This window comes from Xiphias gladius, chromosome 15 (genome assembly GCF_016859285.1).
Source record: "Xiphias gladius isolate SHS-SW01 ecotype Sanya breed wild chromosome 15, ASM1685928v1, whole genome shotgun sequence".
NCBI lineage: Eukaryota > Metazoa > Chordata > Actinopteri > Istiophoriformes > Xiphiidae > Xiphias > Xiphias gladius.
The window spans coordinates 14,995,058-15,055,553 of record NC_053414.1 but is presented as its reverse complement, the minus strand read 5'-3'; the positions used below and the strand labels follow the sequence as shown (position 1 = coordinate 15,055,553).

Here is a 60,496-nt window from a genome sequence, read left to right as displayed (position 1 = left end):
TGCTGGTGCCATCCAGTCATCAGTGCCGAGAGATCAACATAAAAGATGATCATTGGTCAAGATCGTGTTGTGATCATGTCAGTTTTGTCAGGGGGTTGAGTGTAAACCGTTCAATTCCGATCACAGGTGAAGTGTGGCAGTGATATACGCACGTATAAAGTACTGGTGAGTGACGACCATTTGTGAGGTTTTGATAAGAAACACATTAGTGTTGAGTAGCTTCTGCCTCTCCACTAAATAAAAAACCTCTTTGTTCAAGTAGAAATTCTTTTCAGTTTTTATATTATTTTCAACAGCTGTCTGTTCTTTTTCTTTTGTTTTTGGAAATGAATGAGTGTTGAATTTTTGTTTCAGTTTGTACATTTTCTCACTTAACTTTGTCAAACACAGTCATCAACACCGCAGTAGTGATGTAGTGGCCCCCACCCTTATTTACTTATGACTCCTTAGAAAGAAATGTGTCTGTTGATGCTCCTTGTAACGTGTCAGATGAGTTGATATCAGTTTCTCCAAAGATTTATCTACTAGACTTCTCAGATGGTTTCATTTACATAACTGTTCAAGGCCTAAGAAGTAAAGTTTTCCATTAGTTCATAAAAATATAAATACGAAATAGTTGAGTACAAAATATATAAAATATTGCATGAAAACCTCCCACCCCATTAATCATGTCACAACTTCTCTGATATCACAGGTGTAATCCATGGGTTCCCAATCTGTGGTCAGGACCACTCAAGGGATCACAAGAACATTTTGAGGGGTCATCACACACTATTAAACAAAATAATGTATATTTTTTTCTGATTTTGTCATTTATGCTATTTTACTTATGGAATACTGGATACTTTCACATCTATAACGAAATTTGAGAAGGAAAATTCAATGAATGTCCTCACCAAGGCCATAAACTGTGATGATGGGCCACACGCAGATATTACTTTAAAAGGTCACAAGCCCAAACAGCTGGAAACTTCTGGGTTTGATTATTGTGCAGTCTTTTCTCAGATCTACCAAAAACAGCTCTAACTACAACTTGTCCCAAAATGCAATCGTGTGAGTTCTAAACAATACACAGAAATATAAACATATTACGCCCATTCTCAAGTCTCTGCATTGGTAACCAGTTAGTTGGACAATTGATTTTAAAATACCGCAACTGGTCTACAAATCACATACTGGGGGGAAATTGTATGACCTTGGGTCAACCCAAAACACCGGGGATGCTGCATTTTGTCACAATGCTCCACATACTTGGAGCAAACTTCCCAGTGATCTTAGGCACTGTCAAAATCTGAGCTAAAGAACGACCTGATCACTGTTGCTTTGGTTACTACTTTCTACTCTTTCTGATGTTTTGATTTTTTTTTTTTTTAAATTATGTTGTAATTTCTAATTCAATCAATTTCTAAAACACTTTGAGCTGTTACTGCTGTTACTGCGTGCGGCTTGTTCTATAGAAATAAATTGCCTCGATTCAAACCTTCTATCTGCTTTAGTCACGCTTATTATCTGTCACTGACTGATGTGAGCAGTTCTGCAGATCGCGCTGCAGCCCCAGAGCTTCCCTAGTTGTATGACTTGTAACACATGCTGCAGAGCCACTGTATGCAATGTGATTGCCTGTAAATCCTTGCTATTTACTATCCTCATGTGGCCAGCAGTGTTTACTGCAGGGTTAGGAACAGCAGTAGGCTTTTCAGTGTTTGACCGTGGATATCTAGTCATGACAATCACAATAAATAGGACAACTGGAGCCAATACTTTATTTGAATTGAATGTCAATATATTCATTGGCAATGTGTGTTCACTGAATTACTATCTTTAATTGTATAATATATGTACAATGGCAATACCTTTTTTTAAGACAAGTTCCAGCAGGTATTTCAGTCCGTCTCTAGAGTTTGTTATTTTTGGTCTTTTGCAGTTTTTAATTATGAGTGACTCATTTAAGAACCATGTCCAGTAAGACACAAAGATTTCTTTGTGGGAAAGAATCTATTGTGGCTACATAAAAAGTGCTCGTTTTTTTTTACAGGAGCTATGGGGCTTATTCTTTCTCTTCCTCTGCAGTTTCGTCATCTTTTTTCTCCTCTTCTTTTGCCTCTTCACCCTTTCCTTCCTCATCTTTTGCTTCCTCAGTTTTTTCCTCTTCCTTCTTTGACTCTTCACCTTTTCCTCCGTCTTCCTTTGTCTCCTCACCCTTCTCCTCTTCTTCCTTTTCCTCCCCGTCCACCTCTTTCTCTTCCTTTTTCACTTCTCCTTCCTCCTCATCCTCGTCTTCTACCTCCTCTCCTGTCAGGTGCTCCAGATCTGCAATGCGGTGTCTCAGAGCCTTGTCAGCTTTCTTGTAATTTCCCAGAATCTTCTTCAGCTTGGTCTGCATCAGCTCCATTGTATTATACAATTTGTTGACCTTCTCCTCCAGCTCCTGTACCTCAGGCATGATGTTAGCTGGGTCCAACTCTATCAGACCATCTTTCATCAGGATCTGCCGGCCTTTCTCCTCTAGCATGCTTTTAGCATCAGGATACTCTGTCAGTGACTCCATCAGGTCATCTTTGGACAGACAGAAGAGGTCTGAGTATCCAATGCTGCGGATATTTGCTGTTCGCCTGTTCCCTGCTTTGCTGCCTTTAATATTAAGGATGCTGATCTCACCAAAATAGCTGCCGCTTCCAAGTACAACAAACTGTGTGACACCATCATCAGCAACAACTGCAAGTTTTCCATCTTTGATAATATACATCTCACGGCCGATGTCGCCCTTCTTGCAGATGTAGTCTCCGGGGCTGAAGACTTGAGGCTGCAGCTTTAGCACCAGTTCGATCAGTAGGCCTGCCTCACAGTCTGCAAAAATGCGAACTTTTTTTAGAGTGTCCATGTGGACCTGGATGGCGATTTCAGCCTTTAGCTTGTCTGGAAGGTACCTCAGCACCTCTCTTTCATCCTGTGCCTTGCCGTTATTCCATAGAAAGTCAAACCATGTGATGACTCGCAACTCAAGTTCCTTGCTGACTTTTCGAACCTATTAATGAAAAGAAAGGAGGAACATTAAAAAACACAATCAACAGATGATTGCACTAATTCTTTTCCACATTTTTTAATGGACAGAAGAGGGCCGTCTACCTGCATGTACTGCTTGATGTTGTCAATTCGGGCCTGAAACTGGGCTTGGGCAGCATTCATGTTGGAGATCATGGTGGCGATGTTTCCTACAATTGTGGCGAAGATCAAGACTCCAACTAAGAAGTCAACCACATGGAAGAGAAATTCTGAGTCCAGGGCTGGTGGTGGTGTTTCTCCAATGGTGGTCAAGGTCAGTGTGGACCAGTAGAGGCTGAACGCATACTTCCTCATGGGCTGCCCAAACTCAGGTTCCTCAGGATCATCCAGAGCCGGGTAAACCCAGTCATCAGCCCCAAAACCAATAGACTTGGAGAAGGAGAAGTAGAAGCAGGCGTTCCAGTGGATGATAATGAGGATGTACATGATCAAGTTGCCGATACGGAAGATGTTGGGGTAGTTGGTTTTGGTCTCTGTCCTCGTGAAGAACTCCATCATGCGGCCAATTCTCAGCAACTTGTTGATGCGGATCTCTGGGTAGTCAAGGCCAAAGACGAAATAGAGGAAGTCAGTGGGTAGCATGGAGAGAACATCGAGACGAAACTGGAAGCTGCTGATGTAGCAATCCCATAGCAGCTTCTTATCTTTCACCATCAGACCTTGCTCCAGGTAACCTGCATTCAAAGAGATACAAATTTATGCAAAATATATATAAGGTTTTGTGAAATTAAAAGTTTCAGAGAAATGTTGGAATTGATTGCCCATCAAAAGTATTCCCTATTATTGCACAAAGACAGTCAACGTTCAAATTCAAATTATTAGGTAACTTTACCCAACAGCTGGCTGAATCAGTGATGATGTAGGCATCTCATAGTAAATGGATGTCAGCACTCATGCAATTTAGTGTTTTATATTTGTTCACAATTTGGATCAGCTTGTAAAGATTGGTCTAGCATTGTAATTAGTCTTTATTTTCTGTTGATTAGAAAATAAAAAAAAAAAAAAAAAATCCTAGTTACATCCATTGTCATTCAAATTTGTAAAACAATTAAAACAATAAATCCAAGATGGGTGAATACTTTCTATCAGCACTGTAAAATAATGTGTTCAAAATGGTTTCACATTTTTAAAGTCTGTTTTAATACCATGCTCATACTGTATGCTAATATGTACATTAAAACAGTTTTTGGCTGCTGGTCTTGTCCATACTTGCTGTGAAAAGCTACATTTCAGTGTTATCAATGTGGAAGAAAATTCACAATCATTTATGTGCAAAAACTGCGTTCAATAAAAACTTCAGTAGTCTGAGTTTGGAATGTCTACTGGGTATCTTCCAAATTAACAGTCTTTTTAGTACCATATTACCTCTTTGTGTTTCCCCGGATGGTGTTTCCGTGCTGAGCTGCGGTGGAAGGATAGTAATACAAAGAGGGAATTTTGTAAAATGCCTGTAACCTCTAGGCCTCATATTAGCTTTAGCTGAAAATTTGGATGCATTTTTGCACAGAACGAGAACTGTGGAATTTGTCCCCCATCACTTACACTGAAATCATGTTAGGACAGAATCTTTTCCTGCATAGTATTAACAGGAGGAACATGTCCAGCAGCCAGTAACTTCATCACTGTACTTGAAAACTTGAGTAACTTGTAAAAATGTGAACCTATCCTTTAACGGATTTGAAAAGTCTTTCTGTAGTTTTAAAGGCTTGGCCTATGTCACTTTTTTACCTGTTCTGGTCCTGACGAGTATATCAGCCAAATAGATTATGTCTGAGGTGTAGTCCAAGATAATCCAGTAAATGATGTAGTCATGCTGCAGCTCCTCAAAGCAAGCCCTGTTCACATGAGAAAATGAATCATGTTGAGCAGCTCGTCCACTATGTTCTGTTGTGCTACTGCTGCAGCCGATCCGTTGCCAATCTCAATAGTCTCAACTAACGCAAACAGTAGCGTTCAAATCCAATCAAATAACTTGCCAACAGATTTTGAAACAACAAAGCTATTTTCCTTCACAGACAGCCGACTGCTAGAATTGCAATGATTTGTAACGGCTTCGTATGGACTAGGATATGAAGAGTACTTCATGAAGCCGAATGGAATCATATGAACATTTGGCCGGCAGGGACACTGCAGTGTTGAAAAAGAACCACTGGTTTAAAGATGTCACCTGGCTATGATCATGGTCCAGTTGTACATGACTGGTAGTGTGATGATGAACAGCCAGTTGTAATACAAATTCCCAGCAGGATTAATGACAAACAATTCTTTGGGCCTAAGAGAAGAGTGAAAGACAGTGTAAATGTAATACCTGTGAGCATACAGTATTGGAAAAGTGCTCTTAAGGAAGTCGCTCTAAATTATGTACTTACTTATCTTTGTCCTTTTCCTTTTCCTTTTCCTTTTCCTTTTCCTTCTCTTTTTCTTTTTCTTTTTCTTTTTCTTTTTCTTTTTCATTTTCCTTTGCCTGCTCTTCTTCCTTTTTCTTTTCGTTCTCCCTCTTCTCCTTCTTTCTGTGAGGTGAATAAATGCATTGGAGAAAAACTGTGCATCAAACATTCTTTTTTTACCAACATTAACTAAAATGTTTGTAATATGACATAATTACTCTTTCTTCTCCTTCTTCTCTTTTTTCCTTTTTTTCTTTTTCTCCCTGGAAAGGGATTAATTAACACATTTAATATGCCTTACTGAAGTGACTTATAAGAATCATCAAAGAGAAACTGTGTTTTACAAGGGCTTCACTTCGTGAATTGTACTTACTCTTCATTATTGTTACTGTTATTCATATTGAGCAGATGATGAGGATTTGATTGAGGTGCACGTCTAGAAAAAACACAGCATGTTCCCACATAAAGTTAATTAACTGACAAATCTCACTTTGCTATTAATCATTAAAGTACTGAAAGCCCTCTGTGAAGCTTCTGCTCACAGGTCATCCTCGCTGTCTTCCTCGTTGTCTGTGGCAATTTGTTGTGCAGTGTGAGGTGGTACAGTGATGTGGGGAAGGGTGGTCGAAGTGGTCATGGCAGCAGATCGGCAGTTTAGCCTGCAAAGATAAGTCATAAGTAAGGATGAGAGCTTTGGACGTGAGGTCATATAATCTTACATACAGAGCTGGTCCAACGCAGGTGTGGGAGACTGCCCAATTATGTACATGTAGAGCTGAAACTAGAGTCTATTATTTGATAAGTTGATCGACAACTAATTGTCAACAATTGTTTTTTTTTTAAAGCAAAAATTAACCACTACCAGCATCTACAATGTCAATATTCTCTGGATTTCTTTGTCTTCTGTGACAGTAAACTGATTATCTTTTGAGTTTTTGGACTGTCGGTCGGACCAAACAAGACATCTCAAGACATCATTGGTCTCTCTGGGAACTTGTAATGGACAGTTTTCACTATTTTCTGAAATTTTATCGACAGAAAAATTTTTTTAAAAAATCTTCAGAGGACTCGATAATAAAAACAATCAAAAGTTGCAGCCCTGTCTTGCAGTTTTCTCCATTGCCTTGATAAATTATCAGAGGGAAACATTTAAGATTGGGTAACAAAAGCACCAACAGTGTGTTTCCAGTTCCATAACAGCAAATGTGTTCTCTAAAAAGTGTGTTGTCAAACTCCTCATTCAGTCCTACTGTAACGAAAATCTCCTTGCTGAAGAGAGCAAACGGGAAAAACGACCTTGTTCAAAACAGTGCTGCAAATCATTAATTGACATCTGCACTCATTTAGTGAGGATACACAACACAGAAAATAAAGATAGCAAAATTTAAGCAGTATGTTTGTCACTTCATATCTGTCCTGCCAATCACATCAGGTCATCACACCTACTGTAATGTTCTCCTTGGCCGGACATCTTAACTAAAGCAAAAGAATTTGTGCGACATTTCCAGTTCTGTAAAAATTTAAGACAAGCGGTCTCAAAGGAACCAGACATGGATAAAAATTAAGTGAAAGTTAAGTTTGACAAATAGTTGAGAAAAACTGTATTGTATCTGGTTGCATGAACAGGTGATGCTACAAAAATAGCCTCCAAAGTGTAGAGATGAAGCATAATCCATTCAGTTCCATGTTTATCTAAACTCACCCGTTCCACTTGTTAATGTAATGTGGAGTCCATTTCCCTTTGATCCTCGTGTTTTTTTTCAAGTTCTGGAGGCTGGCCACTCACGGCAGCAGCAGATTTATTGTATCAATTATCGGATGCTAAGTAAAATAAAATCAAAATGTTGCTAGACACCTACAAGCATTGAGTATAACTAACTGTGTCATAGAGTCTCAGTGACCCTGATAAGGATTTATGGATTAGAGTTGGCTGAGAAGAGGTGAGGCAAAGTCACTCATCCTTCTTATTTGTCCACCCTAGTGGGAGATAAGGTACGTTCAAGTGAAGTTTGGACAACCCTCAGATAACTTGTTAGTGAGGATCCACAACACTAAAAACCATTTTAGTGACACTTCTTTTTTTTTTATTATCTTCAAAAGGCTGTAATTTTACTGACCCCCCCCACACACACACACACACACACACACACACACACACACACACACAAACACACACTGGCATCTCCTGCTCAGTCAGCACTCTCAGCCATATCCAGCTCTGATCCTATTAGATCGTGCCGGGGTATTACAGATTTCAGATCAGGTGGATCCGATTCCTTTTATATGAATAAGAGTCATGATGAGTGAGATTCAATCTGACCCTCTGTCAGTGTTGAGTGTTGTGTCCCAGAAGCAGGAGAGCCTCCTCCCTGGGGTGCGCTAGATATCCTGTGGTTCTGTGGCTCTCCCTGTTGGCTGAGGTGATGTTTGCATTTTTCTGACGACACATTTCACAGCTTTTGCTGGTACTCGTCTAATAACCGCTGCTGCGTTTTGGAAATTCAAGTACAGTATCGCACAAAGTATGTTAATTAAAGACAGAAAAACAATCAGGAAGAAAAGCTTTAATTGTCGAATTCTTGAATGAAAACAACCTTTACCTGTTTTGCTTTACAAAGAGCATTACAGATTTTTTTTTTTTTTTTTTCCACATTTACAGATTTTTTCCCTCGTCTCTTTTTAGCATGCCACAGCTTTTTCATCGTTGTTGATGCACCTACAGCACACACTCCTGTTTTCAGCCTCTTTTTTAACTGCTTATATAGGAGCACTTAGGCTGGAAATAAGAGGAAGATGACTACAGTGCGACCGGATCTGATGCCACTCCAGCTGTTACAACCTCGGCTGCCAGTGGGGCAGCAGCGGCATCAACGGCATCAACGGCAGCAGGGACATCGGCTGCGGCAGGAGTGGCCGCATCAACAGCAACCTCAGGGGCTGCCATGGCAATGTCAGCAGGAACCACATCTGCAGGAGGCACATCCACAGTAGCAGCGTCAACAACAGCAACATCAACTGTTGCAGCATCTACAGGGACGTCAACCACAGCTGGCTCGACAGCAGCTGCAGGGTCTGCTGTCGGCTCTGCTGGTGCTGCTTCAACCACAGCTGGCTCAACAGCAGCCGCAGGGTCCGCTGTCGGCTCTGCTGGTGCGGCTTCAACCACAGCTGGCTCAACAGCAGCTGCAGGGTCTACAGCTGGCTCAGCCTCAGCTGCCTCCACCTCTTCAGCCTCTTCTACCTCATCAGAGTTTAGGGGGGCAGCAGGAGCAGCAGGTTTGGGGGCAGGGTTCCCATCCTGTGCATGAGAAATAGAAAGCAAATGACTTAGAGCTGAAATACAGAAAATCCACATATTTACAAAAAGGTTAAATTACTATTAATGGAGGAAGGACAACAAAGCCTATGAACAAAGTTGTATTTTGCCTTTTATGGCTCCAGAGGAGCTTTGTTAAGTGTGAGAAAACTACTCAAGTGACACTTCTAAGCTTGTGCTTAGGGGTTACATATTTTAACAGAAGGTCTGTATAAAAACCGGTGGCGAGGAGTTTAGAAGACGAGGACATTTACTAGGCAGAGAAAGTCTAATGAAAAACCCAACTGGTTGCATTGTAGGAAACGTATGATCCAGCATTATCGGAGCTTGACCCATGGTAGGGAGTAAAGGTCACCATACCTTCGACTCTGATGCTGCTTCAATTTCCAACATTTTTTAAAACCCTTCTCTTTAAAACCCTTGTGTCTCCCATTTTTATGAAAGTGCAGCATTAAATCGCTGGAGTACCACTTTAAAACCACTGCCAAGAACATGAAAATGCTGTGTTTGTTTCCCCAAAGCAAATTCAGAAAAAAAGATAACACTCCCGTGGTGACAAAATGCACACAATTCAACTCACATTTTGATCATTTTGCTGGATTTTATTTTCAACCAATGTAGCTGTCACTGTCAGGGAAGCGGCTCTCTTTCACAGCTCTCTTTTTAAAGCACACATCATGCATTAACAGCAAAAAAAGCAAGTATAAATAATAAAATGAATGATTGCTGAATTCCCAGTTTCAGTTTCAAGGTCCTGGTATTATGCATGTACACTGTCATGGCTTAGAGGAACATTTGAAAAGACCAGCGCCATTGTTAATTTTATAGGTAAAACCTGTGCTTTTCCTACTATAATAAATCATACTGTCTGCTGTGAAAAAAGGCCAGTTGGTTGAAAAAATTATCAAGATATGAGATTATTCTTTTGTTTTTTTTGTCCTTCTTTTATCCCAAATTTGTTTTGGGGGAAACAAACACACTGCAGGTCTGTTTTTAGGCAGAGCTCCCGAATGTTCACGAATGGGAAATCTTGAATAGCCTACTGTGTGGTTATTTTAGCTTGGCAGGAGTAACTATATCAAAAAGATTTACACGTAGTATATCTTTGTTAAGAGTGAGAAAAAAAACCCATATTCTGTTCAGTTTAACATGAAGATGTCTGCTTACCTCTGTCTCCTCCTCTGATTCCTCTCCAGCATCCACAGGAGCTGGAGGGGGAACATCAGCTGGCTGAGCTGGCGCAGCATCCACCTGCATAAATAAAACTCTTTTAAGTCAGACAGCTCGTTGAATTGTGACAGATTAGAAATTATGCTGTTACTTACCACTGCTGCACCAGCTGGCTGAGCCTAAACAAAAGAATAATTCATGATTAGGTAACCCACAAAGTTCAGTCATAATACCAGAGTTTAGTTTATGTTAGTTTAAAGTTTTCATATTCTGCAAATCTATAAATAATGTCATGATAGAGTTTTAACAATATATAAATATACTTACAGGAGTATCAGCAGCAGGAAGGAAGGGGTTTCCAACTACTCCCTGAAAAAATACAGATTAATGATTGTGATGAATGCCTACCTATCGGGGTAGATGAGCAGATGATTTATATTTCTCTCTTTTTTTTGTTGTTCTTGTTTGGTTTTTTTTAGGTGAAACTAAAGTGAACCCCCACTACCTGCTGCTGGTACAACCTGTAGATCTCCATCCACCTCAGGGCCTCATTAGCATGTGCTGCAACCTGCTGAAGAAATACCAGACATCTCCAGACATGCTCAGTAAAAATGATCCTCTCTTTGTCAGACATCTATCATTTTGTACATTTCATGAGATGACAAAAAACATGGTATGACATGTCGTAGCAGACAGATACCAAACTTCGCAGAAGAACAAAAAAAAAAAAAGCCCTCCTACCTCAGTGCTTTCACTTTGTGGAGCCTGAAAAATTTAGAAAGGGGAGTGAGCAGACGTGGATAGCTTTATGCAGCGTCCTATCGAACAATAGCGTTGTCTGTAGTGCAGTTTTTTAAAAGTCAGTCAGATTAAAGTCAGCAGAAGGTCAGCAGATTAAAAGCCAAACAATATTCAGAAAGACTTACAGGGGCAGCCAAGGCAGTGACCAACAAGCACATCATGAACACCAACAGCTTCATCGTGACCCTTCCTAGAGTAGAGTACATATAATTTGACACATAAAAATTATATTTTCTTAATTTCCTTTGCTAGATAAAAAGAAATTTAAAATTAAAAATAACAAAAAAAAAAATAAAGCCTATAATATATGCAGGACAATGTTTCTAACACAAAATATAATTTCTTACATATGAAAATCTATCACCTTTTTTTTTTCCTGGTGCAGAGAGCGGTGGAATATATGTCTCCTCAGAGATGAAAAGTAATCTACTTCTTCTCTAACATAGATGCCATTTATATACTGGAACATACATTCTGTAACAGCCAATCATATCCAGTAAAACTCGCAGAGCTATGTGTTTGAAGAAATCTCCTTACACTTCAAAAATGAAAAAAGAAAAAAAAGCAAGGCATGTAGGGTTAAGGCCCCCACTTACACTTAATTATACATTTTGCAAGTAGGCTTTGCACACATACCCCTCTTCATTGCCCTAAAACCAAACTCCAAAAAAAGAAAAAAAAAAAAAAAAAGAACAAGCCAGCATGATGCTGACATAAGCATGTACAGTGATGATAATGACTGAGAAGCACCACTTAGTTTGACTTGAAAAGATCATATACAGGAAAATTAAGACAGTCTTTGTTGGTTAAGGCAGTTCAGTACTGTTCAGTACTAGCATTTAGTCCTCCAAATATTAAAATTAAAATACTGATAACACTGACGATCATGTCATTGAAGTCCTCAGATCATACAGCAAATACTGCAGTGCTTTTTCCCTACTACACATACACCAGTTGAAAATTAATAGGAGATGATACTCTGTGTAACTCTGAGCATGACAGTTGCGCAGCGATGCAAAGCGTATTCACTCAACTACCCTACTTACACAGAATTTTATTCAAAAGTAGAAATATCAAGTATTTCATAGAAGAAGACAGGATTAGAGACAAAGCCAAAAATGAAAAAAGATCTGTGTAGTGGAACTTTTTTTTTTCTCTTTCCTCATCTATTAATCATCTCATGACCCCCCAGGTTTACTTTGTGACCCTTAGGAGGGGGACCGACCCCTGGGTTGGGAACTACAAGACTTCACTATGTAATTGTACTTAAAAATACAGTGGCTCCACCTTCACCAGCTGCAATAGCAAAAATCCTGCCTACACACTGTTGCAACAGAAATAACAATCTAATAATATCATATATAAATCAAAGACAGGATACATTTTTCTGCAGAATAATTACTTTTACTTTTGAAGCTTTAAGTACATTTGGCCGATTGTACTTTTACACTTTTAAGTAAGATTTAAGTAAGATTTTAAATTCATGACTTTCACTTGCAATGGAATATTTTTCTCCCTTGAACCCAGGTTGTGCCAGGATGAGCATCCGGCATAGAAAAAAACGATGCCAAATCAATTATGTGGACGTTGGTCCACTGAGGCGACCCCTAACAGGGGCAGCCGAAAGACAACAACAACTTGCAATGGAGTATTTTGACATTTTTGAACCGGTACTTTTGCTTAAGTAAAACAGTTGATTGCTTCTTCCACAACTGCACTGGAGTATTTTGTCATTTTTCTAATACCAGTCAATTTGGCCCATTTAACACCAGTTTTCCAAACACCATTTGCAATTACATAAACACTGAAATTTACAGGTGTGTGTGTGTGGTAGAAACACAGACACACACACACACACACACACACACACAATACCAATGGGAAGTACCACTTTCATGGTATCTGAGTTTTCACTGATCCGTGTTTGTTTTAGCTGGTGTGGTTGCACATCACAGCGATTTAGAACATTGCAGGTTTGTTATGTTTGTTTTCTGTGGTTCTAAATCAGATAATAAAGGACTTACTCTGTAATCTCAAAAAACGTATTCTGGACATTTCTCGCCTCAAAGCTGCTGAGCTGACGAGTGTAATTAAGATAACAACATCTTCGTTAGTTTTTCAAAACTTTTACTGTTGTTATCTTGGGGAAATTGTTTCTTTGTTTGCTACCTTGAAAAAGGGAGCAGTCAGAAGGTTAATGAGGTTATACACTGAATATTTTTTGTACCAACAGGAATTCCTACCTTTTGCCATCTTGAATAAATTGTGCCTTGTGTGAGCCAAGCCCACAATGTGCTGATTTCTAATTAACAAATGCATCGGAATCACAGTATTCATATCATACCAATTCACTTCTTCCAATTCATCCGTGATTCAAGAGCAAGTTTTTTTTTTTTCGGTTTGAGTTTGGTTTTCTCTCTCCTTGCAAAGCAACACAAAACTTTATCTCAAAGTGAAAAATCCAAATTAAAGAGTGTACATGTAAACATGAGCAGGCTTACTTGCCTTGACATGGTGTGGAGCTTGTATCTACTGGTTAACGAACAAGGATTGTCTCGTGGCCTCCATGAAGAATTTCACCTCAGGCCAATACTATGTTTTTTGTTGTTTTTTTTTTCATCATCGTGGGTCTGGACACAGTTGATTGCTTGTCCTCTGTGATTTTCTGCATAAGAGCTTTTGATATATATTTTGTCTTTTTTTCTGGTTTTAAAACGTTTTTGATATGGTACATTCATATTTTACACATTTGCTTAAAAGCTTTAAACAGTTATTTCTTTAGCTTTAAATAGGCCTATTGTCTCTATGGACTCTCCTTCTATGTCCTTCAAGCTGATTGCTCCGAGAGCTCCGATTTAAATCACCTGCCCAGCCTTGTAGAAATGGTAGTCAGATGACCTTTGGACTCTTGAAAAGTCAGTTTGCAGGAACACTGATCTTTAGAGGATGAAACAGATGGTTGTATCCAGATTTTGCTCCTCAAAAAAGGCAATGTGCAGTCACTACACAGACATTTTTAAGACCTGAGTCTTACCATTTGATGTTGTTATACTATGTGAAAAATTATTATGCCATTGAAACGTGGTCTGTGAAAACAACTTTCTAAATTTGCAGTAACAACAGAACAGACCAGGCCAGTTTCAAGTTGGCTTTGAGGTTAGTGAGTCTGGATTTGTATTGGTGCCCAGGCCTGGCGATCTCTGGATTATTGTCACTATTGCACTCACTGCACTCTCTGCCGAAGAGACACTTCCAGCTCAACAGCCAAAGTAAGACTGCTATGTGAAGTGAAAGGATGGTGTAGCAAGTTGTGTGCTTATTATTGAATCAATCATTTCCTGACTGTAATGTAACATTTAAGAGTTATATGTTTCATATTTGTTCCTATGTGACCTACAGACCTGTAGATATTGTTTTCAATTATCATTACACTATCACAGTGCTTATTTCAAGAAAACTACCTTTTTTCTATATTTTTGTAGGTGTTTTCATAACTTCAAAGTGGTACTATGTAGAGCAACAGTCATCATACTGAGGCTGTGACATGTCAAATTAAGGCTTTTAAACCTGCTGTCAACAAGTCCCCAGCTGTGGGTGATAGAAGTTACGAATTAATGTGGTCTAAAGTTCCAGGAAAGAAAACGTCTGACAATCATAGCGTGAGAGGATGGCGCCTGTGTATTTCACGTCTGTTTGAAGAGATAAATATTAAGTCATGTTGTGACAGGTTTTTTTTCCCCAGGGGAGTGAGGATCAGGAAGATATTTTCCCTTTATGGTATTAAGACAGCTAAATTTCACTGTCAAATTTCGACTGCGGGGAAATGTGCTCAAACACTGTGGCAAATGACTGTATGCTCACTGTGTGTTTTACTTATGATGTACTGTAGCCTATGCAGTATGTAAGATACATAAACTCTACCTCTATTGTATATGCTGCGCTCTGATTATTTAAGTCTAATATCACAGAACAGACCTATAGACTTGACACTGATACTGTGCCTGATACCTTCCCAAGTCCTAGTCAGCCATTGCCTCCCCCGATTACTTATTACTAAATAAAAATAGTTCCATTACAAAGAGGAGTAAATTACTTCCTGTGCCGATTTGGTCAGCTTGACTGGTGTGGTGAAGACTGGCTGTTGCTGTGTGCTCAGACTCACTGGCAGCTCCTTGCCAGAAAATTCTGCAGACGATGCCAAAAATGCAGCAGGGCTATGCCCCTTTATACCACCTTGGGTACAGCACCTCAGGGAAAATGAGCAACAGACTCCAAAGGTATAATAAAATGCTCTGCTCTGTACAAACAGTGATCAAACCAACACACAATAAGCTGAACAATAAAAACAAGTCAAACCATGCAATTAAAAAAAAAAAACCAGTCTGAGAGATCAATTATATCAGATCAGCCTTAACTCTACATTTGATGTTCTCAGGCTTTTCTCCCATCCCAGTCACCTGACTGCCAGATCCTTCTGCTCACCTGCCTCCTGTTCACAATCACCTGAGCTTCCCTGCCCTGTCCCACACACCAGTTCCCAGTTTCCTCATTATCCCATTATCCCCACTCAGCCTGCCATTTACCTGGGAGGACTTTGGATTATTTAAAGAAACGTTTCTCAAGGAAGAGTCAGGCTTCCAAAGTTACTGGCTACCATTATGAAGCAGGACCATGAATTCGCCCAAAAAGTAGCCTTCACTATTCTGCTAGCTTCCAGCCCCTTTCCCAGTTAGTTGGCCACCAGTCAACTCCTCCTGTGGCTAGCAACAGGCCTACTAGCCACCAGCCACCAGTCGGACAGCCTCCCGACTGCTACCCTCTAGCCAGCTGCTCCTGCGGCTGGTCTCCAGCCAGACCCCGACCCTGTAGACCTTTGCAATCCCCTTTCCTGGGGACTCACGTTACCATTTCCAGGAGGTATCTAAGGTTTAGAGCCAGTAGAAGGAAACGTTGTCCCAAAAAACATCGATACCCTCAGCTGCCCAGCGCCCCAGAGCCTCCGCTGCCGTTCTCCACATGTTATGCCCTGCCAGAACCCTGAGTGTCTGTTCCTGAGATGGCTGTCCCAGCGGATGCTCTCTTCCAATCTGTTCTGCCACCAAGCCATCCACCCAAAGTCTCCTGCTGTGCTAAATAATGACACGTGTTAGGCGACCTCTAGCGGACATATAATTGTGACTGGAGAATTGTGACCATGATGACGAAGATCTGGTACACTTGCCACTGTGGGGGCGCCATTTCAGGAGACGCTCTAATTGGCTGTAACCAAGGGTAGGGACAAATGCCCTGTATGGTTGTTTTGGTCAGAGGACTTGTTGAGATATCCCTATAAAGGATAATGTATCTCTAGCAAGTTTTTTTTTTTTTTTAAATAATGGAGACAACATTCTGTTAGATATTACCTGAAAAGGAAAAATAAAAGACTAATCATCAATCTTGGGAAACATTAGTAAGAATATAGTAAAGGAGACTTTTGGTATTTTAAAGTGGCATTCTACCACTTTTACTGAATATATAGATCTGTATACATGTTCTGGAGAGTACCACTCAGCCTGTGAAAACAGCTGTAGGCTCCAGAGTTTCTGGAGCTTAGTAGGTACAAAAATCAGGATACTTTGGCCTGTGCTGGATATTTTTTTTTTGTCTTTCTCTCAAGTACTCCAACTTTATGAAAATGCAATACCAAATCACTGCAGGTACAGTGGAGCCCAAAAGTCTGAGACCACTTTCCATTTAAAATGTGGTCTCAGAATTTTGGACCCCACTGTATGTTTTCATCACAAGCTGCCATATACAAATAATACTCAACAAATTCTAAAACTCTTTAAATAAACAGAATAACAAAAAATTGCTTGAAAAAGTAGACTTTATTTCTTAAGACAAAAATGACATTTAAAGCAAAGTCAAAGTTAATTAATAAAGATATGCAGCATAATTCTTAGACACTGTGAAACTGTAGCCTTACAAAGTGCTCCATTTCCACAATACCATTGAAAACTAATTCTGTATTTGATATCTGAGAGAAGATGGCTGCTGACGGATTTTACAACAGGTTATTGTTAATCTACGATGACTATAAAGTAAAGCAGATCATTCCTCAGAAATAGGTTTCATTCTATGCAGATGGCCATGTTGTAATGTAGTTTACTATTGCAACATTATTCTTAATAAAAAGTGGTTATTTTATGATTTTGTTAGCATTTTATTTTAACTTAACTAAGAACATATGAAACAGATGTTCATTCCTAATCATTTAGGGTCAATGGTTCCACCGCAGGTGTCTGAATGTTAAGGAGGAAGGAAGAGTCTTGTCTCCTTTCCATGCCTCTCATCCACCTCACACCTTTGCTGGCATCTGCAAAGACATATAAGATGTTTAATGCAAGTATGATTAATTTCACACACTCTCCCCCTACGGATGACATTTTCTATACATTCACGCCATTAGTCATATGTCATTTCCGATATGTGCATTAATTAGCAGCAGAGCTCTTACTAAACTTTGATCAATTTAAAGTGACTTATAGATTTGTAATTACCTGGTTTATCTGCGTGGGTTGGTCCTGCTGCAGAGGTTGCAGTGGATCCTGGGATGGGAGAGGATTGGCATCAAATGATGGAATCTGAAAAAAAGAAAAGAAAAACAACAATTCTATGAGAGAAAAGTGAAGAAAGACTCACAATCAATCAACTGAATATCTCTAAAGCCCATTGAGATTATATGTTTCGTTTTTTTCTTTTTCTCACATTCAGGGTTTGCTGGGGAATATTTTGAGGAGGATATTCAAACGGGAGAGCCTGTGGAAAAAAAACAAATTAAGGTGGTGAATAAAATATGCTTTTAGAAAGAAACAAAAAAAACAGTAAAAGGCATAATGAGGATTTAGACGAGATAATGTCTTCTTTTTTTCACCTGAGGGGCGTTTGTCATTGGTGGGATGTTTGTGATTATCTGAAACAGAAGTAAATACACTCATATAGTTCTGCATCATGTAAAATGACATAGGAGTCATTCCATATTCACATTATGTATTATGTAAAATCTCAGAGTTTAAAATGTTTACCCTTTGTTGAGAGAAGTCATAGGGGTAGTACTGCAAATGTAACAACACAACAGCAAAAAAAATCAATAAAATGTGTTCCAACAAGTAGTTTATTGTACCAAACCTGCTCCTATAAGCAGCAACTGAAGTGTTTTCAGTCGAAATATTGTCTGCGATCTAAATGAAAAAGGAAAGAAAGACCAAAAAAAAAACACAGCACTTACGACTTCAACGCTTTGTCTGCCAGGTGGCTGAGGAATGGAATATTTGATGAAACCATGATAAGACTGCAGTAAGAGAGAAGGGAAAAAAAGAGAATCAAAGAAAAGTAGTGAACAGTTTGGGGGTTTTTTTTTTTACCCAATTTTTTAAAAAGAGAATATGTTTCTGAAAAATGTATGTTTACTTACCTGGCCAGCGTTTGATCCACCTACACCACCAGGAAATCTGTGGGGATAAATCTTTAAAAAAAACAAAACACAAGTATACATGAGCGTACTGTAAGCATAATTCGTAATTACAACGAGCAATATTTCATTTAAAAAAAATCTAAATCTAAGTGAAACTAAAGTCTGCATATGGAGTAAGAAAGAGTGTGACATACTAGTTCCACACTGTAAGCGCCAGGGATTCCAGTTTGTGGAAGAGGCTGACCAGCTGCGAAGGGATTGTTCACCTGAATGGTTGTAAAATTGTGAAAATTGTCAGAGGACAGTTGATTCAGCTCTGAACTCTTTCTGCACCACGTCACATCTGTGTCCCAAGAAGCCCTTTCTCAGCAGCACCATATATCATTCATTTTTGCCATGCAAAAACAACAACTTTTGACACAGAAGTTAAACAGCTCACAATGTATGGACATGATTACCTGTGTGGGTGGTACCTGTTGTCTGGATCCTGTGTAATGAGTCAGGTAATGAAAGGGAGACTGAAAATAAAGACAGAAACAGAAACCGTTTGATAATGAAATCTAAATAATCGTCAAGTCAAGTCAAACAGAACTGAGAGAATAAAGTTCCCACTGCATGAGAGAAACCTTTGTCAATTTTTACAGACTTACGGGTACAGCTGAGGCTGTGCTAGCCAGACAGAGGCAGAGGATGACAAATTTCATTTTTGCAGTTTCCAAGTCCTACAGACAGAAAATTCATCATTAGAAATCAGAAAAATCCAACCAAAGTCACACTGGATGGTTGCTTTCGTATTAGAAGACCATCCATGAGCAATGTTCAACTCACCTTCTACGAAAAAAAGACCACCAACCTGGAGACTGATGAATGATGCAGATGATACCACTCGTATCTTCCTTTGGATTTTATAGGGTGCCAGCTGACCTGAGAGCCAATCACAGTCGGTGATGACGTAACCCAATGAGTAGGTACAGTAACCCAATGAGTAGGTACAGTACAGGTGTCTAGTCTTCAGCTTTACTAAATGACCAGTGGTCAAATCCACTTTCTGTGTAATAGCAGACTCTGTTTGATTACACTGTCTAGAGTAGAGCACACCTTCACTCTGCCTGCTCCTCATTCTGCCATCGCAGCAGTTTTATTGCATCCGCACTGCAGCAGTACTGTGGTATAAATATCTGAAATGGCAACATTATGTCTATAACTTACATAAATGTAGTATTCAATGAAAAATTGTTTGTTTTCCAGTTGCTTGAGTATTCATTGTGTTTCTAAATCGGAACAGCAGGAGAGCAGAGCAACCTCACACAGACGAGTCTATCAAGGCAACTGAGGATAACAGTAATGAAAGTGTACAAAGAAAAGAGAATTAGAAACTATTTACACATTTAAACAATCTGAAAGTAGAGTAAAACGTTCTTCATGTATTAGCCAGAATAATCTTCAAATGTTATTGGATGTGTGTTTGTTTAGTTGTAAATATTCAGCTTGTGGAGAATGACTCAAAATGTTGAATTACAGAGTAATACATTACAGAAACTTGTAATAACCTTATTCCAAAATGCTAAATTTAATTCAAGATTTAGTTTTGATGACACTGTAATCAGATACATGAGAATTTTAAAGTGAATGGAGCATGTATGTATGTTTTAGAATAACATTCATTTCATGTACAATAGCTATTTGATGTAAAGAACCAGAAGAGAATGAATAAGTTCCTTTTATTTATTAGGAAGCATGAAGACAGATAATTTGATTGAGGAAACATGTTGCATGCTTATGCATAAAATGGGATAAAAAACGAACTCACATTTCATTGCATAGGATCATTTTTTATTACATAAGACATAAGACATAGCACTTTTTCACTTTTTTTTTTTTTTTTTTTACATTGGAAACCATAGCACCATATGTTTGTAAAAAGAAATTTTTTCTTTTCAAAGGCATGACACCATATACTTCATGCTTTGGGAAACAGCAGCGTTGGCTGGTCATCTTTCACTGGGGTAAGCTGTGGGTCTAGCACCGGTCACCTGAAGTGGGTGGAAACGCAAATACATCTTAACTGTTACTTGTGATGACAAAACTTTCATGTTTTCAAAGACACTCAGTCATTCAGGAAAACAATATATGATGATTTTTTTTCAGGAAATCATTTTGCTACAACCTATAAGTCTAAATTATGCAGTGATACAGTGCACTCTATGTGCCACGTAAATGAGTGAATGGGCGTATACCTGTACGCGCACAAACGTGCACATCCTGTTGACTCTGATTTTTTAGTCATCGTCGTCATCATCATCACCGCTGGGTATGGCAGCCTGAAATGACAGAGGTGTCTGATGAGCCAATCAGACGGGAGTGAGGATAGTCTCTCGCATGTCTGCAGTCAATGTTTCTCAACCCCCCAGTAGAAAATAGTTGGAGGACTTATTAGAATGAGCCCGTTGCCCTAAACTCCACTTCAATTCAATTTCAGTTTCCTACCTGTTGTAGCCATTTGAGTCTATTATTCCAATCAACCTATTTAAATGATCGACAGCTGATGTTGACTAAGTCTTACTGGTTCAAGAAACTTAAATGGCTCAAAATGCAAATCCATAAACGTTCTTACAGAAGCACCAGCAGCAACGATAGGTTCAATGGGTGCAGCGGGTGCAGCGGGTGCAGCAGGAGCAGCAGGAGCAGCAGGAGCAGCAGGAGCTGCGGGCGCAGCTGGAGCAACAGGAGCAGCTGAAGCAGCAGGCGCATATCTGGCTGGGGGGGCAATCAAGGCATGGGGGGGGCAGCAGAAGAGCTGGAGAAAGAGATGAGAAAGATAAAACATCATTTGTTCAAAAAAACCTCACTTGACTTCTGTCAGAGAAATTAAAATCTGCAGACACCTACCATCTCCTTGATCTCTTTGCCGTTTGGATCGAAGATCTCTTGCTTGATGAAACCCCGTACCTTCCGGTGAAAATACATGCGGGCACACACGTGGTTAAAAGTGGAACGCTTCAAATATAAGCTTTACTCTGCGGCTTAAATGTGGTCTCTAAAACTGTGTCCAAAACTTTGTTGGACTGGCTGGATTATTAATTTCAATCAGATGGTACTGTAGGCTTTCAGGGCATCTTAAATTCCTTTAATTAAGCATCTGAAAACTAGCATAAGCACACTCAATATTTTTAAATAAATATCAAGCTATACTGTGTCACTCACAGGTCCTGCAATAGGCTGTCCTTGGGCATCAACCGGAAGCAGCTGGAAATGAAAACAGTCAAGATTATGCCAAGATTAATGCCAATTTTAAATCCTGGCTATAGACCCACCTTTTTACCATTGGGTTTAAGTCACCTATATTATTATTGTAACTATAAAATTGTTTGGATGTTGTGTAGTCTGCTGCAGCTATTTACATTACCTATAGTTGTATGGAAAGTATATAGTACTGCCCAACCTTTTGCATATGCACGTTAAATTCATGAAATTAAAAAGTAACATTGCATTAACATATGAAGAAGGCTCATTTTCTAAATGATTGCTGCAGGGGTTGTATTTACTTCTTTGCACTTCACAAAAATCAACTCAATATGTCATTTGCATACAACTGTATTTACTTTTTATTATTTAATTCCATTTTCTGTAAAGCATTTTTGTCAAAACCTGTTGTTTTTAAATATGACTCGGCTAGACATAAATGTGTAAAACAAACAATATCATTTAGCTCTTACAACTTCCAGGGTTCCAGCTGGAGCTCCAGCAGGGATGGCCTGGGCTGCCTGTAAAGATCATATTAATCATATTAATGTGTACATGAGTGTGGGTTACAAGAAAAAGCAGCAAACTTCAAGTAAAAGAGCCATCAACAGGCTCGGCTGTAGACAATTGCATCAGTGGTCAACAGTTAATAGCGGACCTTTGTGTAGAGCCTATTCAGTAATGCTTGAAAATGTGTCTTTTGCTGTGGTTTTTTACGTGTTTGCCATACACATGCCATGACATAAACCGGTGGATGTGAGCTGCGTCTTACTGCACCTGAGCTGGAGCGTGACGGATGTCAAACTCCATGAACCTCTGCTGCTGTAAGGAGGAATTAGAAGAGAAAAGATTGCAGCTTCTTTGGATTGAAGGTCAGTGTAAAAAATAATTTAGACAAACTTTTTTTTTTTATAGTTGAGTATATATTGAGTAACCAATGTGGACAAGAAATCCTTACAATGCTCAGAAAAAATGAAAATTTGAACATCTTTAAGTCTCTATATGCTGATTAAGATTATGCGATTATGAAAAGTCCCAAAACTGCCACTACATTGACCTCAAGGTCAGATTGTTTTATTTACAGCCCTGTACATTGTGGTGACATGTAGTGCTGAAAGGTGTGTGTGAGAAATAAGAGAAATATTTTATGTACGAAATATTTAGAAATAGATGATATTTCCTTACAGGGGCACAGACAGCCATCCCAAGGATGCAGGCGGCGAGGACGATGAATTTCATCTTGAATTAAGCTGTCAAAGAGAGTGAAACAGATCATTACTTTATATTGCTCTTAAGAAAAGTCATATGATATTGGTTGTCTACATTACCTTTCCTTTCAGGCAGCACACGAGTACTGAAGGATTGTGGAGGACAGGTGTGATTAGCGGAGAGAGATCTACTCCTATTTATTTGCTGACAAAACAAAGGATGAGCAAACCTTTGACGGGTATTGGTGATGAGCCAATACTTTTTTTTATTTTTTAAGATTACAAAATTGGCAGCTATCTTACGAGACATCTCGTAATACATTTTTGGCTTGAAACGCACATCAATCACATTTGATCCCTCAATGATGTGTTTTATCAGATGGCCCCTTGCAACATCTTTTACACTTGGGGAGGTCAACGGGGTTGAATAGGAATCAAACTTTTTCAAGGGAATGGATATTTAACCTAATAGCTGTAAAACATGTTTCTAAAATATCACATCTCATCATAAGACCTCTTGTATACCTTTATAATAGGTCATATATTGTATTATAGCTGATGATGATTGGATGGTGAATATTATGATAATATGACAGTCTTTCCATTTCAGTTTTCCTTCACAACATGTTTTAGGCCTGTTCATTTTGACTCAAACTCATGCACCTTTTGTTAAATTTAGACTGATTTAATGGCTGATGTAGTGGAACAGTAACAGCTCTCTCATCTGAGCCGGTGGGGACACTTAAGTGCTGCACTTGGGCCAAAATCCTTTAACTGCTAAGACAATTTCTGAGCATGATGATTAGACAACCACTGTGTCCACTCCCCTTACATTATGGTGTTTCTGGGCAGAAAAAAACACTGGGTAGTTTCATTGTAGTTCTCATACAGGGGAGGTATTTTCAGGTTCACACATTCAGTGTTTGTGAGAACTACTCCAACTTTATGAAACATGATTAATTTTTAAAGACCAATAAAGGACAAAGTGCATTTTCTTAATATGTGCCTTGTGTTTATAGCAAAGACTGCTGTATGGCTGCTCTGAATGTGTCTCACTGTAGGAACATAATCAGGGTGTTGTTGAGAAAATCAGGTGCAACAAAGAAAGTTAAAGACAAAGTGCCAAATTAATGGCATGCACATCAAACTGAATCTATTGAACTTGCTCTATTATTTTTATATTAACAATAGATCAAATAACAACATAGATAATTATCTCCTGACTCTCCAGTTCTTCTCAGCGTTTTGGAGCGTTTCATCGACACCTATCTCATTATTTTGGTTTCATGACCCAACATGTTCATCTAACTGCCCAGCGCCAAACAGCAGACAGCCAAAGATAGCGACTAGCTGGTGAACATATGGAGCATTTAGGAGTTTAACAATTTCCCAGCTATTTCCCTCAGGAGTGGGTGGAGACCAAAACAGAGCTAAAATAAGAGTAAATAATGGATGTACATTCATCAGGTAGCCAGAAACACGACTCCAAATTAATCCTAATGTTACTTTGTGTCTGCAAAGCATCTGTCTGTGTAGCATTTTCACCATATTAACTTATAAGGTGAGGTCAGTGCTGCTCGCAGCTTTTTTCTGCTGCACCCAAGTGGCCAAAAAATGTGTTAATGCAGGTTTAAAAATTAAATCACGAAAACAAACAAAGAGTGCACATGATTTAAAAAAGGGAAACAGTTCAGGTTTGATACAACTGTTCATTTTTATTGGATAATATTTATTAAAAAGAAAAAAATAATAATAAGTAAATAAAAGTTAGTAAAAGGCTAAGATTGAAGATGAGAATCTTCATTGTCAGTTTTCACCAGTAATGTTTTTTACTTTAAATAACTTTATGAGTTATCTCTGCTGGTGGCTGAGGTCTCAGACATGGTTTCCCTGTGGGTTGGAGTTTGGGTTGAAAAGGGGTTTGGGCAGTGGTCGCCTCTTGCGCTGCTTTCTCCAAATGTGCAGGGCTGCTGTTAGCGTTCGGCTGTGGTCCAGTGCTGGTCTGCCCATGCGTCCGTAGGACTCCGTCTGACGAGGTCACCACCATTGGTGCAACACCTGCCTGGCTCACAGGTTGAACAGCTCCTGTAGGCAGGTTTGTAAGCACATTGGGCACATACATGCCCAGCTGGCCCATTTTAGCAGCCGTCTGAAACAGAAAGGGGAGGAAAGATACAGTGCAGTCAGAGGCGAAGGAGGGAGTACAGTTGGCTCACTGATAGGATCACTGAGTTCACTGAGCAGATTTGTACAAGCGATAGATAAAAATCTTGGCTGTGCTGCTGTACCTCAAGCTCCTCTGAGCTAAGACTGCCACGTGCAGAGTTCTGGTAAAGAATGAAAGCACAAGTAAAATAAAACATCATCAAAAAGAAATTTGTAAAACTAAAAAGACCATTGATTATGTTAATATCCAAATTTACAGTGTTTGTAAATTGATGTTGCATTTACCATGGGTTGCTGGAACATGTATACAATTTTGGGAGTCTGTGAATGGAAATTAGACTGATTATAATGCAACTTTTACTTTCCCCTAATTTTTTTGGCATATTTTCAAGGAGAAGATGTCATCTTTTTGTTATACAAAATGAGCTTTCCTGTCAGGTTCAAGTTTATAAAGGTACATTAGAGAAACCTGTTGTTGCTGTAATGGCTGAGGTGGATCTCCTGAAGGAGCAGTTCCAGAGGGTGTTTCTGCAGATAAGACTGGACTGTTTGGAGGTTGATTTGCTGGCATTTTTGGGAGAGGTGCTTTAAGAATCATTGGGAAACCATATGGAGAAAACTGGGGGAGAGAAACATGACATTTGCATTTTAATTTTTGTCGCAGTTTCAGTACTGAGAGAAGACAAAAATGCAATTCTAACCCTCTCCTACACCAAACAACAGTCAGTTAAAGGATTACAATTACAATATCACCTGTGGCAAAAAAAAACACACAAGAGAGAAAACAACATTTAACTTTTCATCTCAGTCATAAATCAACTGACAGACTGTGACAAAGTACAGATCTGTTCATTCCACAACACTGTCTGTTACGAAAGAGCTTCAAGTTGTTTCAGGTTTCCTATATGGTACATGTTGAAAGCACATGTGACGGAATAACAATCCTAAACTGCTTTGTAGAAATATGTTTAAGCCCCCCCCCCCAAAGTGAAATCTTTCAAGCTGGATCGTGGTCGGAAGATATTTTTGTTTCTATAGTCTATAAAACAGCACAGCACAGTTAGAGCTATGTCTCAGAAAACACAGACAGTGTGTTACTTAATAATATATTACCATCTGATTTCTGAATGGAGATGAAAACAGAGGGATGTATCCGTAGGGGGGGGGGACCTGAAAACAGCAACAAAACAAAATCAAAATTAGCTATAAATTATTGTTGCTGTAAACAATAAAATAACAGATGATAGCTGTAAATAAGTGTTAAATATTTTGCTTTGTTTGCTGTCATTTTCAACCAGATTATGTTTTTTTTTTTTCTTTATGTCTTACCAGAGGCTGCTGTGGGAGTGCCAGCTGGTTAGGAGGCTGAGATCCATGGATGCTCGGCTGTAGGGGGATGATCATCAGACTGTCCCCAGGTAGAGACAAGGCATAGTGTTGCAGTGAAGGAACAAGCTGGGTGCCACCCTGGGGACCCTGCTGCTGGGGGACCACAGGCTGTGGTTGCCCCACACCGGGGGAAAGCGGTGCTGGAGTCTGATCTTCAGGTTTCTGGTTTGTGGCTTCAACAGGCTGAGCTTGAGTGGCTCCTCCTTGTGACAGCAGGGGAGGAAGGACATTAGGATGGACCTGAAAGCATAAAAGAAAAATCACAAAACAACCAATGTCACAGCAGACGTCAGATAATTTGATTTAAATTTTAATGTAATGTAGAAAAATAACAAATGTTAAACTGAAAAATGCAGGAAAAGCATTTCAAACATTTGAGTTTACTTACTGGTACTGCCGACACTATTATGGTGAAACATGACAATAGGAAAATAGTAATCATTTCCAGAGATAAAACAAAATCAATATGGTTCTGAACTGGTTCCCGCAAGACAATGAAAGCTGTCAAGGAATGTCTACTTAGAGCTCTTTTAGTAAATTCAATGAAACTGCATGGAAGGGAACACTGACTTATGCGCTGCTACCAGAGCGAAACAACCAATCACACGACAGAAAAAAACAGACAAATTCAACCTAATCTTTTCCTGAGGTAGAAACCAAAGAAAATCCACTGAAAACTCTAAACTGCCTGTTTTTCCTCAATTATGATGCTGTAATGTCTACAGAAATTAATAAACAGACACATAAGAACCCAGGACTTGTGGTTTTCCTGTTATTCAGATCACCTGTGGTTCGGCTGATGTGTCAAGAGTCTCACTGTTGTAATTATGGTCAAACCAAATGTGCGTAATGTGCAAGTAAACTGAGAAAAAAAGATGAATAAGGGAACGGGAGAAAAGTAGGCATAAGGTTTCAGTCACGGACGTTTGCCAGGTATCAAATTTACAATATAATACTCTAGTAGACCATTTGATTGTAGCCTGTGGTACAAATACAAAGCTGTTGTTTTATATTGTGAACTTGATGCCTGACAAAAGTCCATGACCGAAACATATCTTTAATAAACTTAGTGCTGGCAGTGTGCAGAAATGTTTCTTTTACACGATTTCCTTTCCCAACACACCCGGTGTGCATTACACAACTTAGTTAACAGTTAGTTAACAGCAAGTATAAAATATTACTAAAGCTAATAAACCCACAAATGACCATTCAGAAAGCACCTAAAGTAGAAATTTTCGAAAATATAAAACTACTTTTATATTACTTTTAACTACTTTTAAAGCATGAGCCTTAGTGACAAATGCTTCAGAAAACTAACATAAAGGGTAAATATATTAGTGCAACACACATGGTAATCAATGAAACACATCTTAATTCTGGAATTGTAACACATATCATAATCAAAGACTGTCTGATTTGCTTAAATTTTTTGGTGTACTCATTCTGGTCTACACGATGCCAAAGACGTACCTGAAATCAAGACACAGAGGATAGGGCAAACCTATGGCCTAGTCACAAAGTGGTGCTCTTTGAAAATTTAATGTATATCCTTTCAGCTGCACAGAGTCAGAGATTGCAAGTGTAAACAACTGTGCAAGTGGGCAGGCAAAAGTAGAGGCCAAAAGAATGTGTTTTTCCTTTTACTGTCGGTCAAGGATCTAAATTTCATCCAAGAACGGTACTGTAACAGCGGGAGGATTCAGTGTTGTGAGCGGAAAAGAACAGGATACTCTCAACCTTAAAATATATCTAGGCCTGCATGGTGTGCAGTTCATTGGATAACAATCTTTATGGTTTTGTTTTTTTTTTAATGTTTTCTACTACAAAGTCAACCACCCATTAAAATGCAACGGTTGTTTAAATGTGTCAAATAAATTAGGAAGTAATTCATTTCCTTATATTTTGTTTACTCATGCCGTTCTCAGAATTACAGGTGCTTCTTGAGCCCCTCCCAGGACGCACTGTGAGGCAGGTTAATGCCCTGGATATATCATTAGTATATTATAGGGCCAACACTATTAGACAGTCAGACACTCGCTCTTATTCAAAGATTAATTCCTGTGCATAACTTAAAATGTGAAATACACCTCATGGTTTTGGGATGTGAGAAAAAACTGAGCAGCTCTAGTACAGTATTTAAACAGATACAGGAGTACATATTTATACATTGTTTCACATTTGATAAATGGCAATGTCTTGTGGGATTGGTCAAATGACTGATGGACTAACTATACTTTAAAATACAATTATGGAACTTGTGCTTTGGATATTCTTCGGACTTACAAAAAAGAAACATACAAATTTTCCTTGGCAAAGTGAGTCTATGCTGCGGTATGTATGGTCACTAATGAATAATCAACAATATGTGAAAAAAAACTGAAAAGATGAAAAGCAGCTTAGTCTAAGACAGATGTTTGTCAGATCTGATCCAAAAAAAAAAAAAGTCAGGAAATGTCCATCTCATGGAGAGAGCGCCTTAGCTCTTTATCATTTAGTGAAATAACAAACAGGTGAGAGTGGAGAGATAAAGTAGTTCATTTGTTTTCAGAGTTGCTGAATATCAAAACCGAAGTGAGTGACGAGCCAACCTGGTTTTGCACACGGAACGCGTGTAAAATTATTACTGTAATTAGAATAAGATATAACATCCACCCACTTGGTTCAAAAGATGTAAAATCTATGGTATTATTTAATATCAATGCTATATAATTATTTCTACCTATTATTATAATAATGTTTTATGCAGCAAGGCAATGAACGCATGACATTGCTGACAGGTATCGGTCATATTGGGTGTCTAGAAACAGATAGATGCCACCATGATCATTGATAAAAGTACATTTTACCACAAAAATTACCTCCACAAGGATCTTGTTTCCAATTAAAAATGTATTTTTAAAACCTTGACACCCTCAAAATTATCAAATACAAATTATAAAACATGCAAAAGACAAGATTCAGTGCATGATTCAAAAGTGTCTGGTTACACCAGCCTCTGCCTGTTGTTTGGCTGGTTGACATTATTTAGCTAAGTTTGCAAGTTAAATTGATGTTGCCAAACAAACTTTGAAATAAAATTACATTCAGAATGAGTAGTTGTGCAAAACCCAGTGTGTGGGCACACACATAAAACATGAAAGAACTGTGTTGTAAGTTGTATATTAAGAAACAGGCGTATATTAGTGAATGTTAATGTGGTGGTACATATTTTTGTCAGAGTTTCTGTGATAAATGCAGCAAAGAGTCGACAGTGCAGAGCGGTGAATGAAAATACTGGTCAAGAGCCTGAGTCATGATTTTTTTAAAAATACAGTCCCACAGACTTCACTGATGATGCAGACAACCGGGTATTACAGGCTCAGCACTCATCCCACTCTTAAGCCGTGTTGATCCGGGGATGGTAATGTGCGTGCCCACTGAATGGATATTACAGTGGCGTGTCGTCAGCATCCTCCCACAGGTGTCTCCAAGACCAAACTCCTACAAAGCTCATAATTACACCGTGACTAAATGCCTGTCTCTACTTTATATCTTCCAGACATTCGTTACACTTTTGTATGGACTATGGTATGGTATGATATGATATGATATGATATGATATGATATGATATGATATGATATGATATGATATGATATGATATGATATGATATGATATGATATGATATGATTTGATATGATTTGATATGATTTGATATGATATGATATGAAAAAGAGTTAAACAAGATATTATGATGAAAAAGGTTACAAAAAGTGGTAAACATGAAAGCAGTTAACAGCGAGATACATAAGAATGTGGAAATGTTGCTGAATCAATACTGAGGTGTAAAAGCAAACAAGTACATCTATATTTTTGTAAAAGTCAATAAATCCAGTTCAAACGTGGCTTCAAAATCACAAATTATCTGAAACATTCATAAATGCAAAAACACACAGACACAGCATGCATTTCTATATATTTCTATACCACTGAGTACCCTTTCTTTCGTTGGAGGATGAAAGTAAAGTATTTCAATCAGATATTCCTGCTCCCAGGTCAGCACAGTTCACCCGTTGTCTCCTCGCGGGGTCTCGGTGGAAGGAGCAACTGTGGTTTGGGGTGTCTGCGGACTTGGGGTTGTGGTTGGGTTTGGGTTTGGTTTTGGTGCTGGGGGTGGAGTTGGAGGTGGGACAGGAGGAGGTGGTGGCCGCGGCCACAGACCAGGAAACAGAGGCCAGAAGGGGAAGGAAGGCCAGGGAGGGAGGGGCTTGGGCCAAAGCCCCGGGAAACGATCGCCACTCTGAAGCCAGACAAAATAAGCACAATATATTATTTAAATAATTATTGTTAAATAATTTTGACAAAAACAAGGTTGTTTTGCTGTAATCTCATTATTGTTGATAAATGATAGGATTAATTTAATTCTTACCTCATCACTGTCAGACTCACTGCTATAGTGATGAGAATTCATTCTTACCTCATCACTGTCTGAATCACTGCTATGATAAAAATGACAATTCTGCAAAAAAGTTACATAAAATACAGTTTTTTTTATTCAAATTAGCTGAAAATCATTCATAAGTTACAGAATGTACAGCATGAAAGAGTAGGTATTGATTTTTTTTTGTACTTACAGCTACAGGGGAATTGATCAAGTAGAAAATCATCAGAAGAAAATACATCTTGCACTTCAAACTGCAATTCAGATCCCTTGAAAGTTATAGCTCCCTGCGTGCCCCTGTAGAGTACGAGTGTAAACAACTTAATAATGACTTAAATATCCAGCTTGTGTATTCTACCGTCAAGCTGGTCCCTTCGGGAAAATCCATTAGCTTTTAAACAGCCTCGGCGTGCCCACATTGGTCTCACATTTTAAAGGTGTGTTACTTCATCTCCGATGTGGTTGGTTTCATGGCCGCCTCCGGAGACAAAACCAAAATAGGCGTGAACACAGTCTCATTACCTAACTACACAGTGTTTTTGTAATATTAAGGTCCACGTCCTGTTTATAATCCTGATAGACTTAAAGTATTTTCCAGCACACGCTGAGCTGAATTAAACATTAAGCCCAGTTAGTACAGCTGACCACACTCACACTTCACTTCCCCGTGTTTAAAGAATACAGTGTTTGAACTCAGGAAAATGCAGGACACCAACCTGCTGCGCTACAGACAATACAATTGTATTTGGAAAATAATTTTAAATATTTGCTATCGAAGTCAGGGGAGATTGATGTGTTTTTTTAAGCTCTCCATACAGTACTTGCGAAACAGTAATATCTGTTGCCTTGGGTTATATTTCCACCGGCAAAATAATACTTGCTCAATCCTTTCGAAATACTGTAGTCATCTTGTTTACTCATGCTGGACCTCATTTATGTTCTCTGTAGAAGTCATTAAATTTAAAACCTGTCGCAAGTGTCATCAGTGTGAGATTTCTTCTCTGACTGTCTGGAGATTAAATAGCTCTTATTTCCCAATGATGGGCAGACGTGTGAGGACCAACGCTGGTTTGAAAACATTGATATGGACTGAATAAAAGCAGAGGACTGATAGTTCAGAGTACAGTGAAATTTATATTTAATACTTCTTGTGATGTAAGATTTCATGCTTCACAGTCAATCCTGTCAATGTTATCAATGTAATGAGAAAAAAAAATTGGAATTAATTTTCCACCAAGTTTAAAAATGTTCATACAAGACAACTGTGAAAAACATTAAATAACCATGTATTTAATTTCTTGCAGCAACCACTCAAATACCCCCCAACAATATCCAGTCTTGCAATAAAATGTCCACTCACAACAAAAGCAGGATTATTGCGCCTGACCCTGGCTCTGTCCCAAGGTAGAAACTCTGAAGCTCACTGGTTAACACATTAGGTCTTGTTTGTTTAATTCATCCTAAAAGTGTAGTGTAAAAATTACAATTTTGGGGTCTTAAAGGGGTTTGTGTTTAGGACTCTTTCTTGGTAAGGCACAGTAACTTTCTGCGGACGCTCTCCGCCGGTTGCCTCGCAACCTTATCAATCTTCTCAACTATCTCTCGGCAAGAAAGTAAATGAGCTCATTTCCCAAAATGTCAAATTATTCCTTTAACCAAAGTGTTTATGCTGCTTGAACCTGACCACACGCAGCACTCACGACGTGAGCTTTGGTTTACATCCGAAGTACAGTAAGTGATTCTTTAAAATAATTTATCTCAGATTTATACCAAAGAAGGTGTGTGCAAGATAAAGGAAGACAAGGCGTAGCAAAATGTTCAATAAATGATAAAATATTTGAAACATTTCAAAGCCAGGATCTAAAAGGTACACTAACACCCTTTAGAATATACAAAAAACAAAAAGGCTGTGCTGCCGGGAACTAAAGCACAGGACTCAGGGGAAGTCTAATAAACACACGAGTGAACAGCAGTTTATAAGAAGATCATCTTGTCATTGTGTTGTTTCCTGGCGGGCTTTTAGTAACGCAGGAGGCACACAGTTTCTGACATATAACGATAACACTAAGAATTGTATTGTTATACAATCATGATACACAGCCAAGCTTTGAACAAACTCACAGAACTTTATTTTAAATAACTTTGGAAATCCCAAAGATTCCAAAGATGTGTTAAGTCACATTGAATTGAAGGGCAATTTGTATAAAATCATTAATAAGACATGTACAGTTTTCTGTAGCTCTTTCTCCTTTTATTCCAAAGTAAACACTCTTGGCCCCAGTAATATAAACTATGTCTCTCTACTAGGAAATTACTTAACTCACAAGACACAAAGATAACTATATGCAGAATGCCACTTTCTTTTGTTTTACAACCCATAAATTACTGGTATGAAATCAGAGTAAAGATGCATCTATGGAGGATCCCAGTTTTATGAGAAAAAATTTCAGTGCAACACGAGAAACAACTGCTGACAAAACAGCAATGTGGCAATGCAAAAGATTTTATCAAGTAGGAGAAGGATTCACTCGCTGCACCAGAGAATATCTAAGCATGAATGCTTTTCTGAAGATTTTATGGATTTTCACTTTGAACCCCAACAATGTGCCAGAATAAATCTGACTTTTCTAAGCAGTGCACATGTAATCCATGAAATAAAACAGAACCAAACACTTCAGGAGGATGTTTAAAAAAACCTTATCTTTCTTAGGGCATGTTTTTCTGCTCATTGAGTTCCCAGATAGAATCTCACTGGATCAGACACATACCTGAGTTGTTACTGTGACAACTGAATAGTTGTGATGGTGGTGGTACGGTCACAGGAGACCAAAAAATATATCCATTGTCTTTTTTCCCAACAGCAAAATGAACAAGTAAATTCCGAAAACATATATTTTATTTCTGGTATTTAAACACGATAGAGCATGTTGTTATAAAAGGGTTTATGTCCATAGTAGATAGTCTTTCAGACTAATAACGCAGCACAGTAAATTTTATGTTAGCACACCAGCAACTAGATATTCACATCTGAAATAAAGACCAGTACAAAACGAAATGTGCGTTTAAAATGTATTGCTTTCATTTGTATTAAACCAGAAAGTTATTTATTCAGAGCATGAACACATCATGTAGTTGCAGCAGATTGTTGAACCAGATCCCTTAAGAGCTTCAGGATCTGGAGCAATTCAGCAAGCCTGGAGAGGGATATGTTGTTGGTGGTAGAGCGGCGTCGCTGTCAGAAAAAAAAAAAAGAAAAAAAGAAATCAAGTACACTTATGAGAACTTTATTGTAATAACGTTTTTATTTGATCTCTGTTTCTCCCTGGTTGGTTAAAAAATGGCAGTTCAAATTAATAAAATTCTTGTGATATGCTTAATTGCATCCACAGTAAATACTTACCTCTTCACTTGAGCGTTTCTCAATCACATGGACAGGTTTAGCCTTTAAAAAAAAGGAAAACATTTTGGTAAATTAGTGCTACAAGCAAACAGTAAGTCTTCCAAAGTGTGCCCTTACTGTAAATTTTGGTAGAGTACAGAAAGGCTCTGTCTTACTAAAGAGCTGGAGACCAACATCATGGCGACAACAAGAGCGACAATCTTCACTCCGAAAGGCTGCATCTAAAAAAAGAGAAACAAATCACTTTGTCACTTGAAAATAAGTGAAAATTACTGCTGCAGCGACATGCAATGAACCTTTCTTGACCATGTTCCTATTATTACTACATTTACAATTTGTCCTTACTTCTCAGAACGTTCGGCTCTTCAAGTTATTGCAATCAAACAGTGCTGTGGTATTTCCTGTTAGTACAGAGTATTAGTAGTAGTATTCAGTCTGGCATATATAGTGTCTGTCAGCCAATCAAGGATGACACAGGAACAGCTCATATGTTTTGCAATGGAACAATGACTTTACAAACCAGACAAAAAACAAGTGTCCAAACATTTCTTCGAAACACATGTGCCGTCACGTCACATAATTAAAGCCATTACTTTATGTTTGTTTGCTCTGTTGGGTGCAGGCATTGATTAATAAATCATTCAGACAACTACAGTTCTGACAAATACCCTATATTTCAGAGAATAAGGTTGGGTTGTTGTTTCCAATGGTCAACTGACTGACTAAATGATGTACAAAAACACACTGGATATCCAACATGCAGATAATATTAATGTGCACTTACAACAATATTAAACATAGGTAGAATATATAAAATAGCTGCAGACATATACAGTATATATAATAATATGAAACTATGAAATGAAATAGATAAGAATGATACTTTTTTCATGAACAACAACTCAATGTAATAATAATTATAATGATAATTAATGTTCACTATACATATAATCATGATTATATTTATAAATGCAATGATAATAATAATGATGATAGTAATTATAATGTGTCATTGATGATCAGGTTTTACACATTTACCGTACATAACACCGATTTATATAGTCATTCAGTTTGTTTTATGTGTTGTTTGTTATTTTTCATCAGGCATTGTCATAATTTTGTATCATGTCATTCTAATGCTCAGGTGTTAACTGCATCATTCCATGTTGTAGAGTCATTATGTTATGTAATTATGAGTTGTGTTATTTTATATTGCACAGTGTTAATTCCTAATGAGGACTTTATGAAGAACACTGTTGGGTGTCCAAGTGAGCAAACAAGTATTATTGGTGGATTAAACTGTTATCACATTTAGTCTCTAATGCAAATACTTATTTTTTATTATGCTTATTCATTATTGTTATCGTTATTTGTTATGGATGAAAATATGATTTGAACCACATTTCTGGCAAGAAGAAATAGCTCAGTTGTATGTAAATTAACACAATCTGCAAATCTGACATTACATTTATATACAGCTAAATTGCAACAGTAATTGCAACTCACATGGTAGGGCAAGGCCGTTGGGTACAAGTGGTGTAGAGGCACAGTGCAGGGCTTCTAGTCTTTCAAGCAGTCTTCTAACATACCATGAGCTCTTTGGTCAGACAACTGCCTAATATTACCTAGAGACTTTGAATGTTTACTTTCGGTGCTGGACTTCAAAATTGCAGATCAAACCCAAGACCTCAAAACTCCAGACTAGTCCTCTTACCCTCTCTGCTATTTGAATAGAGCCACTTGAGTTCTATTTTGACTCTTTTCATTGGAAATTGGACGTCAAAATTCAAAGCACCTCGCAGGGATGAAATCCACAGCCATACAGCCACCAAAACAGTCCTCTAACTCCCTAAGCTATTTTACCAGCTCCATTTCTTATAGCCTTTTCTCCCGGGTTTGGGACTTAAAGTACAATAAGTTGTAAACTTAAACCTTAAAAACTCAATGGTCCTGTTACTACCATGCCTGTCCGCTTTGCCACCATGACATTCCAAAGTTGGTCCAAACTTTTCCTTTGGACAGCACCCAAATGTTAAAGAAATTTAGTCATCATTTCTGGAACAATAAACTTGATTACAATTATAGAACAATCGTGGTAATAGTTTAAAGAATCAAAGGTTTGAAAGGGAAGCGAACATCAGTGTCCCTTGTTAGAGTCCAATGTTTTGACCTCCCATCTATTAACCAGAACCTTCTCCCTATGTGGACTTTGTTGCTGTAAAACAACTTCAGCTCACTTCTTCCGTCATAATTGCTAAAGCCACTAGAGAGCTTTGTCTCCTGAATGTAAACGTACTTTTGGGGCATCTATCTATCTATCCAACTCCTGCTTTGTAATCTATTCTGGGACTATTTGTGTCTCTTTTATCATTGCTATTCTGATTATTTCCAGCTGTATGTTAAGTTTGTGAAAACTGGTGAACTTTCAAATCAAGATTGTCTTAATTAGATCAGCACCTGGATGTCTCATAATTTCCTGCAGTTAAATCATAACAAAATTGAAGTCCTGGTTTTTGCACCAAATCTGTTTTCAACAGCATTTAGGTTTCTTGGCTTTGAACTCAACGCTGGCTTCCAGAAACCTCTGAATCACTTTTGCTTCCCAGTTAAACTTTCACAAACATCTTATGTCATTTACTCAATCCTCCTATTTTCATTTAAGAAACGTTGTCTCCACCATATATGAGTGATCCCTTACAGGTCTGCTGGGTCCATAAGGTTATCAGAACAAGGGTTTCCTGGTTGTGCTCCGCTCAAAGTTCAAGACTTGTGGAGACCCAGCTCTTGCTGTCTTGGTTCCTAGGTTATGGAAAAGTCTCTCTCTGGAGGTTAGAGCAATAAAACCTGTTGAGTGTTTTAAATCTCCTCTCCAAATCTATTCCTTCTGAAAGGCAGTTTACTGATGCTCCCTTGCTTTTATTTTATTAATGCAATTGCTTTTGTGCTTCTGAAGCACTTTGTAACCCTGGTTTTGAAAAGTGCTATATAAATAAAGTTGTACTTACTTACTTTACTGTACTCCGTCTGTCTGTCTGTCTGATTTTTATGTGATACAATTATTTTTAATATTGGTAATGGTAAACAAGTTTCATTAATGTTACTGAAACTGGAATATAAGACTAAAACAGATTTAGTCCACATCTTTTCCATTTATGAAGTTTATTCAGCTGATACTAAAGAGAATAAAGAGATTTTGATCCATGTGTTTACTTGAACTAGAATGATGAGTGTGGATAAGACAACATCATTTAAAACAGTTGTGGCTTCTGTGGGCGTCGCTTCGCCTGGGCATTCGGGGCTGTAGCCCTGGAAATGTTTTTGTTGTGAGTGGTTTGTCACTACATATCTGACATCAGTAATAGAATATGGCCGTGTTGTAATTTTCTATCTTCACTGAGCAGAGTGTTGTATTTTATCTACAGTGAACTGAGGTAAAACCAATCAGAGAGAATTTGAAGCTGAAGATCAAACATCCTGTCATGCTGAGCCACGAAGATAAGGTGTGTAAATATTTATAAGTTACGTGAACATGATACGAGCAGAGCATAAGTTATATACAGCTAATGTACTTTTCATTGCACTTTAGCCAGCTCAACCGTTAGCGATGATAGCTTAGTTGTGCCTACCCTTGTCTAGCAGTACCAAACTAGCCTAGTGTCATGTTAGATAGCCAAAAAGTTTTATATTTTATCAGTCTGGTAGTCCTACAAACAGTGATAATAACCAAGGCAAGTTTTATGACCAATCCAAAAAATGTTTCTGACCATATCATACATTGATAGCTACCACAGCACCCATAAAAGAAAACTTTAGGCTTCTAGCAAAGCTGATAACATTAGTTTAAAATGTTTGCTACCTCAGGAGAGAGGTCAGATTAAACTAAGAAATAAACACTGAAGCTAAATTATTTAGATGTGTCACCCACACATCACTGTCGGTCATTGTCAGATGTCAGCGATAGTGGTCATGAGAGATCATGATCATATCGGGAGCCTTCAGACAGTGGACAAACAATCACCTGTCAGAAACTGCCTCACCAGTTTTCACTTTATCTACAATGGAAAGAAGTTACCATTGCCATTGTTCTGTTCCCAATCAACGCGCCTTCCCAATCAAAAAACTGTGGTTATAAAAATGATATGGATTATTGATAGAAAGGGTGAAACTAGACAGAGAAAATAATAAAGAAAAACTCACGTCACCTGAGTTCCATGAATCCAAATAGACCATAGTTAGGCCTACTAGTTAACATAGTTGGGCTAAGTAGAATCAGTGCATTTTTAGATGCCTTTTCCAATGTGAGAAGTAAATGACTTAAAAAGTAATATCAGCAATAAAGCAGTAGTAGCAATATTAATAATAATAATAATAATAATAATAACAACAATAAACCACTTTTCACATTTTTTACACAATGTGTAGCCCTCGCATGGAAAAAAAAAAAAGGCATGGAAACAGTGTACTTAGAAGTATGTTTTTAAAAGTTTTTTGATGGAGAAGAATCTGGGCTCTGTCCCTGATGGTTCACAGTCCAGCCAACGCCCATGGTGGGTTCCCATTAAAACATGACAAACTAACACAAAACAGCACTGATGTCAAAAATCCATGTCAGTTAACACTGGTTTTCACGCAAATATTTATCTCTGGTTACATTTCAGATTTCAATTTGTAGTAGCAGTAGCTGTGATCTTGCCGGTTGCAGCTGTAGAAGCTGTAGCAGGTGGTGCAGTAAAAGGTTTTTGTATCCGTAGAAGGATAAAAAGATTCTGGAGCCACTGTGGATTCTGAGGAGGCCTGGTAGGGAAGGGGATGATAGGATGACAGCCCTGCAAGAAAATGAGAAACATTTATGGTCACATGTACAGTGGATGATTCTCTAGCAGTCATGTGGTGTGTTGAATGTTGGAGTCTAGAGGATAGAGGAAGCCACTCACCTTATGGGAGACAGAGCTAGAATGTGGGCCTGCAAGTCGTTGTGGTGCTGTGTCAATCTGTAAAACAAAAAAAACAAAAAAACACAACGTAGTGCATCCTTTGAATATTACAGTACAAGAACCCTGATGCTGTCTTTGTCACACTTACAGGTTTAGCCAGAGTGAGGCTCAGGAGGCATCCAAGCACAAACACTACCTTTAGCATGGTTTCAGTGATCGCACCTGTTGAATAGGAAAAAACTCTGACGAGCACCTTGGTCAAAATTATCAACAAAATCAACATTCCACCAACCTCACACAGAAAAGAGTTTGGTAATGTTGTTCTGAACGGCGAGCTCTTATTGTATACAGTTACAGGAGTGGATTTAATCCCATTAGCAAACAGCATTGTTGGGAAATTGCAGTGATTAGGAAACCTTCAACCTCTACATTTTAAGGGAATAGGTAGGGAAGATAATAATCAGTGCCACAGCTGGAAGGTGTGATAGGTACAATTTATTTAATAGCTAGTATTAGAAATAATGTTAATATATTCAATTGCATTTGTCTTAAATTCTAGTCCTGTAGAGAACCAGTTAATTTGGGGTTATCATTTGTTGTGTTTCTATGCATTCACTCTAGTTCTTGTTTAGCACCCTTTAAAGTGTCCCTACCCCACATCAATAATATCCTTTCTTCAGCACAAACTCAGCTATAAGTCTAATTTATCACTTTGTCAATTTTACAAAGTATAAAGCTGCCAGGAACCCAAAATACAAGAGAAATGACACAAATAACCCCTGTAATTACAAAGAATTACAGTCGTGATAATCACTCAAAATATTACTTTAGCACATTTCAAGGTTATAAGAAATATTGTTTAATTTTTATAGAGACAGGTACAGCAGAAAAATGTAAGAAATAAAACTCCATTACAGTCCATTTAGAATTTGTGCCTTTTTCATCGAGTGTATGTCTGTAAATCACTGGAAATTGTTTTAGAAAAGTCTTAAAAATTTCTTTAAAAAAATGTTTTGTGGTCTACAGACATGAATGGCATATTGTGTTAAAGCCCCATATCAGCATTTTTAATTGGTTTTCTCAGCTTGTCTCTACATGATATATAAATAGAATTATGTTACTATAAATACATTATGCTCAGTTTATTCACAGATGAATACCCAGACCACAGAGGATTTTTCTTTAGTTTCACAGTTCACATGAGCACTTACAGGAAAGGCGTAACTTAAAGCTATGAAGCATGGATTAAGACCAACAGTTTCATAGCTGAAAAACACAATAATCCTTCCAAGGGTACAAACAGAGAACTGTTCATTCAGTTGGGGGAGCTGCAGGCTGGATTGGTGAACTATTAATAGTATCCAGAGATGAAAATCCCTTTTTAACACGCAGATTAGATAGTGATACCAATGGTCAGAAAAGTAGTGAATTTTGGCCTGAAATACTTGTATCTCCACCCCCCACTGAAATGATAATTCAGTTGCTGGAGCTGCATTTGTAATCTATGAAGAGTCAACAGAGATGAAAATCATACCTTCAAAGTCAAGAGTGACTGTGACACACTGGTGAATTAGTGGTGAATTAGGTCTGAGATACTTGCATCTCCATGTCCAAGGTGTTTTGATTTTCTCTTTGTCCTAAAGGTGTGAAATGTGATGAAATTATGTAATTCGGGGGGATAAGCTTAAAACTTGTTTTCCATTGGTTGTGTTAGACTTACAGCTAATGTCACTGCTGTTGGGAAACATTGAAGTGGTGCTCACCGGACATGATTCATCAACCCAGCTTTATGTTGTTTGTGCTTCATGGTAAAAATAATTGACTGTACATTTAAATATGCTTTAAGTAAAAAAGGATTTTGCTATTTTATGTCCTTAGTTGGTCCCCTGACTTTGTCCATCAACTATTCAGTGTATTTATTATGAAATGTCCTGAGACACATGTTGGTGATTTACCTTTGATAATTTTTTACTTTGACTTCGCGAAATAGTGACAATAAATAATCAACAGATTTATCTTTTTACTTTTTTTAAAACAAAGTTAGCAACTAGCTAGTGAACAAAGTTGAGGGTTTGCAAGCTGAAGAGCCAGCTATTTCCCTCAGGAGCTGGTGGAGACTAAAACAGGCTAAAAGACATTGAAAATTGGACTTACATTCGTCATAGGGTCAGAAAAAATAGTCAAATTCAATTCTTATGTTAGCGGATGCAACTCCTAATGTCTTCATAAGGTGATTAAATGCAAATTTTACAGCTTGTTGTGCTGCCCCTAAGTAGCCAAAAATGAAAGTGAAAAAACTGTGAAAACAATGTAAAAACTATTTCTGACTAATTCACACAAGGGACCAAACTCAGGATCACTTTGATGCTTTGTTTGGTTGTAGGAATGAGGGTTAACCTGGAGGAACATGATCAAGATGAAATAATGTGGTTTCTTTTTTTTTTCATTTAGACAAATTATCATTTTTCTGAAAAGGTTCGCCCACACTCAAGAGTTAGTAAATCTTTGATAATTTTCCAAGGTCAAGGTGTTTGCACCAGTATCTGCCCTTGTCTGGCAGGGACACACTACAGATGATCAACTCACATGTTCTCTCACACCTTGTGTATCAGTGAGTCATCTTTGTCGCATTCAGCTCTTAAGTCAGAGGGAGTTGTGTTTATTTCTGCCCACTCACTATTGCACATTGTGGGATTTAGTGGGGCTATGATAAAATTTGTGATTTGAGCAAACAAAAACAAAATCAGGGAGTGTATCTTAAAGCTTTCATTTCAAATTTCCCATCCCTTCTATCTCTGTTGCTATTTCCATTTCTTTTTCTGGTTATTTTAATGAATCATACCGTACCAAAAAATCCCGTAGACTCCCCTGACATCCAAAGAAACTGAGATCTGCAGTACGTTATGTTATATTTGGGACATATTTGATATTTTTTGAATGGTAAACATTTCTGGACACTGTGAGCTGACTAGTCAATAGCTTAGTTGGGTAATCATACACACATGTGCATGCTGCAGTTAAATTCTTCAAGCTAATGTTTATCTCATGACTGATTCCTGCGCTGTTAGGTGTGTCATATAGGAAACAAGCTACAATATATCCTGCTTACTGTAAATACTACACTGCTGCGGTATGAAAATATAAACTCAAATGCTTTCGGGTACAAAATCAAAATATGAAAATAGCAACAAGTTCTCCAACCTAAACTATCATATTGGTCACTTGTCCCTACCCTCAGATACACCCCATAGGAATGTAACAGTGCCATGCGTACTGGACCTTCGTCGTCATGGTAACAATAATAAAAACGTGGTTTAGGCACTAAAACTGCTTGGTTAGGTTTATGAAAAGATCGTGATCTGGTTTAAAATTAAGAGTTCCAACCCATTCACCCTACCCAACCGCCTCCTCATAACGCGGACTTCGTCGCTCTTTATGCTATGTCACCTGTCTTAACTCTTTGCTCCCGTCATCATCACTACAGCCACTAGAGGTGGCCTAACAACAAAATGTAACTATGGGTGGTAATAAGCTGCTTGCACAGACCACCTATGAGGTCATTTTTTACAGGAGGACAGTCTCAAAAATGAATAACTTGTGAGCACAGAGAGAGAGTAGGAGAGATCCTTCTACTATGCGATAATTTCTGCATATATTTCTAATAAAGTACTGATAAGTTCAATAGGTAAAATTAGAAGACTCAAAAAAGAAAACAAAGTAAAACCTTGATAATTTCTTTCTTTATTTTAAATGATTTGTTAGTTCAATTTCAAAAAGTTACTCAAGAAAAAAATGCTGAGAAATAAACTCTATAAATGGTGAGCATATCTTGAATTCAGATTTTCTCTGTCCACCAGTTTGTTGCTTCATTTTCCTAATGGAGGAGGAAGAAGAGGGGCAACTGCACTGGCAAGGCGAGTCAGCAGAAGTTGCAGCAGTGCTGTCAATACTTGGTTGGGTTGATAGCTGGTGAGTTATGGAAACTGAAGCATAAATTGGCTCATCTGGAGAACACAAACAAGAAAACATCATAGCATCATCATCATAGTATTATATAGGAAATAGTCATTTTTAAAGACTATAAATAGAAAGATTTTGTGGCTAAGAAATCTCTTGAACAGGAACTGACCTCATTATTCTCAGAGCATTTGACTCGATCATTCTCCTCAGAGACCTTTAAGAGAGAACAGTTTAATGCCACAAAACTAACTTTCTATCTGAACTAAAATGAAAACAAGCAGCAAAGTGGGTCACAGATGATATCAGTACTTACAGGAAAGGTGTAACTTAGGGTCGTGAAGCACAGAATGAGGAGTAGCAGTTTCATCGCTAGAAAAATGCAAGAATCCTTCCTGAAGCAAAAACAGAAAAAGGAAAAAACAAAATGATAATTCAGTTGCTGGAGCTGCATTTGTAATCAATCAAGAGTCAAGAGAGATGAAAATTTTACCTTCAAAGTCAAGAGTGACTGTGACACACTGGCCAAATGCAGAGTCCAGTAGTGAATTAGGTCTGAGATACTTGCATCTCCATGTGCACTTTATAAAGAAACATTCTGCCTCCAGTGGTCCAATCAGCCATCAAAGGTGTTTTGATTTTCTCTTTGTCCTAAAGGTGTGAAATGTGATGAAATGATGTAATTCGGGGGGATAAGCTTAAACCTCGTTGTCCACTGGTTGTGTTAGACTTAGAGCTAATGTCACTGCTGTTGGGAAACAGTGAAGTGGTGCTCACCTGACATGATTCATCAACACAGCTTTATGTTGTTTGTGCTTCATGGTAAAAATAATTGACTGTACGTTTAAATATACTTCAGGTGAAAAAATATATATATATTGCCAACTTGTGTGCTTAGTTGGTCCCCTGACTTTGTCCATCAAATATTCAGTGTATTTTATTTCAATATTTTATCGTAAAATGAAAGACACAAGTCGCTGATTTACCCCAGAAATTATTCAACAATTAACAAGGGCTTTTTCATTATCATATAAACCATGCTGCAATCAATTAATAGATATTGATTTAAAATTTTTTGTATGGACTAATGACTGGAGAAAAGTCAGCTTTGCCTCCCACAAATGTCTTCATTCTAGTCTATGGATCACGAGTGGAAGCCAATTTTTCTGAACCCGGATTTTAAGGAAAAACATACATATTTAATCCACAAACTTTCCATTTATGAAGTTTATTTAGCAGATTGTACAGAGAATAAAGTGATCTTGATCCACATGTTAACTTGAACAGGAATGATGAGTGTAGAAACACTCTGGTTAAGACAACATCATTTAAATCAGTTGTGAGTTCTCAGTAAAACATGGCAGACGGACACAAAACCAGTTTGAATACAGATTTTCATGCACTTATTGATCTCTGGTCAAATTTCAGATTTTATTGATTAACCAGAAGGAGCTGCAGTAGTGGTGGTTGCAGCTGTAGTGGTTGTAGCAGGCGGAGCAGTAGCAGGTTGTACTGGCCGTAAGAAGGGAAGAAGCAGCTGGAGCAACTGTTGTGTTGTCATGATTGAGGTTTGCTTCAAGAAAATCAGAAAACATTCACCATCAGTTATACAGCAGAGGATTTTACAAGGAATTTTACAGAAGCAGACGTTGAATGTTTAACGTTAGAGAACAGAGAAGACACTCACCTCAAAGGAGTTTGAGCCAGAGAAAGAGCCAGAGACAGATGCAGGCTCAGAGTTAAGGAAACACTAATGGTGCTGAAACTGGATATGATTCATGTGCTGTGTTTCATGCTGCCTAGTTAGGATACAGTCAGAAAGCTGTCTCACTAATTATTACTATGAGACACACTTTTAAGCAAAAACTTAACTTTGAGTGGCCCTATCTCATCTATACTCAGTACATAAACTGTTAACAAATGATCTATAGCCCACCATGATGTGGTTGTCAGCAGATATAAGTCTTTGCTAATGTATTCACCAACAACTATAACATACAGCCTGTTTTCAGCACCCACAAGTTGAGGCTGGACTAAAAACAGATAATGAATGACAATATAGTAAAACACGTTTGAAATGATATAAAATATGTCTTGATACAAAACCTTATATTTGCTGATGAATTTTGAACAGTAATAAACACTTAAAAATGTGCCTAAAGCTTTTTACAAACTATTATTATAGTGTGTTACATACCATTTAATAATTATCTGTATATTGCTCAACTAAGGAACTTTAGATAAAGTGTTACCACTTTTTTAATATTCAAAAAGAAACAGAGTTTTCATCAATTTTTCTGAACCCGGATTTTAAGGAAAAACATACATATTTAATCCACAAACTTTCCATTTATGAAGTTTATTTAGCAGATTGTACAGAGAATAAAGTGATCTTGATCCACATGTTAACTTGAACAGGAATGATGAGTGTAGAAACACTCTGGTTAAGACAACATCATTTAAATCAGTTGTGAGTTCTCAGCAAACATGGCAGACGGACACAAAACCAGTTTGAATACAGATTTGCACTTATTGATCTCTGGTCAAATTTCAGATTTTATTGATTAACCAGAAGGAGCTTGTAGTGGTGGCTGGGCAGCAGTAGTGGTGGTTGCAGCTGTAGTGGTGGTTGCAGCTGTAGTGGTTGTAGCAGGCGGAGCAGTAGCAGGTTGTACTGGCCGTGAAGAAGGGAAGAAGCAGCTGGAGCAACTGTTGTGTTGTCATGATTGAGGTTTGCTTCAAGAAAATCAGAAACATTCACCATCAGTTATACAGCAGAGGATTTTACAAGGAATTTTACAGAAGCAGACGTTGAATGTTTAACATTAGAGAACAGAGAAGAAACTCACCTCAAAGGAGTTTGGAGCCAGAGTCAGAGTTAGCAGGAGCGAGCAAGTCGCTTGTGGGCTACACCCATCTGTAGAAAACTGCAAAAGTTTTCAAGTTTTGATATTTACATGTATTATACTATTACAATCGTAGAAATAATATCAAAATATAGGAATAATAGATGATGAATGAGAGGAATATTTCACTCACAGGTTTGGCCAGAGGAGGCCTAGTGAGGCATCCAAGCACAAACACAACCTTCAGCATGGTTTCAGTGGGATCGCATCTGTTGAAAAAGATAAATAAATGAAGACTGCTTGAGTTGAATATTTTGTCCAAATTCTCAACAAAATCCCCATTTCCACCAAGATCACACTGAGAAATCAGAATGTTATACATAATTATCAATACATAGGAAGGGCCAATATCATTACTGGCCAAGTGTCTTCGCCAACTTTAGCAGACTGTCTGGCTGATGGTCTAGGGAGGTCGTTGTAGTGTTGTTCTGAATCGCTGAGCTTTTCTTTATACTGGCAGCAGTGAGCTGATGTTGTGTCATTTTCATAAACAGCCTGCATTGTTGGGTACTGTAATTATTAGGAAAATCTTCCACCACCACATTTCAAGGTGTAGCTACTGACTGTGAGGCTAAACCACACCTGAACCATATGATATGTAGAATTAATTGAATAAATCATGTCAGAAATAATATGCCCATGGTGTTCCGAATGGAAGTCTAAAATTGAAATTTAACGCTGTTTTTAGTACAAGTGTAGTCAGAAAATGTTTCATTTTATCACTGGTATGTAGGTTCAGTTCTTTTTTATTTCCTCCACCCCTTTACTGCTTGCCATGATTACAAATCAACAAGTGTAAAACAAAAATACATAGAAGTAATTTGCTTATTGAGCATTTATTACATTTCAGCTGTGACAGTGTTTATGGTAATATGCTGACTTAACACCAGGCTTTTCTCCCCAGTCAGTCAGGTGCTTGTCTCCATTTTCTCTGGAATGGAAGGACGACTGGTGGAGGGATGACTGGTGGAGGGACAGGTGGGATGAAAAGGGTACAAAAGTCCATGGGGAATGGCTCTGTATGGGGACAGGATATTGATGGAAATCAGGCCAGGTAGTTCCTGGTTCATCTGAAAACAAAAGTGGTGAACACTAAAGCTGAAGACACATACAGAGGCTGCAGATTTCAGCAGATGATTATTTTTGACGGTAAGTTACAGCATGTCCAGATACTGAGCTCATCACTATTATCTGAGCTGCTTTGACTCATTTCTTCCACGGAGACCTTTTAGCGCAAATTATCTCACATTAAAAAACTATTTTTAACATGCATCAATAAAGTTAACATTAAGCACTGAAAGAAATACCACAACACCACTGCCAATCAAAACATAGGACTATGAGCACATCTAAGATTGTTTTTATTGTTGGTTTGAGATACTTACAGGGACAGAGGAGGACAACATCAAAACTAGCAGTTTCAAGAAGAGATAGCTGAGTCCTTTAGTATTTTAAAGCAGCGGGTCAAGATCACCAGCTAATAAATGTAGTGTGTATTATTTCAAAAAGTGAAAATACTCCTCGTAGAATATAGAAGGCTTTTGCCTTGAATTTTAAGAGGATCAGATTTTTATTAATAGGCACGTGTTGTGTCTAATGCAGAATTTTTATAGTAAGTGGTTCTCCAACTGCTCAGGCTGACTTTGAGAGACATTTTACCTGTCAGTCATCCAATCAGCTGTCGGGCGCAGCTGCGTTTCTTATATTTCTTGGCTGGCGTGAATTGTGATGAAACCGTGCATGTGGTGGCTCACTGGACCACACAGTCCCTAAAGAGCAGTAAACTGAGCCTGCATCTGTAGAAAATCCAAGTTTTCAATTTTGATGTGCCATTGTTATACTATTACAATCGTAGAAATATATTCAAATATAGGAATAATAGATGATGAACGAGAGAATGCTTCACTCTGGGTTTGGCCAGAGTGAGGCTCAGTGGAGGCATCAAGCACAAACTGACCTTCCAGCTGGTTTACAGTGATAACACCCTGTTGAAAAAAGATAAATAAATGAAGACTTGCTGAGTTGAACATTTTGTCCAAATTCTCCAACAAATCCCCATTTCACAAGATCACTGAAATCAGAATGTTGCCTTAATTATCATCATATAGGTCGGTAATAATATCATTACCGTCCGTGTTTCACAACTTTAGCAGACTGTCTCGGCTGATGGTCTAGAGGTCGTTGTAGTATTTATTCCTGAACGTTGAGCTTTTCTTTATACTACCTGGTATTTTAAGGGCTGATGTTGTGTCATTTTTCATAAATGCTTTCAGCATTGTTGATAATTACCAATTTAAATCTTCTACACATTTAGGAGTTAGCTTATTGATCAGAGAACAAACCACACTGAGACCTATATGATATGTAAATTCAATTTGTACTCATGCTCAGAAATAATATATATTTCGAATGAGTCTAAAATTCTGGAATTAACGCTGCTTTTATGGTACTGATCAGAAGAAAATGTTTCATTTCACTGGTATATGAGTTCAAATCTCTATTCTCTTTCACACTTCTGCTGTCCATGATTACAAATCAACAAGGTATAAAACAAAATACATAGAAGTTAATTTGCTTTATTGAGCATTTATTACATTTCGATCAGACAGTGTTTGTGGTAATGATATTTCTTTTCAGGAGTTTTCCCCAGTCAGTCAGGTGTATGTGTTTCTGAATGGAAGACTGACTGGTGGAGGATGACTGGTGGAGAGGACAATTTAGGATGAAAAAGGAAGACAAAGTCCATAGGGAATGGCTCTGGTATGGGGACCATGTAGGATAATGATGGAAATCCAAGGCCACAGGTAGTTCTGGTTCATCGAAAAACAAAATGGTGAACACACTAAACTGAAGACATACAGAGAGGCGTACTTTACATGGCAAATCAGATTATTTTTGGCGATGATTTACAGCATGTGGCCAGATACTAGGCTCATCACATATCTGGCGTTTGACTCATTTCTTCAGGAGACCTTCAGAACTTCAAATTATCTCATTAGCACATTAAGCACTGAAGAAATACCCTAACTGCAAGCAATCAAAACATGTGACTCATAAGGCACATCTGAAGATTGTTTTTATTGTTGGTTTTGAGATACTTACAGGGACAGGGAGGACAACATCAAAGGCCAGCAGCAGTTTCTGCTTGAGATAAGCTTATGAGTCCTTTGTAGAGGCCAAAGAAAAGGTCAAGATCTTGACTAATAACAAATAGTGTATGTGTTTTAAAAGTAGAAGAAATGCTCCTCAGAATATAAGGCGCCTTGAATTTTAAAAGATGGAATTTTGTGTGACACGTGTTGTGTCTATGCAGAGATTTTGCAGTGGTTCTCCAACTGTTCCATGAGTTGACTTTTGAGAGACATTTTTGCTGTCGATCTCATCCAATCAACCTGTCCCAGAGATATTGCTGCGTTTTCTTCTCTTATTAGCGTGAATAAGTGAGTGAAACCATGCATGTGGTAGCTCACTCCATTTTGATCACCTCACAGACGGACCACAGTCTCACAAGAGCCAGACAGATGCAGGCTCAGAGTTATTAGGAAACACTAATGGTGCTGAAACTGATATGATTCATGTGCTGTGTTTCATGCTGCCTAGTTAGGATACAGTCAGAAAGCTGTCTCACTAATTATTACTATGAGACACACTTTTAAGCAAAACTTAACTTTGAGTGGCCCTATCTGGCATCTATACTCAGTACATAAACTGTTAACAAATGATCTATAGCCCACCATGATGTGGTTGTCAGCAGATATAAGTCTTTAAGCTAATGTATTCACCAACAACTATAACGCCTGTTTTCAGCACCCACAAGTTGAGGCTGGACTAAAACAGATAATGAATGACAATATAGTAAAAAAAAACACGTTTGAAATGATATAAAAATATGTCTTGATACAAAAACCTTATATTTGCTGATGAATTTTGAACAGTAATAAACACTTAAAAATGTGCCTAAAGCTTTTTACAACCACATTATAGTGTGTTACATACCATTTAATAATTATCTGTATATTGCTCAACTATGAACTTTAGATAAAGTGTTACCACTTTTTAATATTCAAAAGAAACAGAGTTTTCATCAATTTTTCTGAACCCGGATTTTAAGGAAAAACATACATATTTAATCCACAAACTTTCCATTTATGAAGTTTATTTAGCAGATTGTACAGAGAATAAAGTGATCTTGATCCACATGTTAACTTGAATAGGAATGATGAGTGTAGAAACACTCTAGTTAAGACAACATCATTTAAATCAGTTGTGAGTTCTCAGTAAAAACATGGCAGACGACACAAAACCAGTTTGAATACAGATTTTCATGCACTTATTGATCTCTGGTCAAATTTCAGATTTTATTGATTAACCAGAAGGAGCTGCAGTAGGTGGTGGTTGCAGCTGCAGTAGTGGTGGTTGCAGCTGTAGTAGTGGTGGTTGCAGCTGTAGTAGTGGTGGTTGCAGCTGTAGTAGTGGTGGTTGCAGCTGTAGTAGTGGTGGTTGCAGCTGTAGTAGTGGTGGTTGCAGCTGTAGTAGTGGTGGTTGCAGCTGTAGTAGTGGTGGTTGCAGCTGTAGTAGTGGTGGTTGCAGCTGTAGTAGTGGTGGTTGCAGCTGTAGTAGTGGTGGTTGCAGCTGTAGTAGTGGTGGTTGCAGCTGTAGTAGTGGTGGTTGCAGCTGTAGTAGTGGTGGTTGCAGCTGTAGTAGTGGTGGTTGCAGCTGTAGTAGTGGTGGTTGCAGCTGTAGTAGTGGTGGTTGCAGCTGTAGTAGTGGTGGTTGCAGCTGTAGTAGTGGTGGTTGCAGCTGTAGTAGTGGTGGTTGCAGCTGTAGTAGTGGTGGTTGCAGCTGTAGTAGTGGTGGTTGCAGCTGTAGTAGTGGTGGTTGCAGCTGTAGTAGTGGTGGTTGCAGCTGTAGTAGTGGTGGTTGCAGCTGTAGTAGTGGTGGTTGCAGCTGTAGTAGTGGTGGTTGCAGCTGTAGTAGTGGTGGTTGCAGCTGTAGTAGTGGTGGTTGCAGCTGTAGTAGTGGTGGTTGCAGCTGTAGTAGTGGTGGTTGCAGCTGTAGTAGTGGTGGTTGCAGCTGTAGTAGTGGTGGTTGCAGCTGTAGTAGTGGTGGTTGCAGCTGTAGTAGTGGTGGTTGCAGCTGTAGTAGTGGTGGTTGCAGCTGTAGTAGTGGTGGTTGCAGCTGTAGTAGTGGTGGTTGCAGCTGTAGTAGTGGTGGTTGCAGCTGTAGTAGTGGTGGTTGCAGCTGTAGTAGTGGTGGTTGCAGCTGTAGTAGTGGTGGTTGCAGCTGTAGTAGTGGTGGTTGCAGCTGTAGTAGTGGTGGTTGCAGCTGTAGTAGTGGTGGTTGCAGCTGTAGTAGTGGTGGTTGCAGCTGTAGTAGTGGTGGTTGCAGCTGTAGTAGTGGTGGTTGCAGCTGTAGTAGTGGTGGTTGCAGCTGTAGTAGTGGTGGTTGCAGCTGTAGTAGTGGTGGTTGCAGCTGTAGTAGTGGTGGTTGCAGCTGTAGTAGTGGTGGTTGCAGCTGTAGTAGTGGTGGTTGCAGCTGTAGTAGTGGTGGTTGCAGCTGTAGTAGTGGTGGTTGCAGCTGTAGTAGTGGTGGTTGCAGCTGTAGTAGTGGTGGTTGCAGCTGTAGTAGTGGTGGTTGCAGCTGTAGTAGTGGTGGTTGCAGCTGTAGTAGTGGTGGTTGCAGCTGTAGTAGTGGTGGTTGCAGCTGTAGTAGTGGTGGTTGCAGCTGTAGTAGTGGTGGTTGCAGCTGTAGTAGTGGTGGTTGCAGCTGTAGTAGTGGTGGTTGCAGCTGTAGTAGTGGTGGTTGCAGCTGTAGTAGTGGTGGTTGCAGCTGTAGTAGTGGTGGTTGCAGCTGTAGTAGTGGTGGTTGCAGCTGTAGTAGTGGTGGTTGCAGCTGTAGTAGTGGTGGTTGCAGCTGTAGTAGTGGTGGTTGCAGCTGTAGTAGTGGTGGTTGCAGCTGTAGTAGTGGTGGTTGCAGCTGCAGTAGTGGTGGTTGCAGCTGTAGTAGTGGTGGTTGCAGCTGTAGTGGTTGTAGCAGGCGGAGCAGTAGCAGGTTGTACTGGCCGTAAGAAGGGAAGAAGCAGCTGGAGCAACTGTTGTGTTGTCATGATTGAGGTTTGCTTCAAGAAAATCAGAAAACATTCACCATCAGTTATACAGCAGAGGATTTTACAAGGAATTTTACAGAAGCAGACGTTGAATGTTTAACCTTAGAGAACAGAGAAGACACTCACCTCAAAGGAGTTTGAGCCAGAGAAAGAGCCAGAGTTATTAGGAAACACTAATGGTGCTGAAACTGGATATGATTCATGTGCTGTGTTTCATGCTGCCTAGTTAGGATACAGTCAGAAAGCTGTCTCACTAATTATTACTATGAGACACACTTTTTAAGCAAAACTTAACTTTGAGTGGCCCTATCTGGCATCTATACTCAGTACATAAACTGTTAACAAATGATCTATAGCCCACCATGATGTGGTTGTCAGCAGATATAAGTCTTTGCTAATGTATTCACCAACAACTATAACGCCTGTTTTCAGCACCCACAAGTTGAGGCTGGACTAAAAACAGATAATGAATGACAATATAGTAAAACACGTTTGAAATGATATAAAATATGTCTTGATACAAAACCTTATATTTGCTGATGAATTTTGAACAGTAATAAACACTTAAAAATGTGCCTAAAGCTTTTTACAACCACATTATAGTGTGTTACATACCATTTAATAATTATCTGTATATTGCTCAACTAAGGAACTTTAGATAAAGTGTTACCACTTTTTTAATATTCAAAAAGAAACAGAGTTTTCATCAATTTTTCTGAACCCGGATTTTAAGGAAAAACATACATATTTAATCCACAAACTTTCCATTTATGAAGTTTATTTAGCAGATTGTACAGAGAATAAAGTGATCTTGATCCACATGTTAACTTGAACAGGAATGATGAGTGTAGAAACACTCTGGTTAAGACAACATCATTTAAATCAGTTGTGAGTTCTCAGTAAAACATGGCAGACGGACACAAAACCAGTTTGAATACAGATTTTCATGCACTTATTGATCTCTGGTCAAATTTCAGATTTTATTGATTAACCAGAAGGAGCTGCAGTAGTGGTGGTTGCAGCTGTAGTGGTTGTAGCAGGCGGAGCAGTAGCAGGTTGTACTGGCCGTAAGAAGGGAAGAAGCAGCTGGAGCAACTGTTGTGTTGTCATGATTGAGGTTTGCTTCAAGAAAATCAGAAAACATTCACCATCAGTTATACAGCAGAGGATTTTACAAGGAATTTTACAGAAGCAGACGTTGAATGTTTAACATTAGAGAACAGAGAAGAAACTCACCTCAAAGGAGTTTGAGCCAGAGTCAGAGCCAGAGAAAGAGCGAGCAAGTCGCTTGTGGGCCACACCCATCTGTAGAAAATCCAAAAGTTTCAAGTTTGATATTGCCGGTATTATACTATTACAATCGTAGAAATAATATTCAAATATAGGAATAATAGATGATGAACAGAGGAATATTTCACTCACAGGTTTGGCCAGAGTGAGGCTCAGTAGGCATCCAAGCACAAACACAACCTTCAGCATGGTTTCAGTGATCGCACCTGTTGAAAAAAGATAAATAAATGAAGACTTGCTGAGTTGAACATTTTGTCCAAATTCTCAACAAAATCCCCATTTCACCAAGATCACACTGAGAAATCAGAATGTTATACATAATTATCATCATATAGGTCAGTAATAATATCATTACCGTCAAGTGTTCACAACTTTAGCAGACTGTCTGGCTGATGGTCTAGGAGGTCGTTGTAGTGTTGTTCTGAACGTTGAGCTTTTCTTTTATACTGGTACAGGAGCTGATGTTGTGTCATTTTCATAAACAGCTCAGCATTGTTGGGTAATTGCAATTATTAGGAAATCTTCCACCACCACATTTCAAGGTTGTAGCTATTGATCAGAGGCCAAACCACACCTGGACCATATGATATGTAGAATTAATTTAATAACTCATGTCAGAAATAATATACCATGGTGTTCCGAATGAGTCTAAAATTCAAATTTAACGCTGCTTTTAGTACAGTCAGAAAATGTTTCATTTTATCACTGGTATGTAGGTTCAGTCTCTTTATTCTCCACCCTTTACTGCTGTCATGATTACAAATCAACAAGTGTAAAACAAAATACATAGAAGTTAATTGCTTTATTGAGCATTTATTACATTTCAGTCAGACAGTGTTTATGGTAATATTGACCTAACACCAGGTTTTCCCCAGTCAGTCAGGTGCTTGTCTCATTTTCTGAATGGAAGGACGACTGGTGGAGGGATGACTGGTGGAGGGATGACTGGTGGAGGGATGACTGGTGGAGGGATGACTGGTGGAGGGATGACTGGTGGAGGGATGACTGGTGGAGGGACAGGTGGGATGAAAAAGGGAAGACAAAAGTCCATGGGAATGGCTCTGGTATGGGGACAGGATATTGATGGAAATCAGGCCACAGGTAGTTCTGGTTCATCTGAAAAACAAAGTGGTGAACACTAAAGCTGAAGACATACAGAGGCGTATTTCGTAGCAGATGTGATTATTTTGACGGTGGGTTACAGCATGTGTCCAGATACTGAGCTCATCACTATTATCTGAGCGTTTGACTCATTTCTTCTCCACGGAGACCTTTAGTTACAAATTATCTCACATTAAAAACTATTTTAACATGCATCAATAAAGCACATTAAGCACTGAAAGAAATACCACAACACCACATGACAATCAAAAAACATGTGACTCATGAGCACATCTGAAGATTGTTTTATTGTTGGTTTGAGATACTTACAGGGACAGAGGAGGACAACATCAAAACCATCAGTTATACAGCAGAGGATTTTACAAGGAATTTTACAGAAGCAGACGTTGAATGTTTAACCTTAGAGAACAGAGAAGACACTCACCTCAAAGGAGTTTGAGCCAGAGTCAGAGCCAGAGACAGAGCGAGCAAGTCGCTTGTGGGCCACACCCATCTGTAGAAAATCCAAAAGTTTCAAGTTTGATATTGCCGGTATTATACTATTACAATCGTAGAAATAATATTCAAATATAGGAATAATAGATGATGAACAGAGGAATATTTCACTCACAGGTTTGGCCAGAGTGAGGCTCAGTAGGCATCCAAGCACAAACACAACCTTCAGCATGGTTTCAGTGATCGCACCTGTTGAAAAAAGATAAATGAATGAAGACTTGCTGAGTTGAACATTTTGTCCAAATTCTCAACAAAATCCCCATTTCACCAAGATCACACTGAGAAATCAGAATGTTATACATAATTATCATCATATAGGTTAGTAATAATATCATTACCGTCAAGTGTTCACAACTTTAGCAGACTGTCTGGCTGATGGTCTAGGAGGTCGTTGTAGTGTTGTTCTGAACGTTGAGCTTTTCTTTTATACTGGTACAGGAGCTGATGTTGTGTCATTTTCATAAACAGCTCAGCATTGTTGGGTAATTGCAATTATTAGGAAATCTTCCACCACCACATTTCAAGGTTGTAGCTATTGATCAGAGGCCAAACCACACCTGGACCATATGATATGTAGAATTAATTTAATAACTCATGTCAGAAATAATATACCATGGTGTTCCGAATGAGTCTAAAATTCAAATTTAACGCTGCTTTTAGTACAGTCAGAAAATGTTTCATTTTATCACTGGTATGTAGGTTCAGTCTCTTTATTCTCCACCCTTTACTGCTGTCATGATTACAAATCAACAAGTGTAAAACAAAATACATAGAAGTTAATTGCTTTATTGAGCATTTATTACATTTCAGTCAGACAGTGTTTATGGTAATATTGACCTAACACCAGGTTTTCCCCAGTCAGTCAGGTGCTTGTCTCATTTTCTGAATGGAAGGACGACTGGTGGAGGGATGACTGGTGGAGGGACAGGTGGGATGAAAAAAGGGAAGACAAAAGTCCATGGGAATGGCTCTGGTATGGGGACAGGATATTGATGGAAATCAGGCCACAGGTAGTTCTGGTTCATCTGAAAAACAAAGTGGTGAACACTAAAGCTGAAGACATACAGAGGCGTATTTCGTAGCAGATGTGATTATTTTGACGGTGGGTTACAGCATGTGTCCAGATACTGAGCTCATCACTATTATCTGAGCGTTTGACTCATTTCTTCTCCACGGAGACCTTTAGTTACAAATTATCTCACATTAAAAACTATTTTAACATGCATCAATAAAGCACATTAAGCACTGAAAGAAATACCACAACACCACCGCGGCAATCAAAAAACATGTGACTCATGAGCACATCTGAAGATTGTTTTTATTGTTGGTTTGAGATACTTACAGGGACAGAGGAGGACAACATCAAAACCAGCAGTTTCACAGCTGAGATGAGCTTGAGTCCTTTGTAGAGCCAAAGAAAGGGTCAAGATCACCAGCTAATAACAAATAGTGTGTATTATTTCAAAAAGTGAAAATACTCCTCAGAATATAAAGGCTTGCCTTGAATTTTAAGATCAGATTTTATTAATAGGCACGTGTTGTGTCTAATGCAGAATTTTGCAGTGGTTCTCCAACTGTTCAGGTTGACTTTTGAGAGACATTTTTACCTGTCAGTCATCCAATCAGCTGTCGAAGTGTGCTGCGTTTTTATATTTCTCTTATTGGCGTGAATTGTGATGAAACCGTGCATGTGGTGGCTCACTCTGACCACAGTCCTCACAAGAGCCAGACAGATGCAGGCTCAGAGTTATTAGGAAACACTAATGGTGCTGAAACTGGATATGATTCATGTGCTGTGTTTCATGCTGCCTAGTTAGGATACAGTCAGAAAGCTGTCTCACTAATTATTACTATGAGACACACTTTTTAAGCAAAACTTAACTTTGAGTGGCCCTATCTGGCATCTATACTCAGTACATAACAAATGATCTATGATCTATAGCCCACCATGATGTGATTGTCAGCAGATATAAGTCTTTGCTAATGTGTTCACCAACAACTATAACGCCTGTTTTCAGCACCCACAAGTTGAGGCTGGACTAAAAACAGATAATGAATGACAATATAGTAAAACACGTTTGAAATGATATAAAATATGTCTTGATACAAAACCTTATATTTGCTGATGAATTTTGAACAGTAATAAACACTTAAAAATGTGCCTAAAGCTTTTTACAACCACATTATAGTGTGTTACATACCATTTAATAATTATCTGTATATTGCTCAACTAAGGAACTTTAGATAAAGTGTTACCACTTTTTTAATATTCAAAAAGAAACAGAGTTTTCATCAATTTTTCTGAACCCGGATTTTAAGGAAAAACATACATATTTAATCCACAAACTTTCCATTTATGAAGTTTATTTAGCAGATTGTACAGAGAATAAAGTGATCTTGATCCACATGTTAACTTGAACAGGAATGATGAGTGTAGAAACACTCTGGTTAAGACAACATCATTTAAATCAGTTGTGAGTTCTCAGTAAAACATGGCAGACGGACACAAAACCAGTTTGAATACAGATTTTCATGCACTTATTGATCTCTGGTCAAATTTCAGATTTTATTGATTAACCAGAAGGAGCTGCAGTAGTGGTGGTTGCAGCTGTAGTAGTGGTGGTTGCAGCTGTAGTGGTTGTAGCAGGCGGAGCAGTAGCAGGTTGTACTGGCCGTAAGAAGGGAAGAAGCAGCTGGAGCAACTGTTGTGTTGTCATGATTGAGGTTTGCTTCAAGAAAATCAGAAAACATTCACCATCAGTTATACAGCAGAGGATTTTACAAGGAATTTTACAGAAGCAGACGTTGAATGTTTAACCTTAGAGAACAGAAGACACTCACCTCAAAGGAGTTTGAGCCAGAGTCAGAGCCAGAGAAAGAGCGAGCAAAGTAAACATGGGCTACACCCATCTGTAGAAAATCCAAAAGTTTCAAGTTTGATATTGCCGGTATTATACTATTACAATCGTAGAAATAATATTCAAATATAGGAATAATAGATGATGAACAGAGGAATATTTCACTCACAGGTTTGGCCAGAGTGAGGCTCAGTAGGCATCCAAGCACAAACACAACCTTCAGCATGGTTTCAGTGATCGCACCTGTTGAAAAAAGATAAATGAATGAAGACTTGCTGAGTTGAACATTTTGTCCAAATTCTCAACAAAATCCCCATTTCACCAAGATCACACTGAGAAATCAGAATGTTATACATAATTATCATCATATAGGTTAGTAATAATATCATTACCGTCAAGTGTTCACAACTTTAGCAGACTGTCTGGCTGATGGTCTAGGAGGTCGTTGTAGTGTTGTTCTGAACGTTGAGCTTTTCTTTTATACTGGTACAGGAGCTGATGTTGTGTCATTTTCATAAACAGCTCAGCATTGTTGGGTAATTGCAATTATTAGGAAATCTTCCACCACCACATTTCAAGGTGTAGCTACTGATCAGAGGCTAAACCACACCTGAACCATATGATATGTAGAATTAATTTAATAACTCATGTCAGAAATAATATACCATGGTGTTCCGAATGAGTCTAAAATTCAAATTTAACGCTGCTTTTAGTACAGTCAGAAAATGTTTCATTTTATCACTGGTATGTAGGTTCAGTCTCTTTATTCTCCACCCTTTACTGCTGTCATGATTACAAATCAACAAGTGTAAAACAAAATACATAGAAGTTAATTGCTTTATTGAGCATTTATTACATTTCAGTCAGACAGTGTTTATGGTAATATTGACCTAACACCAGGTTTTCCCCAGTCAGTCAGGTGCTTGTCTCATTTTCTGAATGGAAGGACGACTGGTGGAGGGATGACTGGTGGAGGGACAGGTGGGATGAAAAAAGGGAAGACAAAAGTCCATGGGAATGGCTCTGGTATGGGGACAGGATATTGATGGAAATCAGGCCACAGGTAGTTCTGGTTCATCTGAAAAACAAAGTGGTGAACACTAAAGCTGAAGACATACAGAGGCGTATTTCGTAGCAGATGTGATTATTTTGACGGTGGGTTACAGCATGTGTCCAGATACTGAGCTCATCACTATTATCTGAGCGTTTGACTCATTTCTTCTCCACGGAGACCTTTAGTTACAAATTATCTCACATTAAAAACTATTTTAACATGCATCAATAAAGCACATTAAGCACTGAAAGAAATACCACAACACCACCGCGGCAATCAAAAAACATGTGACTCATGGGCACATCTGAAGATTGTTTTTATTGTTGGTTTGAGATACTTACAGGGACAGAGGAGGACAACATCAAAACCAGCAGTTTCACAGCTGAGATGAGCTTGAGTCCTTTGTAGAGCCAAAGAAAGGGTCAAGATCACCAGCTAATAACAAATAGTGTGTATTATTTCAAAAAGTGAAAATACTCCTCAGAATATAAAGGCTTGCCTTGAATTTTAAGATCAGATTTTATTAATAGGCACGTGTTGTGTCTAATGCAGAATTTTGCAGTGGTTCTCCAACTGTTCAGGTTGACTTTTGAGAGACATTTTTACCTGTCAGTCATCCAATCAGCTGTCGAAGTGTGCTGCGTTTTTATATTTCTCTTATTGGCGTGAATTGTGATGAAACCGTGCATGTGGTGGCTCACTCTGACCACAGTCCTCACAAGAGCCAGACAGATGCAGGCTCAGAGTTATTAGGAAACACTAATGGTGCTGAAACTGGATATGATTCATGTGCTGTGTTTCATGCTGCCTAGTTAGGATACAGTCAGAAAGCTGTCTCACTAATTATTACTATGAGACACACTTTTTAAGCAAAACTTAACTTTGAGTGGCCCTATCTGGCATCTATACTCAGTACATAAACTGTTAACAAATGATCTATAGCCCACCATGATGTGGTTGTCAGCAGATATAAGTCTTTGCTAATGTATTCACCAACAACTATAACGCCTGTTTTCAGCACCCACAAGTTGAGGCTGGACTAAAAAGTGGATAATGAATGACAATATAGTAAAACACGTTTGAAATGATATAAAATATGTCTTGATACAAAACCTTATATTTGCTGATGAATTTTGAACAGTAATAAACACTTAAAAATGTGCCTAAAGCTTTTTACAACCACATTATAGTGTGTTACATACCATTTAATAATTATCTGTATATTGCTCAACTAAGGAACTTTAGATAAAGTGTTACCACTTTTTTAATATTCAAAAAGAAACAGAGTTTTCATCAATTTTTCTGAACCCGGATTTTAAGGAAAAACACACATATTTAATCCACAAACTTTCCATTTATGAAGTTTATTTAGCAGATTGTACAGAGAATAAAGATATCTTGATCCACATGTTAACTTGAACAGGAATGATGAGTGTAGAAACACTCTGGTTAAGACAACATCATTTAAATCAGTTGTGAGTTCTCAGTAAAACATGGCAGACGGACACAAAACCAGTTTGAATACAGATTTTCATGCACTTATTGATCTCTGGTCAAATTTCAGATTTTATTGATTAACCAGAAGGAGCTGCAGTAGTGGTGGTTGCAGCTGTAGTAGTGGTGGTTGCAGCTGTAGTGGTTGTAGCAGGCGGAGCAGTAGCAGGTTGTACTGGCCGTAAGAAGGGAAGAAGCAGCTGGAGCAACTGTTGTGTTGTCATGATTGAGGTTTGCTTCAAGAAAATCAGAAAACATTCACCAT

General features: G+C 38.4%; 3 protein-coding genes and 1 long non-coding RNA gene across 17 annotated transcripts; all 4 read right to left on the bottom strand.

The window, feature by feature from the left end:
- Positions 1 to 2,077: 2,077 nt before the first annotated feature.
- cnga1a (cyclic nucleotide gated channel subunit alpha 1a) lies at positions 2,078 to 6,087 on the bottom strand (the record flags this gene model as incomplete). Its single annotated transcript, XM_040146704.1, has 8 exons — positions 5,993 to 6,087; positions 5,824 to 5,886; positions 5,433 to 5,573; positions 5,231 to 5,335; positions 4,792 to 4,898; positions 3,127 to 3,737; positions 2,200 to 3,025; positions 2,078 to 2,163 (listed from the first exon to the last, which is right to left on the bottom strand). Coding segments are annotated over exons 1-8 (2,034 nt in total), but the record flags the coding sequence as incomplete, so codon positions are not given.
- A 2,008-nt stretch (positions 6,088 to 8,095) lies between these two features.
- On the bottom strand, positions 8,096 to 15,884 carry enam (enamelin). Of its 14 annotated transcripts, none has more exons than XM_040144893.1 (9): positions 14,831 to 15,144; positions 13,602 to 13,674; positions 10,863 to 10,927; positions 10,678 to 10,701; positions 10,442 to 10,507; positions 10,264 to 10,305; positions 10,092 to 10,115; positions 9,934 to 10,017; positions 8,096 to 8,748 (listed from the first exon to the last, which is right to left on the bottom strand). In XM_040144893.1, exons 3-9 carry the CDS (start codon positions 10,914 to 10,916, stop codon positions 8,248 to 8,250), a joined length of 795 nt encoding a protein of 264 aa, XP_040000827.1. In that variant the 5' UTR covers positions 10,917 to 10,927; positions 13,602 to 13,674; positions 14,831 to 15,144; the 3' UTR covers positions 8,096 to 8,247. The 14 variants fall into 14 exon arrangements, with proteins under 14 accessions (XP_040000827.1, XP_040000826.1, XP_040000833.1 ...); XM_040144892.1 differs by lacking the exon at positions 14,831 to 15,144 and adding an exon at positions 13,772 to 14,011; XM_040144899.1 differs by lacking the exon at positions 14,831 to 15,144 and adding an exon at positions 13,772 to 14,011 and having other exon boundaries at positions 10,442 to 10,504.
- Positions 15,885 to 16,668: 784 nt separating this feature from the next.
- scpp5 (secretory calcium-binding phosphoprotein 5) lies at positions 16,669 to 22,672 on the bottom strand. The gene is made up of 15 exons (XM_040146836.1): positions 22,619 to 22,672; positions 22,211 to 22,255; positions 21,907 to 21,954; positions 21,080 to 21,139; positions 20,805 to 20,987; positions 18,841 to 18,912; positions 18,649 to 18,708; positions 18,385 to 18,456; positions 18,191 to 18,241; positions 18,005 to 18,067; positions 17,802 to 17,831; positions 17,651 to 17,689; positions 17,485 to 17,535; positions 17,277 to 17,360; positions 16,669 to 17,092 (listed from the first exon to the last, which is right to left on the bottom strand). The coding sequence occupies exons 1-15, from the start codon at positions 22,670 to 22,672 to the stop codon at positions 17,075 to 17,077; spliced, it is 930 nt and encodes a 309-aa protein (XP_040002770.1). The 3' UTR covers positions 16,669 to 17,074.
- A 32,124-nt stretch (positions 22,673 to 54,796) lies between these two features.
- Positions 54,797 to 55,200, bottom strand: LOC120799773. Its single transcript, XR_005708882.1, has 3 exons — positions 55,164 to 55,200; positions 54,941 to 55,014; positions 54,797 to 54,823 (listed from the first exon to the last, which is right to left on the bottom strand). It is a non-coding gene; the product is annotated as an uncharacterized LOC120799773 (long non-coding RNA).
- Positions 55,201 to 60,496: the final 5,296 nt, after the last annotated feature.

Coding starts and splice junctions, on each gene's coding strand:
- enam (XM_040144887.1), bottom strand. CDS start 15,755: ATGTGGAGAACGGCAGCGGAGGCTCTGGGGCGCTGGGCAGCTGAGG. Junction 10,928..15,709: donor GGGGCGCTGGGCAGCTGAGG/GTATCGATGTTT, acceptor ACTCTACTCTAG/GAAGGGTCACGATGAAGCTG. Junction 10,508..10,677: donor CACAAAGTGAAAGCACTGAG/GTAGGAGGGCTT, acceptor GTATTTCTTCAG/CAGGTTGCAGCACATGCTAA.
- scpp5 (XM_040146836.1), bottom strand. CDS start 22,672: ATGAAATTCATCGTCCTCGCCGCCTGCATCCTTGGGATGGCTGTCTGT. Junction 18,709..18,840: donor GCACAGCCTCAGCTGTACCC/GTAAGTCTGTAA, acceptor CTTTATTTTCAG/TCTCCCTTTCATTACCTGAC. Junction 17,536..17,650: donor CAATGACAAACGCCCCTCAG/GTGAAAAAAAGA, acceptor TTTTTTCCACAG/GCTCTCCCGTTTGAATATCC.